Here is a 72089-nt window from a genome sequence, read left to right as displayed (position 1 = left end):
CTCTTCATCAGCATATAACTGAGAAGATATGATCACCGGATGACTACCATCCGGATCAAGCTGGATATATTTCACGCGGGGTGGGTGGGACGAATGAGTAAAAAGGATTCCGAAAGGCCCTCATCTTGAGTAGTGAAGACCTGTTTAGGTAAGAGGTCTTCAAACTCAGAAGATGGAGCTACAGAAGGATCTAAGATAGGAGTAGATTCAAAAAGGGCATTGACTTCCTTTAAGTAGGAGTCATCGTCGAAGTCGGAATTCCCGAAGGAAAGGAACTGGTGCATCTGATTTATAGGAAATGTATTGTTGAAATAATTTTGAGCTAAGCTCTCGATCATGCTAACATCCCAATCTATAGATGAATCGGGTAACTGTTTCATCACATTGAAAACATTTCCCTCAACAGAAAGATGACCAAAAGACATGGACATCGAACCATCGCGGCAATTTATGAGCGAGTTGGCAGTTGCCAAGAAAGGACCCCCTAAAATGATAGGAACACAATCGTTAGCGACTTCTGTGTCTAGGATAACGAAGTTTGCTGGGTAGTAAAAATCTTGAACTTTAACCAGCACGTTTTCAACCACACCCTTAGGATACTTAATAGAACGATCCGCTAATTGCAATGTCATTTTAGTTGGTTGCATCTCTTGTAGACCTATTTGTTTATATAAATAATAAAGGAGTAAGTTAACACTCTCCCCCAAGTCTAATAGTGTAATCGTAGTGTGGGTATCCCCCAAGGTGCATTGTACAGTAGGACGACTAGGATCCTTGTACTTAACAATTCCATTATGTTCAAATAGAGTTGGGAACTGTTCAGTTAAAAATGCGTCTTTTGGCATATTGGTCTTCCGCCTAGTAGTACACAACTCTTTTAGAAACTTAGCATGTTGTGGGAACTTTTTAATAGCGTCAAGAAAATGTAGGTTTATCGTTAGATTTTTAAAAATTTCCCTAATCTCATCAAAGTTTGTATCATTGTGTAACATGGCTAGCCTCTGGGGAAACAGTGGGTTCTCTCTATATTTAGCATATGGATCTTTAGGAGTTTTAACCTTGGCCACTTTCCTCTTAGGTTGAGGTTTAACTGGTACCTCTACAGGATCGTCAGTTACCATATCAGTATCTAGTAAATTATCAGGTACAATAATCACTGGTGGGGTAACAACAGCCCGTTATCTTGCCAAAGCGGAGAGTGGTGATGGCATTTAACTCACCTACATTGATATGTTCATTACTAGGATTACCGGTTACTTCAAAGGTTGTGCTTGGCATTTTAGGATTAGGTATGGCTTGACCTGGAAACAAACTTTTTGGTTGAGCTTTCTCTTGGGCTAACTGTTGGATGGAATGATTAATGGATTGTAACAGATGTTGGTTAGATTGATTAATGGATTGTAACATCTGTTGGTTAGCCTGCATGTAGGCTTCGAAACGATCCGGTTGTGAAGGTATAGTGGCCACAGGTGGTGTGACTAGAACTATCTCACGTTGATTATTAACAGATGGGTTGCGATAGTTATTAGTAACCGAAACGATACCTCTATTAGTATTATAATTATAATTATAATTATTATAATTACCTTGTCCTTGTCCTTGTCTCGGTGGAGCTTGGTTTTAAGTGTTTGCTGGCCTATCGTTTTGATTATTAAACCATGGAGGTGTAACTAGGTGATTATTTCTCCAACTGAAGTTGGGATGTTGTCTCCAAGGTGCGTTAGGTTCGCTATTAATGGAACAAACATTGTCCAGTTGAGCAGATGGTTATATTGTTCATAGACTATAGGACAATAGGAGTCGGGGTGCTTAGAACTCAAACATAAATTACAAGGAATAGCGTTGACATTCATGATAGGAGTAGGCTTTTGTTGGATATAAATAGCTTCTATCTTTTTAGTGAGAGATTCGATTAAAGTTTTAAGCTCAGGATTATATTTAACCTCAAACATACTGGCAGCCTTAACTATGAAAGAAGAATTAGCGAAACGGGGGATGTCATTACCCCCCATTATTATTATGCTTAGATTGATCCTCCAAAAACTTATAAGTCTCTGAGGCTCCTTTACTAAGAAAACCACCCCCATTCATTATATCAAGAACCTTCCTTATGGTGATGTAAAAACCCTTTAAAAAAGGCACGAACAAGCGTGTCTTTCGCAAGGTTATGATGTGGACACTCGATGAGAAGATCAATGAAACGATTCCAGGCCTTTGAAAAGGATTCATGAGGGTTCTGGTGGAAGAAATGAATCTTATATATCATTTCATCTGTCTTCAATGGTGGGTAAAACTGTTCCATGAATAATTGAACAAGTTTGGCCCATGAGTCCACATAATTAGACGCTTGGGCAGTTAACCAAGATGCCGCCTTATCGGCTAGGGTGAAAGGAAACACCCTCAATTTAATTTATTCCGAACCTACGATAGGATGATGAAATGTGGTAAGAACTTGTTCAATCCTACGCATATGTTGATAAGGCTTCTCGTGGTCTAAACCATGAAAAACGGGTAACAAATTAAATATATTCGGGGGGATTCAAAAATCCCCCACTGGGTTTGCAAGAATGATGCACGACTTAGGGCTATCGTTAAGGGCTTTGTAAAAATCAGAGAGAAGAGTCTCTGTTTCATCAGCCAGTGATGCAGGTGTAGTGTGTGGTATTCTAGATAGGCGTGTGCATTGATGTTTGCGATAAATAGAAAAAGATGGTTTACTAGTTCCGGACCTTAATCTCATGCAAGGCTAAGGCCAATAGTAAAGCAATACGAACAACAGTCAAAACAACCCTGATATGCTAGAATCAAAAACTCCTCTGACAGGAGAGGCAAGGAGTAGAAGAAAAAGTACCTGAATGCCTTCTTGTTACGCGTTTGAATAGCGTCTTGTATACACAATGTCAGTGTATTTAAGAAGTTGAAAATACTGAACAACTTTGAACAAATGAAAGTTTGAACTAACCTGTGAATATCGAGCAGTATCAGAAGGGGCGCGGGCGCTTGGAAATAGGCATAGAAGGGAGCGGGCACGCTCTTGCCTTACTCGATGTCTAGTGTTTTGAGGGTGTGCGCGCTCCCGGAATAGCCTACTTTGGGCTCAGGCGCGCTCAGTGTAGAATTCCAAAAAAAATTATTTCTGAACCAAACAAACACAGTTAGAACCAAACAAGGGTGGGTGGGTTTAATGTAGTTTTGGTAGGGACGAAAATACTAAAGGAAAACGAATTTAAATAGAACTAAGATGGTAGCAGCGCCATTTGATATAATGTAAAAAAATAGTTTTACCTACTCTTAATTATTTAAGCTATGAATAAGTAAAACTAAAGCTATTATGACGTTATATTATCAAAGTTATCTACTCCCGGTTATCGTGAAATATATAGAGTAGAGAATTCGTTCCACTCCTAGTTTGCTTTAGACGTAAGCTTCCTAATTCAATCGATTCTAACAAAACGAATGAGAGTAATGAATTTAATTATAATAATACGGTGATTGTAATTATGATAAATAGATTATACTAATGACAATTAAATACTAAGATGTGAATATGGAGAAGGGATTAGGGGGATTCAATTCCACTTGATGTATTCCTAATGTGCTAGTGTAAACTATTGCAATCCTAACCAATAAAGATTAAGTGTTTGATCCCTAATTATTCATGGCAATCTCTATCAGCTAATAATTAGCATGTGAGGAAGTTCAACCCATTCTCATAGCGAATCAACTAACCTACTAGAGTGAAACTCTTAAATGCAATAAATCTAACTAACACATCAAGTCTTCATCAAACCCTTCTAATTGAGGTTTAGCTAGAAGTCATTAGACTGTCATTAATAAAGAGATAAGAAGAAGACATAATGAAGAACAATAACTTTCTTTTATTAATCTAATTAAAGAATGAAGAACAAACAACTAACTTAAAACTAATGAAAGAGTTATATGAATTAAAACTAAATTATTCTAGGATTTAAAACTAAGTAAGTGAGATTTATGCCTTAGTCCTCTTTATATAAGAGAAGGCTAGGTTTACAATTTCATGCATGGGCTTTGGAGCCATGTTTTGGGCCATGAAAACAAGACCAAAACCTAATTACTTAGTCCAAAAAGGGTTTCTCTGCTGGAAATTACTTTAACAACCTTTTCGTCTACTTATGCTCCTATTATTAGGTCAAGGCCTAGACCATTAGAAAGCTCTTTCCGAGCCGGTCGTTTTGACATATAATAGGCCCAATTTTGAGGTTTGAGTCCAAAGATACGGCCTGCGGAAATTCTGTTGACTTTGACTTTTTAGCTTTGACCGGGCATTAAAAAAGTTTTTTCTCCTTGAATCTTGACCTTTAATCATAGAACTTCTTAGCAACCAACCTTTGCTCCTTTCTATTGCAAAAGTGACATGTTTCTTCATATATTTGACTCCAAGACCTGAAATATACAAAAACACGTAAACAGCACTAACTTTTATTTATTATACATATAATTGGTCTAAATGTAATATTATTAAGGGGTTAAAACTACATTTTTTGCTCTTATCACTCCCTCTTATCTTTCCTGTGACCTGGCTGTTGGTTTATTATTTCTAGCTTCACTGTTATGTTAGCAACATCTTAGGCCTATGTTGTTCCTTTCTAATGCTTAAGAAAATAATAAAATAATAACTTTCTTTTGTGCATCAGATTTAATTTTATGTTTGTATGAAATTAAGGTATGGTAATAATAAAGAATTTGAACATACTTATCGTAGGATAAAATATGATAGGTAATTGCATAAGTTCTCACTTCAACAAAGTTCTTCATCTGTTAATAAAAATCATCAAAATCCTTTGTCGCCATTAACTTCATTCGTAATGGCTGACGAAACTCCACCAGCTGAGAAACCCCTTTCGGACTTTTATACTGCCTTACAGGAAGGACCTTCTTCCTGCATCAAACTCGAGGATATTGCCGGTGATTTTTTAATCCCGCCCAACATTTTTGGATTGTCACCTGTTTATCATGGTTTAGACCATGAGAAACCGTACAATCACCTTCGTATGATTCAGCAAGTAGCCACCACATTTCACCATCCATCCGTCTTTAACGAACAAGTCTTGCTAAGGTTGTTTCCTTTCACTTTAGTTGATAAAACGTCAGTTTGGCTAGCTGGATAATAGCCACAATCCATAGAAACATGGAATAAATTTGTGCAAACTTTCATGGTACAATTTTACACTCAGAAGAAAACTACTGAAATGCTTCAAAAAATCCAATTATTTCGCCAAAATCCTCATGAATCCTTTACAGAAGCATGGAGTCAATTTACTAATCTTCTTTTAGAATGTCCTCATCATTAGCTCGGCACCGCTGTCCTTGTTCGTTCATTCTTTAATGGACTTTCCGATCATCAAAAAGAAACACTTGATATAATGAATGGCGGTTGCTTCATGAACAAAGGAGCTACTGAGGCATACAATTTCTTGAAAAACAAGCAACGAGAGGTACACATTAGGGTAACACTGATTCTTCTAGATTATCTAAGGACACTGTTACAGAAGCTACATCTATCTTTGAGGTAAAAACCGATCTCGAATTAAAAAATCGAATAGAATCCCTAACTAAAAAAAGTATATGCCCTCGCAGTTCAAGTGAACGATGAACTCCCAAAACAGGTCATGAACATGAACACCTCCCTATGTATTCTTTGTCTAAGTCCTGACCATCCTGATGCTTATTGTCCCTTGTTATATGCCTCCTCTTCCCAACCATCAGAAGAAGCTTGTGCATTCAACATTCCTAATGCACCATGGAGACATAATCCGAATTTCGCTTGGCACCCAAACACCCAACAAATGGCTCCTCCAGGTTTCGCCAATCCACCTGTTCGACCATCCACCAACTATATTCCATACCATTAAGGAAATAATCAGCAGTACCAACAAAGTCAAAATCAATTTCCAAATAATTCCAATTATAACTACCAAAACAACCGTAGCCTTGTTCCAGCCAATCCAAGTTATGGCTATAATCCTCAACTTCTCAGCAATAATTGTTAACTAGTCCCTGTTGCACCACCTGTGCAACTCGCTACTGATAAGACGAGTGAGACTTTCTTGGCTTACATGAACTAACAATCTCAAATACCAACGTCTATCCAACAATCGCTTCAACTATTAGCGCAGGAAAAGAGTTAGAAAGGCGTGTTTCCTGGACAAGCAATTTCAAACCCTAAGCAAGCAAACATTGCCTTTGAGCTCACTAATGCACCTGGTACAAATACTCCAAACCAGGATGAGGTGAATGCAAGCACTACTCTTCGATCTGGAAAAACCATAGACAATCAAATACGTATGCCAGATGATCAACCAAAGGTAACTGGAACTTCCAATGAATCTATTTCTAATAATGAACCTATGTTGGAAGCACCAATTCCAACCAAGTCACCAAATCAAAAATTGATAAATGAGCAAGCGGATCCCTATGCCAAATTCCGACCTAAGGCACCATTTCATGCCTGTTTGGCAAAGAATAAACCTGACAAAAATTTTGATAAAATTCGAGAAAATTTTAAGACGCGACAATCAACTTACCTTTTCTTGATGCCCTCAAATAATTGCCAAAACATGCAAAGTTTTTGAATGATATGTGCACCATAAAAAGAAGAACAAATGTTCCTTAACAAACGCTCCTCACCGAACAGTTCCCTTCCATCACTAAATCCAATGGTATTGTCAAATACAAGGACCCTGGTAGACCAACCGTTCCATGCACATTGGGTGACAAATATACTGCTACTACACTACTAGACCTAGGAGCTAGTGTAAACTTACTTCCATATTACCTATTCAAATAGCTAGGTCTTCATGAGCTTAAACCTACTAACATGACTTTGTAGTTAGCCGATCGTTCCATTAAGTATCCAAAAAGCATTGTGGAAAACGTCATCGTAAAAGTTTAAGACTTTTTTACTATCCTGTAGATTTTTTCATTCTGGATACGAAAGTTGTCTGTGACTCCATTCCTATCATCTTAGGGCGTCTTTTCTTAGCAACTGCTAATGCCCTCATAAACTGTAGGGATGGTTATATGACCATGTCCTTCGGAAATTTTTCAGTCGAGGTAAATGTGTTAAAGTTAATGAAACAAAGTCCAGAGGCTGACATTGATGGTAAGGTTAGCATGGTTGACATCCTTGTTCAAGAGTATTTAACAAACTATTTTCCTAACGATGAAGTACACTAATTTCTTTCTTTTGGTGTTTCCGAATTTTATGTTAACTCTTACACTCAGGAAATCAACATGTTATTAGAGTCAATACCACTATTTGACCCTACTACCGTGACAACGAGCAATTTTGAAGAACCTCAATCCATTTTTTTTGTTGAAGACGTCTTTCCTCAAGAATTTTTGATACCTACTCCTCCTACCCCTGACTTAAAGCATCTTCCTTCGAATTTAAAATACGTACATCTTCATCCAGATGGTAGTCACCCAATTATCATTTCATCCTAATTGGCTGCCAATCAAGAATCTCATTTAATTAATGTCATTCAACAACACCATTCTGCCCTTGGATGGTCTTTCAATGACATCAAGGGCATTGACTCTAGTGTGTGCACCCATCATATATATCTTAAAGAAAATGCAAAGACATCGCTTGAACCACAATGTCATCTAAACCTTGCCATGAAGGATGTGATAAGGGAGGAAGTTTTAAGGTTACTCGATGCGGGTATTATATATCCTATCTCTGATAGTGTTTGGGTAAATCCAGTCCACGTTGTTCCCAAGAAGTCTGGCATTACAGTTGTGCGAGATGATAAGGATGAATGCATCTCCACTCGCATCCCAGTGAAATAGAGAATATGCATTGACTGTCGCAAACTTAATGCGGTAACTCATAAGGATCACTTCGCACTTTCCTTTATCGACCAGATGCTTGAACGTTTAGCAGGTCATGCATATTATTGTTTTCTTGATGGATATTCAAGCTATTTTCAAATTATAATCGATTCTGCTGATAAAAAAAAATAATGTTCACTTGTCCCTTTGGCACCTTTACATATAAATGAATGTCTTTCGGCCTTTGTAATGCCCCTAGTACATTCCAACGTTGTATGCTCCACATTTTCAGTGATATGGTTGAATGTTTTATAAAAGTTTTCATGGACGATTTCTCTATATATGGTAACTCATTCGATAGATGCCTATCAAATCTTTCCCAAGTTTTTGCACATTGTGAAGAGAAAAATCTAGTCCTTAACTGGTAAAAGTGTCATTTTATGGTTACAAAAGGAATAGTTCTAGAACATATTGTTTCTAAGGATGGAATAGAAGTGGATAAAGCTAAGATTGATAAAAATTACATCTCTTCCTATACCAAGAACAGTTAGAGACATACGTGCCTTTTTAGGCCACGCAGGGTTCTATAGGAGTTTTATTCAAGATTTTTATAAGGTTGCTCGACCTTTAACAAATCTCCTGATTAAGGATGTCGTCTTTGATTTTGATTTCAATTTCAATTGCAAACAAGCTTTTGAGACCTTAAAAACTCCCCTGACTACAACTCCTATAATTCAACCACCTGATTGGTCTAAACCATTTGAACTAATGTGTGACGCTAGCGAGTATGCTATTGGAGCTGTCCTAGGTTAATGCCGAGACGAAAAACCCATTGTGATTTACTACACTAGTAAAACTCTTAATGAAGCTCAACATAACTATACCACCACTGATAAAGAGTTCCTCGTTGTTGTCTATGCCTTGGATAAATTTCATCCATACCTAGTTGGTTCTTCGATAATAGTATACACTGACCATGCGACACTTTGTTACCTAATAGCGAAAAAAGATGCAAAACAGAGGTTAATCGATGAATCCTCCTCTTGCAAGAGTTTACTCTATAAATTAGAGATAAAAAAGGTTACGAGAATGTTGTTGTCGACCATTTATCACGACTTGTCAATGATGTCGACAATGATCCAGAACCCATTTGTGATTCATTTTCTGATGAACATTTGTACTCAGTCTTTTCGTTTCCTTGGTACGCTGATATAGTAAACTACCTAGTTACTGACTTCATTTTGGTCTCATACTGACCGAAAAAAATTCTTCTTCACTGTGAAAATTTATTTCTAGGATGATCCCTACCTCTTCAAGTATTGTTCAGACCAACTGTTGCATTCCCGACTGGGAACATAATGACGTGTTATCCTTCTGCCATAAACAATCTTGTGGTGGTCATTTCAGCTATAAGAGAACTGTGACCAAGGTTATACAATGTGGTTTTTATTGGCCAACACTATTTAGAGATGTACATGAGCATTGCAAAGCATGCACCCGCTGCCAGCAGCTAGGACGCATTACTCAACGTAATATGATGCTCTTAAATCCAATTCTAATTGTCGAAATTTTTTATGTTTGGGGTATCGACTTCATGGGTCCCTTTCCAAATTCTCATGGCTTTCTCTACATCCTGGTAGATGTTGACTACATGTCAAAATGGATTGAGGCAATAACATGTCGTGCTAATGACCATAAGACCGTCGTCATTTTGTAAAAGAAAATTTTTCTCTTGTTTTGGTGTTCCCTGCAGAGAACTATCATTAGTGATGGGGGAAAATATTTTTGTAATAAAATTTTTGAGTTGTTATTAAAGAAATATGGAGTCACCTACAATGATGCCTTGTGGGCATATAGAACGGCCTTTAAGACACCTATAGGGATGTCTCCTTACCTCCTCATTTTGGAAAACCTTATCATCTGTCAGTTGAACTTGAGCATCGTGCTCTATGGACCATCAAAAGCCTCAATTATAATACCAATGCGATAGGCGAGAAGCAAAAATTGCAATTAAATGAGCTTGAAGAAATTCGGAGTGATGCATATGATCTCTCGAAGTCCTATAAAGCCAACATGAAAAGAGTGCATGACAAGCACATATTAAGAAAAGATTTCAAAATTGGTCAAAAAGTGTTATTGTACAACTCAAGATTACATATTTTTTCTGGAAAATTGAAAACATGATGGTCTGGTCCTTTCATTGTCTATGTTGTCACCCCTTATGGGGCAATCTCTTTGAAAAATTTAAACGATAACAGCGACTTTCAAGTAAATGGCTAACGCCTTAAACATTATCATGAGTTACGCTCTCCAGATATCGAAAAGACTCTTCTCCAAGATCCAGTCTACAGAGACTACTAGATTCGCTGGTGTACTTCCTTCTATGGGTATAAAAAAGGGGAAGTACACCATTTTGGTAGCCAGGCCCTATTTTCTTCTCTTCTCTCAAATCTCTTAGAGTGTGTGGCTGCAAGCACTGGAACCGTAGTCCACAACAACTCTATTTCATAACTGAGTATAAATGTCTTTTGATAATCGAGCAAACGTGCCTTCTGGTAAACAATGGGTATCAAAAATTTCCCTCCTTCCTTCTCTTCCTTTTTCTACTCTCTTTATCGCGAACTTCAGCTAATCATTTTCTCACTCATCTCGAATAGGTAATGGTCGTAGTACTTTTTCTCATAAACGACGTGTACGAAGGATAGGGTGTTGTATGCATTGTCAAACACCTTTCTATCCAGGTCTTCAATCACTATCCGATACTTGCCTGTATAAGGTATATTTTTGCTTGACACCAGCTGAGCAGGATAAACTTCGTCACCGTGTTGTTGCTCCCACGGGTTGGAAATCATCTTAAGGATCTGACATTAAAAGACTCACAATCGTCTTGAGGATCTAACGTTAAAAGACTCACAATCATCTTGAGGATCTGACGTTAAAAGACTCCAGGGTTTTTTTTTTTTCTATTTCCCCTTAACACTATCACTGTGCCCAACGAGATTCGTGTTCAACATCGGATGTTGCCTACTCAGGACACGTGTAATGGATTCCACCATACCAACCCCTAGTTGTTTCTTACTTGAGTTCATTACGGGGCAGTTTGAGGCTATACCATATGTAATAAGGGTAATATTATTAGACTGTTACACCCCTCGCACGGTCAAGGATGGTATCGTCCTACCCCTAGGCCCCAAAACATAGAGGTTAAGCCATAGTCTGGCTGGATTAGGTTCGCTCCAGCGCTGACATGACAATTGCCTGAGATTTTACGTGGAGAGTCTTCTGATTGTCCAGTGTTGCAAACATGCTACTCTTCCCTTGTACATTTGTATATAGTTCAAAAAAAGAGAGTTTGAGTTCTGTTTCCACTGAACTTAATCCCATACCATTGGTTGGCATTTTTAATGTTGATCTTTTTGGTAGCTCATTTGTCCCATTTGGAGTTAAAACCAATCCAGAATCTACGTTTGAAATTTTAAGAACAATTAAGGACATAATGGGTATTTCTGGATTTCATTTAGGCTTGGGCCAAAAATTTTGTATCTTGAGACGAATTAAATTAGAAATTATTTACCTATAAGATTATTGTCTTCCTTATATATAAATATAGATTAATCTGTTGCATTATACATTGGGCCTAAAAAGTAAGTCCAATGGACTGATCCATAACTTGCCCAACGGTCAACGACTATGACTACGGTCTGATCCACCACTAGGCCCAACGGCTATATTTCGCACCTTTCCCCCCAAACGGTTAGATTTTCGACTATAAAATTCGACCTTTCTCACCATACTTCACTCATCACATTCTCTCACTCTCCACAACTTAATCTTCGCAAACTCTCATCTTCTTCAACATAATGGATCCAATTGAGAAATTCGAAAAGCAGCAACATGATGATGCATTCAAGGTCTTCCTGATAATAGTATTTATCGTTGTAATACTGTTAATTATGCATAACATCCTCCAGAATATGTAACCTACATCTATCTTTTTATTTGTCACTTTGTATATTAGTGTAGTGTGTTAAATAATTCTCAAACATTTGTACAGTTTACATATTAAATGGAGAAGTTTCCTATTTAATATTTGTGTGTATTAATTGTATTTTTACCTTATCATAAACATAAAAAATAATAAAAACCAAAAAAAAAAATCAATCACTCACATAACTAAATCTAACCCGACTCATTGTATTCAAAGCAAGTCGTGCACGCTACTTAGGAACGCCTAAAAAAATGTCGCGCACGCAGCTCTATCAAATCTAACCATCTTCCATTATTGAGGTTTGCTACATCGATCAATTCAGAATTTATGTGTAGGTCTAACTATACTATGACGCCTTTCTCCGCATGTTCTATCTCTTTGCATACCTCAGTAACAATCTTAGGGACGTGACTTTAAATGCCCTATTTGACAACTCAATATAGAAAATATGTGTCGTTCTAACTGCCATGTGAAACCTTCCTCCGTATTTTATAATATTGTGAACACCTCATTAATTGTCTTGGGAATCTGACATTAAAAGACCTACTATGGCTACGCATACTTGTTACGTCCTGTTACATAATTATGTGCGACAACAACACATGTTTCACTTGTGTCTTGTCCACACATTAATTATGGATCTAACCATTCATTCCATCCTGATCCATGAATTATTAAAAGATTGAAATCTTTCACCATATACATTTCACTCAAACTTCTCCATTATTCCCTAAATTCAAATTACAATGAATCCATAAAGAGGTATAGTGGCCGAACAAAAATTTTTAATTTTTTCATGAAGGCATGTTTCAGCCATACTTTGACACTAAAATTGTAAGAAGAGAATGGATGCCTCTTTTACATCATTCAGAAGCGTTTTATTCCAGAGTTTTGGTTATGAAGTTCTACAGACATAGCAATTTCGAAAATGGTAAATTCTTCTTTCGAGCCAATAGACGGCAGTTTGAATTGATTTCAGAAATTATCTCCGAGATCCTTCAAATAACAATGACATACCCTGAGCTGCATCTTCAGATACCGATATTTGACACCGTCAAGCAGTTAATGCTTGTCATTGTCTCTTATGGCAAACTTAGCCCCCGAAACCATGTTGTTCTCCATCGATCATTGTAGAAAAATCAACGAGCTATACTCCACTGGTTAGCCCACCATGTGGTTGGAACTTTGAAAATATCTGAAATCTCTAAACCCCTCCTCCATCTACTTTGGGTACTACAAACTAAAAGGGGAGATTTTTGCATCATCCTATTTCTCTAGAACCTGATTGTCAGAACCAGGAGAACGTTAGCCCCTTTGCCCACCATAGTGACTCAAATCATGTTGCGTTGGGAGTTCCAATCTATATACCCAACCATTCCTCTCAAAATAGCATGCCTAATTACACTCAACCATGATTGTATCCCAGGGTTTTGGACTCCAGAGGCTCACACAAACCTGGCGGACGCCCAAGACATTGAAGAACACATACCCTCCTCTGACAACTTCTTTGATGAAGATGCTCTGCATAACATTTTTAATCTAATGGAAGGACTTAAATTTCTTCACCAAGGCATGCGGGAACTGCACGCACGCCAGGAAATCATCATCAAAGGTTATCTGGAATTCCAAGAACGTCAAGCAATGCACAACATTGAATAGGAGGAAATCTTAGAAAATCACTCTCAGTCCTTGGAAAATCATGTTATCCTAATGGAGAATCAAACCTTGCTCTCTACCACCCAGGGGGACATTCAGCTTCAGATCAGCCAACAAATTGATTAACAAAATAGTCTTGTGCACGATCTGTGTCCCCATAACCATCGTCATCGTCATCCTGGTCCATGATCATTTTCTCCAAAAAAAATAAATAAATTATTAATTAAGTGTTTTGTCATGTTCTCTAATAATCAAAATTGTTTGTTTGTCTTTGTGTCTTCTTTTGTTAAGATATGTTTAAGGAGTATGCCTACTAGGATTGTCATAATTCTAGTTGTTATTAATAAATAGTCATTTCAATCAAATTTTAAACTGTTATTTTAAATTTGAATACAGGAAGGGCCTATCTTTTTCCATACTCTTTCATCCATCCCGTCAGACTTTATTGGATACTTCTCTTTATATCACCTTATCCATCAGGTGTGGTAGACATACTTGATTCCCTTTCGGTGGGACCTTCTCGTTGCTTATCGCAACGTGACTATTTCATTTTAGACATTTCCCCACACTGATTGATAGTATATCAGGAATCCCTGCCTTACCCCTCTTTCTACTCCAACTGACCTATCTTCATCAAGCATGGCTACACCAAGAATCATTCCTGAGCAATCTTTTCAGGCTATGTTGGAAATTCCAATGCTTATGGTCTTCATTTCCGTGAATACATCACCAACATCGGGTGGTCTTCCCTAGTTCTTCGACCTAACCAAACTTATTCTCCAAGTTTGGCTGCATACTTTTATGCCAATATGGGAGACACACAAGATTTTAATCATGCCCAAGGCTTCTTCTTAAATGGGTTCACATTCCAAGTTTTGGTGGCACACAACATATCTTTTCTGAGCTAACACTTGCCCTAACTTTGGATCTTCCCTATCATGAGCCGACGACAACATGGCCATACATCAGCCATAACTCTACCCGTTCCTTTTCATGGCTTGCTTTTCGTATAACATATGGTGATGGTCTTGCAATTAAAGAAGAAGGCGCTGCACCTGACAGATGGCCAGACACCACCATTCCCTTAGCAAGCATGACTATGAACGTGGGGAATGCGATGTTGTTTATCCTTTTGAACATCATGGGAGATTGGCATTTTTCTACTGCCAATGATGTTGCCTGTGTAGTATTCAATGCGCTTGCTCAAGGTCATACCTTCTTTGTTATCACCAATCTGAAAAGAGCTCGCACTGTTCGGCATCAATACCTACTTTTACCTGCAATTGTTTGCCGAATTATGAGGACACATTTCCCACAGTTTTTGGCTACTTTTAACGACTGGATTAAAATATATTATCTGTGTCTTGCGAACAGAGTTCATTAAGGTTTCGGCAATGGTGTGATCATCCTTCACGGTACCTAAGGTACGTTCGTTGCTACCCTGACGACAATGATATGTATCCACATTTGAACGAATCGGGGGAACAACAATGGAGCACCATTTGGCAAACCATTATCTATTGGCGCGATGCTAAGGAAATGCATTTCACTCGAGATTACACGAGAACATCAGGACCTAGTGGTTGGTAAATTTGAGTAGGCCACTGTGTATATATATCTAATTGTATATAGTTGCGTTGGTGTGCTATCGTTTTTATTTTTGTATAATATATTATGTTAGAATAACTTTCTGTTGCAGCTATCCAACTCTAATTTTGGTCACGGTTCTCAAGTAATTTCTTTCTTTCTCTCTTGATACTTCAAGGACTAAGCATCATTCTATTTGGGGGTGCTGTAAACCTGTAGCAAAAATTAGGCAAATTGTAGGTTGTATATAGTTTATAGTTTCTTTTTAGTGAATGTACTTAGTAACAAAGTCTTGTTTCCTTTTCTATGATGAAAATTGTCTAGAAATCTTGCATTAACATTCGAATTAAGATTTGTTCTTAAGAAACTTAAGATAATACGTACGCAATAGTTTTTACATCTTTCCATAAGTATTCATGCACTGAGTATCATCGATTGTACATAGCAGTAAGTTTCTGGAACTCACGATTAGTCTACTTAAATTATCAATCCTATGAGAGTCTAACAAAAAAGCCTCGATATGTGCAATATGTGAGTAATGACACAGAGGAGTAGTTTTTCTGAATAGAGAAAATCACGCGTCTACTTACTTGATCATCATCCAAACTTTAGGCGATAATTTAGGCCGTCTTTGGATCGACATAGCCAAAAATTCATACCTGTTACAAATTATACCAATAGTCACCCTACTGAACCTTTCATCAAACCTTTCACTTTGACCAAAAGTTATTTACCCATCTATTAATCCCAAATAAAATAAACCTACATAAATGATGAGTATGAGAAATAAGATGAAATGTAGAAAAATAAAAAGAAAAACTTGTCCTAAATCAGTTACTTGCCTCAGGAAAGAAAAAGAAAAGAAATATATAATTATTTTTCTTAATCTTTTGAAAAATAAATAAAAAATAAATAAAAATTAGAACTCTAAAAGCTTAAAAGCAAAGTATGGAAACTTATGTAGAAGTAAAAAAAAAAACAAAGATTTCTCTAGTGTAAATATCTTGAAGACATTATTCTCTCATACTTGTCATTTTTTATTTTCCATTCACATTTTCTTCTACATCCCCACCTAAGCCTCATAATACCTAATAAAGACCTCTAGCTTAATTAGGAGTAGAATGGTGTGATAATAAGTAGTAGATGTGATTGATTGACCTCGGCTCCTCTGACTATCATTGAGATGTGAGAAAATGTGTGCCACTGCACACTGGAGTTAGCAAAACCTGAGTGGAAAAATTATGAGTGAATTTGTGTTTTGACACATACTTGTGAGAACCTATTTAGGGACGCTCTCCAAAGGATTCAGAAATTGCCCTGCTTGTACATTTCAATGTAAAGTTCACTGTATGCATGTTCATATTTAGATGTTTTAATTATTGCATGCATATTAACTTCGAGTTTAAAAGTAATTAATCCTTGTTCCCCGCTAAAGAGATGTATAGATATCTGAGATTAATTTAGAAAACAAATTTTTGTTACTGAGCCGTTGTAATATAGATGAAGTTTGCTTGACGACAAGCAAAGTGCTGTTTGGGGGTGGTGTGATAAGCACCCAAAACTGTAATATTAAACCTCGTAAAGACATAACAATATGGTTAATTATGTGTCTAATAATCATGAAATAATTATATTTTCGTACTTTTGCAGGTTTTCACAGTTAGTGTAAAAATAATGATAAACCCTATATAAAAGCACGGGAATAGTGTATATATCTACTCAGCCCCTGAAGCCCAACAAAGCCGGACTAAAGCTCGGAGACTCAAACAGGACAGAATCAAGTCAAAATAAGATTACGTGCACAGAAGCATCAAACTTCCGAAGCTCATATCTCTTGAGCCGGGACTCCAATTTTGACGAATGAGCTGCTCAGACGATCAGTGCGGCGAACTCTACGCAAAAGCAGGAAGTTGTAAAAATGCCAAAATCCCGATCTGCCACTGGACGCAACACAATAGACTGTGTTATTAGGGAGAAAAAGGCATGGAAGTTTTTGCCAAGCAAAAGGCCTTGCCAAACATCAAAGGTACGCATTTAAATAGATGCACTCATTGTTTGGTTGGAAAGCAACATAAGGTGTCTTTCTAAAGATTCCCTTCTCACCGAAAGGAGAATGTCCTTGAGCTAGTACACATAGATTTATATGGTCCTATGAAAGTGAAGTCCCACGGGGGAGTTTTGTACTTCTTGACTTTCATTGATGATGCATCAAGAAATATATGGGCATATAGTCTGAAGACCAATGATGAAGTTCTTGGCGTGTTCAAGACTTTCCATATCATGGTGGAAAGAGAGACAGGGAAGCCTTTGAAGTGTATTCACTAAGATAATGGGGGAGAGTACATTAGGCCGTTTGAAGAATATTGCAAGAGTCATGGGATTCGTCATGAGCATACAATTCCTAAGACACTGCAGTAAAATAGTATAGCCGAGAGGATGAACCGTACCATTGCAGAGAGGATGAGCTCGATGCATGTTATCTTACTCTAAGTTACCAAGAAGTTACTAGGTAGAAGCAATACGCACAGCCGTACATGTGATCAACTTATCGCCTTCGAAGCCTCTGAATAGTAATTATCCATAGAGAGTATGGTCAGGCAGAGATGTTGATTATGGATACTTGAGGGTATTTGGGTGCATAACATTTTTTCATATTCCCAAGGATGAGAGATCCAAGTTTGATGACAAAGCCAAACAGTGCATTTTTCTGGGTTATAGGGATGAAAAGTTTGGTTCCAAACTTTATGATCCGATCAACAAGAAGGTAATTCGAAATCGAGATGTTGTATTCTTAGAAGACCAAACAATAGCAGACTTTGAGAATAGTGAGAAGCTAGAAGCTTTCATTGATGATCTTGTTGACTTAGAACCAGAAGTTCATATTATGGAACTTGTAGAAGGTATTGAGAATGTAGAGAACCATGGGTTTGAAGCTCATGATGATGATCATATTGCTCATTATGGGATAGAACCTATTGAGATAGAAGATGCAAATGAAGTGCATGAACCACCACCTGAGCAAGAAGAAGTGCATCCTCCTGAACCACAAGAAGATGAAATAAGGAGGTACGAGAGAGAAAGACAAGCTTCAACCAGGTATCCACCATATACGTATATTTTACTATCTGATGGTGGAGAATTTATGTACTATCAAAAGGCTCTTGAAGGTACAGACAAAGAGAAGTGGTTGAAGGTCATGCAAGATGAGATAGGTTCTTTGCATAAGAATCACATTATGACTTAGTTGAGAAACCGAAAGGAAGAAAAGTTCTCAAGAATAAGTGGATCTTTAAAGTCAAGCATGAGGAGAATAATCCACATCCAAATCACAAAGCTCGCCTTATTGTGAAGGAATTTGGTCAAAAAAAAGGTATTGACTTTGATGAAATATTCTCTCCTGTAGTCAAGATGACTTCTATCAGGGTGGTATTAGGTTTGGCCGCAAGTATGAACCTACACAAAAATGATGGTTATTTACGCTGCTTATGAAGATTCCAGCTTTGGAGCAAAGTTGTCAGAAAGTCAAGTCAACTGTCAAAGTCAAAGACTCAAGATTGAAAGTTACAGAACCAGGGACCTAAAGCAAAAATCAAGACTTCTCTTATGTGGGCTTAGGTCAAGGGCCCATAAGTTTGTTTCTAGAATGAAGAGTATAATTGTAAAAGGTGTCCTATATAAACCAAAGTTATAGAGAGAAACAATTACCCTAGATCTAATCTTTGGTCATTAGGAGTAGGTTAAATGTTTTTAAATTAAATTGTTATTTCCTTATTTTCCATTTTCATGTTCTTTAAGTTTTAGTGTAAACCAAGTTCTTAATCAATTCAATACAAGTTTTATAATCATTTCAATACAAGTTTCTAAATCATTTCAATAAAGTTTATTAAGATTAAGAGTAATTCCAAATAGCCAAGTAGGAGAGAAGAGTTACAAAAGTTAATGTTTTATCCATCAAAAACCATTCTCCAAACAAATAATCTAAGATGAACAACAAAACCCTTTTCACCACTATCAAATCTTCTTCTTCACTTACCAAATTAATTCGGTGGGTAAGCCTCAATTTTCAAATATGTTATTATTAAATGTACTTTTATCCCTTTTCAATACACTATGGGTTAGTTTATATGAGTTGATGTGCATATACCAAGCTATGAGTTGCCGAGTTGGTCATCGGCAACAACAAAGGATACGGTGCATGCAATATTCCAATCTTACTGATCGACCCTCTCAAACAAAGCGGCCACCTAAAATTATTTGACATCTTTAAAGCTTTTATTAGCCGCATTATGTTTTTTTTGCAACATATATTATACGACTCTAATTGAAGAATCAACATGATGCCCACATTGTCCTCAAGCAACCGCGAACCCACGACTAGTTAAATTTTGATATTTAACTAAAGCTAGGTAGACTTGGTATTATGAAATTATTTTCCCAACAAAATTATTATGAAATTTATTTATTAACATGATTATTTTCCACGAATCCATGAGTTTAAAAATAGGAGTGTAAAAAAAAGCCATAAAACCCTCGACCCAACCCACTCGATCATGGGCTGAAAACAAGGACGAATATAGAATTATGAGTTTGGGGTGGCGAGAGTATGTGACCAATAAATCAAACAATCAACAAAGTGTGTATTGTCATAATGATTTCTAGTAAAATAAGATTGCATCGAATTGAAAACATATGAAAATATAACTCGATATTCTCAGTAGTTAAAATATAACTCGTAGTTAAATACATTATTTTGTTTGCCATTAATTTAAAAACATGGTAAATAATTCTCAATCCTAATTAGGCAATATAAAATGCACTCGATGATTTCTTCATAGCAAAAGCATCTGTTTCGGCAGTAACCTGTTTCAACACAATGAGAGCAAATGGTAAAGAATGCACTAATAAACAGAGGAAATTGATGTTGGGGGAGATGAAACTGAACCAAGATAATAGCTGTCTACGTACCCAAGATCTATTCTCTAGGGATCAAGTTTCAACGTCGTTCCTTGTTGTGAGAGAGAATGTTTTTTATGAATTGGTAGAGATTGAGTCTTAAGAGGACTGTGTTTGTTTGTCAAAAGAATTGTTATCTCTTTGAACTTTTATCCTTATCTTTCTACAATAATGAACATGGACATATTCTTAAATAGACCAGTTATTGGGTGTAGCTAGGATTAAGCCCTTGGGATTAATTGATTTGGGCTGGATCCGTGGGCTTAATGAGCCACAAAGTGGGGGTATATACAGCATCAATGGAGTCAGTATTGAATTTTCAAGCGATATCTTTCTCAATGTACATTATCAGTAAATATACAAGAAAATCATCTTCCGTCCTATTGCACAACTTAGTCTTGATAGTTTTCATTTATGAGAATGCACTTTAAGATGTAGCAGTGGAAAGAGGAAAATGGCAAAGTCATCACAATACGAATCAGTCTATCAACAAGTGGATAAATTGTTGACCTGTTTTTAACAACATTTGACACAACTTTGATATTGTTGACAATTTTTGAAACTTTCTATGTACGAGAACGTCAAACTCATAGTTTTGCAATTGGTACCTCATACGTAATTTTTCTTGCTCACTGAAGTCCATGGGATAAAATTTCTCCATGGGCCTTCTTTTTCCAACTTTGATTATATATTTTAAAGAAATTTGGGTGTGGGGCAGTAATAAAATATCTTAAAAGAAAATTGGGGTGACAAGTCCTTCACTAGTTCGGCAATTACACATTCCTACATAAGGGCTACTACATATATATATCCAAGTGGTTTTTCAAATTTTTGGTGTTGTGATTGCCACCCCACCCCTAGATTCGTCCTTGGCTGAAAAATCACTCAAATTTGAATTTAAGCCCTGCCTGACCCTTGTGTTTTGAGGGGAGGGTAAGAGCTTGGGTTTTGAAGCATGAGGGCAACCCTCATCAGCCCGACCCTCTAAGGCCCGCATTAAGGACCTCTCAAATTTTAAATATGTATAAGCTAGAAAATACTTACAAATCAAAGTGATATTACATGTTCCTTCGCATATGGTAATGAAGTTTTTTTTTTATCAACTTCTATTAATCAAACACAACCTATTCTACAGCCTACAATAACACTACACATTATAGTTGGTCTCATATATATTTCTTATTAATTCATGGAATAAGTGGGCATATAGAACCCTACATGAAAACATTTGAAATCTATTATCTTACAAATTCAGTGAAATTATTAATTAAGTACATTGGCAAAACAGTGACTGGACAAAAACCATAATTAATTTATCAGCAATTTATCGAGGTTATACACTTATATTGTAGATAAGAGTTTAAAAGAGTAATCCACATTTACGACCATACGTCCAGGACCAGAAACCCAGCCCTCTGGCCCGAGCCTCAATTCCCTGACCGAAGTGTTCAAAAGAGGACTTGAAACTAGGGGTGACAATTTTGTACACGACCCGCTAACCCGACACGAATCCGACACGAAATTAGCAGGTTTGGGTTAGAAAAAAAGGTTTTCGGGTCATTTAAGGGTTGACTCGCCGAACTCATCAAATAAATGGGTTGGGTTATGGTCACATATATTAATCCGAGTAACCCGTTAGTAGACCCGATTAGTTCTCGAGTCTAATGGGTAAGGTCATAAACTTGTGACCTGTATAACCTGTTTCAAGATAAGTTTCATTAAATTATCCCAACAATCCAAAATAAACGACTAAAAGGAGAATGATTGGCCGTCATATTGATTAATTTGATAAATATATGTTTTGTTATTCAATTTTCATTGATATGTAATTGAATTATGGATGGTTTTTGAGAATTAATACATATATATTTTTTTAAATATGTTTTTTTGATAAATAAAATCATAAAATACTAAATATTTTGCATACATGTGTATGTGAATCCGATCTAAAAATGATCTAAAATCTCATCTATTATCCTAACTACATAAAATAAACGACTAAAAGGAGAAATATTAGCTGTCATATTGATTTATTCGATAAATGTATGTTTCATTATTCAATTTTCATTAATATGTAATTAATTATGGATGGTTTTTTAGAATTAATGCATATATATATATATATATATATATATATTTTTGATAAATAAAATCGTGAAATACTAAATATTTTGCATACAAATTGTCTGTGAATCCGATCCGAAACTGATCTGAAATTGACCCGCTGACTTAGCGGGTCACCTGTTATATAGGTGGGTTGGGTTTGGATTTGACAAACTCAACACAATTATTAGTAATTGGGTTGGGTTTGGGTTTGTTCTCCTAACACGTGACCCGAATATGATACGACCCGACCCAACACGACCACTTGCCACCCCTAGTTGAAACCACTGTTCTAAAAATCGGTCTAGGTGGCCGCCTAGGCGCTATGCGGTGCCCAACCGACTTGCCTAGGCCCTAGTCGTTTAAAAAATCGGTGAACCGACTAGGCGGCCTCTAGGCGGTCCAGTCAAGTTTTTTTTTTTTTAAAATGATTAAATATCGAAAAATAAAGGCCCGTGTAGGCTTAAGGTTTAAATGAGTTTAAAATACTTAAGTCTAATGTAAATTATGTCACTATAACAAATAGTATGTTTTTATATGAAGTCAATATTCTTCAACTATTACACATTTTTGTAATAAGTATTTTTGTTTGTGTTTATTTTTTGAATTATGGTAAATGATTTTCTTTATTTCTTGTAGTATATGTGTATATTACTATATATATTAGGAAAAAAAACCGCCTAGCGCCTAACCCGTATAGGCACTGCCTAGAAGGCCTAGGCACTAGGCGCTCTCCCACCACCCGACTACCGCCTAGCGTTTTTTAGAACACTGGTTGAAACTGTTACAAAAAGCCAGCCACTATTGGTTTAGCCTACGAATACAACATAGACCGACACATAACTTGAGGCCAGAGATCCAAATGGTTAAACCCTTGAAATATATATATTTCAATTTTCTTCATTTTCGCGGTAATACCCTCCTCTATTCCCCTTTTTTTCATATATCTTTCTTTTCAAACTCTCATTCTTAACTTTTTTTTTCTCTCTCCTCAAAATTCTCATCTCCCTCTTTTTTTTTTTTTTTTTTTTTTTTCCATTCTTATCAATTCGAGCTCAAGAAAATAAAAAACCACTCATCAGAATCTCATCACAATCATTCTTCGATCTGCTGCAAATTAAAGGTTCCTTCTTTCTTCCCTTATTCTCCAATTGGTTTCAACACTTTAATTGAACAGATCTTTGTTTTATTGCATTCACTGTATAGACTCATTTGAATTTCTGTTTAAAATTTCAATTCTGACGATAATTTGTGGTTTTGATTATAGTTTTGGTGAAAGATTTGATTTTTGTTGTGAAAGATTGGTGGATGTGATTGTGTGTTGATTGAATTGGAAGTTTAGAATTTGAATTATGATGAGCTGATTAGTGTTATTGAAGGTTTTAATTCAGATGAACTGTGTTGGGTTTGATTAGTGTTAATTAGTGGAAAATTTTGAATTTTCTTTAGTGTAAACAACTCATTTTAATGTTACATGACATGCACTTTTGCATTTCTTGATAATCTAATGCTATTAAACTGAATTGAGTAGTGATTTTTGAGGTTATTGGACTATTTATTCAAATCTTGAACCTGTAATTTTCAAATGTTAAGACTGGATGTCCTAAATATTAACATATTATGTCAGCTCATAGAGTGATATCTGTTTGTGCTTTCAAATAATATATCGATTTACAGACAGAAATGATTGAGGTGTAATTTTGAAAGAGTAAGGTTTACAGGAGTGAGTGATAAGTTTGCTGTCATGTGTAGGATTCGCATGGATGTTCACAACCGACTTGATTCTTTAAGTATGAATGTGATTACTCACCACTCAAGAATGCGGATGCATACCTTCGTAATACAAATACAACTAGAGAGAAGTTGAGACCAGAAAAAAAAAAAAACAAGTATATTTCTTTCCCTTTATGCATGCATTACATTTGTATAAGGAAAGAAGTGTGTGCCACACCATTGGGTGGTGAGTGAAACTGAACTCATGTGGATGGTGCTTTTGCCTATAGTATATACCACAAGTAGTTTCACCTTCATTTGCGATGCATCTCAGTATTGAGACTGCAGCTTTTTTAACTACTTGTTGACTACTCAATTATTTACATAATTTGCTTTTATGGGACATAAAGGATTAAGGGAATGTGCAGGAAACATTGTCTGGCTCTCCAATTTTTTGGATACTTAATTGAGTTTGGTTTCTAACCTAGTTATTTTTCATGTCCCAGGATTCTTTGAAGTATACTCTCATGGCATCTACAAGAAAATCTAGAAGTCTGAATAAACGGTTTTCTAAAGTCCACGACGAGTCACCTGATAAGGACGGTGGCAATGGGAGCAAAAGCAAACAGCGGGTCAGATTTATTTGCGCTTGGCATCTAGTTTATATGATGAGATTATCCTTTCACACTGAATGAATTTTCAATTGCATCAGAGAAGCATCATTGAAGCTTCTAGAGAATGTTTTGTTTGTTTTTTAAGCTTTTTTTTACTGTGAAGAATCTTAAATGGTCACACATATATAGATGCTCATATTTGCATGTGTGTGTGTGTGTGTGTGTATGAGTAGGGACGTTGTGAAGAATGGAACCTGTGTGTCCACATTGAATTTACTCTGTTTCATTACGTTAATGTATAATAGTTTAAGTATAAAATTTTCAATTCTGGGACGTTATGAAGAATGGAACCTCTACTTGACTTGACTGGCAACAGCATTTTGACTGAAAAAAAACACACTCATTCCTGCAGAAGAGGAAGCTGTCTGACATGCTAGGATCTCAATGGAGCAAGGAAGAACTAGAGCGATTTTATGAAGCCTATCGAAAATATGGAAAAGATTGGAAGAAGGTTTCATCTGTTTTTCTCATCTCCCTACTGTCCTTATTAATTATAAGGCTGATAGGTCCCCTTTAATTTAGCTTTCGTACATAGGCTATTTTTTTTTGTATAGCATCACCTTTATTCTTTAAACTTGTTGTAAAGGTTAACTGAAAATCCACCTGTTTTAATGAATATTTCTCTCATCTATTTGCTGAATTTACTGATTTGTGGTTCATATGGCCGTCTAGGTGGCTGTTGCTGTACGTAACAGGTCCGTAGAAATGGTGGAGGCCCTTTACAACATGAACAGGGTACTTATGGTCATTGCTTTTGAAAACTATCACACGCACACACACACACACACACACACGAGAAATTATTGGTTTGTCAGTTGCAATGGCAGAATGTTGATATATTATTCTTGACTTGCAGGCATACTTATCCCTTCCAGAGGGCACAGCATCTGTTGTTGGACTAATTGCAATGATGACTGATCACTATAGTATCATGGTGAGCTTGGAATTTAGTTTTCATCCATGGTTTCAGATGCTATTATGTTGGACTCTGCTTTTAATACCTTTGTTTTGCTGGTTTATAGTTGCTGTCTTAGTTGTTGGGAATGCATATTTTTTAGTCACTATTTTTTCTACCGGAAATTCCGTGTGCCAAGAATGAACCTACATGATGCATATCATTGGTTAATTTTCCTTTTCAGACGAACAATATGAATGGCGAAGTCAACTAGACAGTTGAAACGCATTTTTGAAATACATAGTTCTTGAAAACAATAAACTTAGTTAGACAAGAGGATCCATATACCCCCTTAAGTTTAGAGTTAAGAGCTGAACACAAATATATGCAAAAAGAATGGAAATTATAGGTAGAGAGGGAGTTTCTGTATGACACGAGACAAACACTAGATGCAAAGCTATATCCTCTCATGCTCATCAGAAGCCCAATTAGTTTCAATATTTTTTGAATAACTGATCAGACAAGAAATATCTAACAAAAACTACTTAGCTTGTGTTCGCGTGTACTCTTTCTAGTTTGTGGTTTCTATTACGTCTTAATTTTTTGAAAACGCACCCAAGAGTAATATTTTCTGCTACATATTGTTTATTTGGAAAAAATTGACATTCTATTTGAGGAAACATTACCCACTATTTAGCAATTTTTCTGGGTATTCGGTGCTGCCTAATTCCTGCTATCTTTAATCTGCAGGAAAGTGAGAGTGAACGAGAGAGTAACGATGAACCTGAAACATCTCGAAAGCCTCAAAAGCGTGCTCGTGGAAAATTAAGGTCTAACGTATCAAAAGGATCAGATGAGAACAGTCCAGATTTGTTGCGGTCTCAATCCGTTGCATCGAACTATGGTTGCCTATCATTATTGAAGAAGAAGCGCTCTGGTGGTAAGCTCTCATGCTTCCTTATGCACCAGTTGGTTAAGGCTTATCTGCTCTCCCAAACATTTTATCATCTCGTGAGGTTAACCAACTTGACATTTGAAAGAACTTCAAGCCAAGTGAAGATATTTGTTTTTCCCTTTATTGATGGCATTATTGACTGTATAAAAACTTAAGGTTTGTTGCCGTGAATGATAATTCATATATTTTGCAGGTAGCCGACCTCGTGCTGTTGGAAAAAGGACTCCTCGTTTCCCTGTTTCATACTCATATGATAAGTATGAATCCCAAAAGTTTGTTTCACCCAATAAACAAGTTAGAAAGTCAGAGGTAGACACCAATGATGATGAAGTTGCAGTCTTAGTATTGGCTGAGGCTTTACAAAGAGGAGGTTCTCCACACGTTTCTCAAACACCTAAAAGGACGAAGCAGCTGATGAGATCTTCACCAGTTGTCAATCGTGGACGGATGGTAATATTATTTTTGCTCTCTCCCTCTCCTGCCTTATGATTACTGAAAGAGGAATTAAGATGTCAAACTTCTATGGATGAATTTCAGCATGCAGATTCAGAGGGAGCTAGTGCTAAGGTTTATGGTGTCACCACGGACGAGGATGGTTTTGAAGGTAGTTTAGGAAGTAGGGAAGCAGAGAATGGAGATTTTGCCAGGGATACAAGTTATATGATGGATACAGAAGGTGTTGGTACAGTAGAAATTAAACAGAAGGGAAAGAGGAGTCATGGAAAGAAGTCAAAGATCCAGACTGCTGAAAATGATGCTTCTGATGATATTAGGGAAGCATGCAGCGGTACTGAAGAAGGATTGACAGTGAGTTCAATTAAAGAAAAAGTTGAAGATGAGGTCACAAATCGAAGAAGTGAGCGGCATTCCCCCCAGGGTCCAAGAAAGAGAAGCAGACAACTTTTTTTTGGAGGTAAAGTAAACCAGTTTTTCTTGAAATCTATCTACTGTTGCAACTGTGATTGGTCTTTTTTTAAAGTGTTTTTTGTTCCTAAGGATCAAGGAGTTGTCACGGCTTATCGTCTTGGAATGCTCGTGGCTATCTTTTTCTATATATAGAAAAAAGGGCTTTTTTATATTTTGTTTGAAAAGTGATGCACTCTTACTTACTATCCTTTTTCTAGATGAAGCAAGTTTGGTCATATCTTTGCCTTGTCTTTACAAAATTTAGTCTAGATTACATACATAATTGGATGAGAGTGAAAGGATTTGAGTGACATTTTTAATGGGCTTCATGCTTAAAGACAATGATTTTAGGGGATCCATAGTTTGAAGTTCTTACTTATAAATTATGATGGCTGCTATTATGCTGTCTTATGGTTGGTAACTGTATGAGCCTTTTTGTTCCATTGGTTTGTTTTTAGGCGATCTCTTTTGCCTCTCTATATACCTATTTTGATCAAATATGTGAAGCTGCAAAACACACACCTAGAATCGGCCTCTAAATTGTCATTTTAAACTGAAGGTCCCTTCAGAAGTCTCTATGAATTTAAGGATTTTTAGTTGTCCTGGCGGAAATGAATGCTCCATTGGAACATGAGTTGGGATTCATATTTCTGTTTGTGGGCCACTGGTCATGGGTGAGCTGTTTGACCGGTTTGAGTCCTATGGCCTGCATGCTTTGATGTTTTAAGGTTTGAGCGTGAGACCTCTTACTTGATACTAGTGTATTTGCAAGTTCTACATGCGAGATTTTCAATCAGAATGTTTATTATTTTAATTTGCATGAAAATCATATGATTAAATTAAAACTTGTGAGTTTAAACTATAAGCATCTTAGTATTGAAAAATAGGCCCATGCGTATGGGATTTGTAAAAGTTTTAGAACATAAAATGAGTGACCTGTCCAAGTGATTAAGGGGCTGGCCCTCATGAATTATGATGAGGATTCATGTGTCCAGACTTACTTGTGGTACATTGTTGTTTTGAGTAGGTGGGCACCACCAAAGTATTGTGTTTTTGGTTGATTTGTTTGACTTTTTTCTATAACTTTTTTTAATGGACTATGGAGTAGGCTCCGCTAGTACAAAGTTGCAAAAGCCGACGGCAGAATATAAAGGCCTGGTCTCACTCTTTTACATAGTTTCAGCTATGATAGTGAGCTGACAACTCAGTCAACCTAATTTAAACTGAATAAGCTGTTTTAGAATAAAAAGGAGTATGATGACAAATTGTTCCCTTATAAGTTGGAGTAGTAGGTGCCAGCAAGTAGCATATAAGGACAAATTGTGGCAATATATCAAACTATGAGGTGTTGGAGTGCGTACTGTTGGTTAATCAAGCCTTATGATAGGAGTAAGATGCAGTTTACTAACCAATTATCCATATCCGAGGAACTTATATTTCTGCGCTATTGTTAATTATAGAGTCATTAACCTTTTTAACTCTTTATTTCTCAAGTTTATTCTTCGGGCCTCTAAAATACTTACAGGCCCCCTCAAGTTTGAAATTCTGCAGAGGATATACCTTAGGGGTGAATGTGAGCGCTTGGTACCATGTTGTGGACTTGTGGTTTCAATACTTCAACTTACGTTACCACCACAGATGAGGTGCCCTATCAGTACATAATAGTGTTTGAGTGTTTTGTTTTATTTGAAATAATTTGTAGCCGCGAAAGACCATATTTTGGTTGTTAGACTTTAGGCATTCTCCGCTCCTATATGCATTATGTCGTGGTTACTAGCATCCTTTGACACAATGTCCATAGTGCGATCCATATAAATTCTTGATGACAGGTATAGACCATGATGATTTCAATGTGCTTCCCGATCCTAGCTAAAGAGGGACAGAGGCCTGGTTTTTCCTTGGTGCCTTGAGGGTGTATATGTATCTCTTCCGATATCCCTTCTTCTGCCATATATTTATCATTTCATGTCTATAATTTTGTTTATTTGTATAGAATTCTTGCCTGTTATTGTGGAAGATACAGCCGTAGTGCCTTATTAGTTACTTGAAAAAATTGTTTGCTAGTATGCAATGTTATGATATAACCCACTTTGTCCTTTTTTTTGAAGATTCTGTGTATTTTTTGTAATTTTGGTTCTTTCTTGTTTTCCATTTTCTCTTTGTAGATGAAAGCTCTGCACTGGATGCTCTGTGCACTTTGGCAGATTTGTCCATGAAGCTTGCCCCAACATCCACTATTGAATCAGGTATGCGTTAGTGATCTTCTTCTTCTTCATCTTCTTTAATTATTGTCTACAGATCTACATCATATCATTGTAAGTGAAAGGAACTAATATGATCTTTGTAGTTCATTTTTGTACAGTACTCTATTCTTGGAGTATCCTAGTTGACACTTTTTCTGGTAGCAATTTGACTGTGTGCACCACATTTGTGGGTGTGAGTAATTATATGTTTAAAACTTTTAGACTTTTAGTATAGAACCTCATGTTCTGGTTTAACATGATCTCACTTGTGTAAAGTTTGAGTTTTTTTTTTGGGTTAAGGCTATAACTGTTATTGCTCTTTGTCTGTGTAGAATCATCTGTGCAGTTTAAGGAGGAAAAAACAACATCCAATGTGGTTGAGAAGTCTAGCAGACCTGAAGCTATGTCTGGAAACCATCAAAGAGGAAAAGCGAAAATGTCAGGGGATAAAGGGCACAAGTCACCAGCTGGAGTCGACATTAGTGCTCATAAAAACATTCAAAGAAAAGAAGATTCTGGATTTGATCTTAGTGCTGTTTCTGAGGCAAATGGGCGCCCATTTCTGTCTACTATGAAAATTAAAAAAAGAAAGCGCAAGTCCTTGGTTGCAAAAGTAAGAAGTTGGTGCTAACTCTTTTTACCCTTCATGGACTTTGTCGTGCTTCCTTGCCACTTATTGATACCCTTAGGTTTTCCGATATTTATGTGTAGAATGAGTTGATGATGACACATTATATGTTTTGCAGACTCAAAAAATTGATGCTTATAGTGAAACTAGATTGGGTGAAGCTCATAAAACTGAGGTATGCAGGTTTTACGCCTTATAAATAACTATGTCCGCTCTTATTTCATTTAAACCATTCAGTTGTAAGTCTAAGAAGGAAAATGTAAGCTTCATGTTTATTTGACATGAAAACCATGCTTTAGAGAGCCAAATTCCTATTAGACTATTAGTCTATCACACCCTCAAATGTATGTATGTATTTTATAATGCCCTGTTCAATGATTGTGATGTAATGTCGAAGGAAGTAGAAGGTTGCTGTCCACTTGTTTATTTTGGTTTGGAAGTATATAAATTATAAAGGAAGAAGGTGGTTGTTTACTTATATTGTGGTTGTATGTGCCTATTGAGATGCCCAATCAGTGTTCCCGTGTTTTCATCAAAACTACTATGAGTGCCACACCTTTCTTTGCACTGTCCCATAATCACTTATTTTGCCTGCAATAATCCTGTACACTCATCACACCATTATACTTCCACATACTCCCTGAGCTTTGTTGACTGCAGATGAAGTAATATTTAGTCATAGAGCAGTGGACTCAGCAGCTGAACTACCCCTATTTTATTATAATTTATACACGGTTTTGCTATTATATATTACTCCTATCTGGTCAAATCCCTCTAGTTTGTTACTATCATCTGCAGTTACTAAATATGCATGCAACTCTACTTGTTATATATTTTTTATGGCACCTTATCCATGCAATTGAAATACTCTACTTGTTTAATTTTTATTTGCTATCTAATGTTGACCTCTTCTGTAGGACCCTTCTGAAGAAGAGAAGAAATCAATTAGTAAAATTAAACGCATCGGTCAAATAGCTACGGTACAGAAACAGGCAAAATCACTCAAACCTTCAGAAAGATCTTCTTCAAATACTAATTCACTCAGACTAGGAACTAGTTCAGCTGTATCAAATGTACAAGTTTCCAGCGCAAACCAAGTTAGTCTCCCAACCAGACTCAGGAGTAGGCGTAAGAAAGCATTGATGCGGTTTGAATTGAAATCTCCCGAGAATATTGGAAATGATCGACCTAATAACTTTTCTCAATCACTTCATAACAGAGCACTTGATCTCAAGGTTAGATATGTGTTTCTTCACACATACAGAAATTATTTATTGTGGAGTATCTTAAATTATATCCACACAATTTAAATGCAGGAAAAACTTTCAAGATGTCTTTCATCTCAAATTTTACGCAGATGGTGTGCTTTCGAGTGGTTCTACAGTGCTATAGATTATCCGTGGTTCGCTAAGAGGGAGTTTGTTGAGTACTTAAATCATGTTGGCTTGGGCCATATTCCGAGGTTGACACGTGTTGAATGGGGTGTCATAAGGAGGTAGTGTGTCTTTTGAATCATTATTTAATATCATTCATCATTGACTAAGCTTAAGCTTATTTTGGTTATGGTCGTAGTTGATTCTGTTATTATTTTTAATATATAGCACGTGTATGTTGTTGCAGCTCTCTTGGTAAACCTCGGAGGTTATCCCAACAGTTTCTACATGAAGAAAAGGAGAAACTAGAGCAGTATCGTGAATCTGTCAGAACACATTACACTGACCTACGCTCTTCGAAAAAGGATGGACTTCCAGCAGATCTTGCTCAACCTCCCATTGTCGGTAATCGTGTTATTGCTTGGCATCCAAAGACAAGAGAATTACATGACGGGAAAGTACTAACAGTTTATCGTAACAAGTGCCGGGTTCAATTTGACAGACCTGAACTAGGGTCAGAACTTGTCATGGTAATATGTTTGTTATTTATTATCATTGGTTGCATAGCTTTTTGGACTTGGTCAGTATGCTCTTTATCAACCTAATGAGAAAGTAATTTTAACAAGTTTTGCGGCTCCATTTACGCTGTACTGATATCAGCGTCTAGTATCTGTCCAGTTCTAGTTCAGTTTACCCTAAGAAGAGAGTTGGTAGATATGGCAAATATTCTTAATGATCATCCCTGAGTACTATTAAAGCTATATGTGATATTTGGTTAATCAGCACTTTGCGATTTGGGATTATGCTTTAGTTTGTTAATTCTATTATATGAATAAAATGGATTATTTGATATCCTACTTGTGATTTGATGCTGTTTAAAATACCTGTAGATATGAGATAATGTATATGTTATTGTGTATTTGCTGTCCCTCACCGCTTTTGCATATTATTCATATCTTTTCTTGTTTTGCTGATAAATAGAAGGGTAGTAATTTATCAGGGAGTATTACTAAAGCAAGGACCAAAATATCGCCGATATATCTGATATATATCGGTATTTTGGTACACCGACATCGATATTTCCAACATATATCCACCGAATATAGAACCTTTTTTTCCGATATATATTGGAATTTCCGATATAAAACTTTATATCACCGATATAATCAATATATCCCAATATTTACGATATATATCGGTTGACTTTTTGACCATTTTTTAATATAAATCCGATATTTCCAATATATTTCCGATATTTTAAATAGTTCGGACTGGTCACCAAAAAAAATGGAGATATCCGATATATATCGGTTTTTGGGTACACTGATGTATTCATCGATATCGATATTTTGGGCCTTGTACTAAAGTAAGTTCTATCCGTGATAAACTATGGGTTGGCATCACAAGAACGAAAGAGAATTTTATAAAAGTATTGCAGTATTACCTTAGAAGTTACGTCAAAGAAGACCTTCCCATAGTTTATTATTTCCAAGAGTTATGAAGTTCATCAGCTTGTAACTTGGTTTAGAAGTGTTTTAGAGTGGTCAGGAGTTCTGTCCTTTGATCATTTGCTTGCCTTGTTTCAGTACTGTATATGTATCTCATCCTATATCAATTTGATTTGGGTATATATACAAATTATTGAGAAATATGAGTATGATTATATAATCAACTTGGAAAGATGTGCCGGGAACCTAGATCGCAGCACATTGACGTGTCATATATGCCATGTAATTCTGATCCTAAATTCCTGACAATAGCAGAAAGCAGAAGCCAAGATACCAGACAACAAATTTACATGGTAGTTAGGCCTTTCCCACATTCTGGATGAAAGATCCGAAAATCAAGATTTTTCAGGGGGACATTTCTAGGTACATGAAACTTGACACATGTATGGAGAGAATTGGAGATACTCATTGAGGGTAATGGGGATTTAATTATTGATAGGGACAGCTTTTGTAGCATGGCTGTTTTAATTTAGTGAAATTTGGTTTTGTAGTTGTTGTTGGTCCCCTTTGAGGTGGTAGGATGGAAAATGAAAGTGGTGCTACATGATGGAGATGAGTCAATGACATTAAAGAGAGAATCTAAGTTTTTCTGCTCCAACTTGGAAATGTAGTGCCAATGTTGAAAATCTTAAATATCTTACGTACTAGAAGCTAAAAGTAGGTCTATGTAATAATGAAGTGTTATTATTTTCTGTTTGCAAGATGTCACCTCCTGATATTAGTCACGGCTCAGTAATTCCTGTCATCACTATCTCTGCTGTCCTTGCTTTGTAGTCTTAATTTCTAATTTCGGATTCTCTTGTTTTCCTTGGTGCTTTGCTAAGGAAGCAAAAGGTTGGAAGGATAACCCTCTTCTGTCTTTTGGATATTGATGTAACTCACCTTTTCATCAGTGAACCCATTTTAGCTATTAGAAAAAGAGGAGAAAATTATCTTTAATATGCAAATATAATTTTCAGGTAGAACAGAGTGATTTATGTTAATTAATTTTTTCCCAATGTAGGATATTGACTGCATGCCTTCGAATCCTCTTGATTATATGCCTGAAGCGCTTAGAAGACAGAGTTTGGCTAGTGACAAGTTGCATGAGAACTTCAGTGAGCACAAACTGAATGGTCGCTCTAACGATTGGAAAAGTGGAGGACACGTGAAACTTCCACCAAGTGAGAATCAGGAAAATGCAGATGGAACATCCCACATTTCTCCACCAGCTTATCCCATGAACACTTTGTTAAAGCATGCAAAGGTTAGTGCTTCCCATTGTTTCGAATCCACCTTTGCTCTTTCTATGAAAATGTAATATGAAGAATCTTGAAAAGTTGGGAGTTAGTGTCGATCCACCTCGGCTACCATACCTGGCAATAAATCGGCTTTTATATTTAGCATTTTATGCCAACAGTACAAAATATTTTGAAGACTACGATAGTTACTTAAACCTTTTTCAGGTTGGCCATGGTCAGCAATTTTTTCTTTTGCCAAATCATATAATTGTTTATGGCTGGAAACTTGCTTTGAGATAGTCTTGTTTGTAGTGCTCCACTTCTATTGTAAATCTATGGAAATTCCTCTTTTTACTTCTTCACGGATCTAATCTCACACATTATTAAGTTGTGAGAAACACTCAATGCCTTTTGGAGGTTATTTGGATCTCCTCGTGAACGCACTAAAAATCATGTTACCACACTTCCTAGTGTTGCTGTTACAGAAAAAAGCAGTTAGAGGTTGGAATGGTCATAACTGTGTTAGTATTTAAGTTTGATCCTCTTTGGGCAGGGTGACACAATCAATTCTATATCACAAGCTAAAGCTGCAGCTAGTGAAATTGTTAATGCTCAAAAATCAACATACACTCAGCCATGCACTCTGGCACAGATACAAGCTAGAGAAGCTGATATACGGGCTCTTTCTGATCTGACTCGCGCTCTGGATAAAAAGGTATTCCCTGTAATATACTATACATGCCTAATACCCTATATGCATCTAGTTACTTGGTTCTGCACTTCTACTACTTATTTTGTTATTCAAAATTTGTGCATTTGTGGCAATTCACCTTACTAGTGTCCAAAAGTTGATATTTTTGCATTTATAAATATACAAAGGTAATTACGGTCTTGTTAAGAGAGTTAGCAACTGGGTATGAGAAAATCCATTATTATATCCTTTTGAACTATTTGTTTTGATATTACGCCTTCTTGAAGATCTCCCATACCCTCTTGAAGTGGCAAAACATTTAAGAACATTTTTTTTTTGTTGACTACCTTAGAGTGTGGAAGGGAGCATGTTAAGAGTAGAGAGGAAGTGTATGCATGGAAGCAAGGTAGGGGTGAGCTGGATGAGTCATGAGTGGTTGTATAAGAATGCCTTTGAGTTGATGGAAAACATCTTTGCGGAGATACAAAACCGAATACTGCAATATCCTGGCACATTTGTTTTTGTCTAAAATTTGGAAAAATGAGGAATGGAGGTCAGATTATTACCCACTTTGGTGGAAACGTTGGTTCCATTATGGATGCTCCGTTCAATTCCGGGGCTTTTGGTTTGTAATTATTGCTCTAGGGTCTAGCAATACTGTATTTGTAAGAGTGCATTTGGATGGGCAAACTAGACCAACTTTACAATGCTTGCGAATCCATTGGTTCATGGCTGATGCTTCTTAATCTCTGTTCTTTATCCAGGTATATTTGTCGACTTAATATGAGGAAAATAATTTTGGTGTTGCATTGCTTTAGTTTTTAAACTCCAAAAGTTAGTACCAGAAGCACCATGTAGAAGAACAAAACTGGAAAAGTAGTGACAATTGTTCGACCACCTGACATAGAGATGAATAATTTGGTCGCATCCGTTGTCTCTATGATAACTATTGACTAAAAGCATTCCGATCATTATACTGTCCTGACAAAGCAAGATTATCTATCTGATCCAACACTTTTCAAAAAACTTAACCATGATATATATTAATTTTTATTTTATATTTTTGGGTGAAGCCAAAGGATTATTATTGTTGGTGGAAAATTGTGTTCACCTTATCAATTGTTGCCTGGTAGAGGGACACCATTGTGGAATGATTTAAAGTAAATTTGTGGGAAGGTGAAGAAACAAGCCTAACACTCTGATGATTGAAGTTAAATTTTAATTGCAATCAGCATTATATGGAAAGGCCAACTAGTCCTCTTTCTTTCTTTCTTTTGTCAGTCCAACATTGGTTTTATTGTGATGGTCATTTGGTAAGAGCAAGAAATATTTCATCTTTACATCGCTTAATAAGCTTCAAAGCTGGTGTCTGCTTCTGTACTTTACAGGAAGCATTGGTTTTGGAATTGAGACATATGAATGATGAAGTCCTGGCAAACCAAAAAGATGGAGACAGCGCTCTCAAGGATTCTGAGCCTTTTAAGAAGCAGTATGCTACGGTACTCATACAGCTGAAGGAAGCCAATGACCAGGCATGAGGCTTCCCAAACTTGTTGTGAACTTTGTTTCAAGTTTCACACATTGTACTGTTTCAGAACTTCCTCCGATATCTTGTAGTTAATGTTTTTGCGGTTGCAGGTTTCTTCTGCTCTACTTTATCTGAGACAACGTAACACATACCAAGGAAATTCTCCAACTCCTTGGCTGAAACCTCAGGCTAATTCCGGAGTTCCTGTTGGATCCTTGAGTTCTTATGAACAAGCAGCATTTCTTCCTCAAGAGTCAGGATCTCGTGTGGTTGAAATTCTTGAAACCTCAAGACTTAAAGCCCAGACCATGGTCGATGCAGCTGTGCAGGTATTGAAATCCTGGATCGCCTTTTTTTTTTTTTTTTTTTTTTTTTTAAATCTTTGGTTTTATTGATTCTTCATTGTGGCTCTTATTCGTCCTATGTGCTTATCTTTCTCTTTAATATAACCTGGGATTTTAGTTAAATAGATGCTGAATGATCACTCGTTTTATTTCCTTCTGTCTGAGTAATTATACTGCTTTGATGGAAATTATAGGTGGTGTCCTCTTTGAAAGTTGGGGAAGATGCGTTTACAAGGGTGGGAGAGGCTTTAGATTCTGCAGATAATCGGCATTTTGGAACCGATTCTGGCATATCTGCTGGGCGATCTTTTACCTCTTCCGATCCAGGTCTTGGCAATTTGGCTAATCATGAATCCTCAAATTCCTGCACATTGGAGTCAGTGATGCCAACTAGTGCTAATGGTCCAAATCCAACAAATACTTCTGAGCAGAGTGTTGCAGTGCAAATCCCCTCAGAACTTATCTCTTCTTGTGTTGCTACGTTGCTCGTGATTCAGGTATTCTGACACTGCCTGCCTTCTGGACTCGTGATTTGCTTATGATGTGCTTTGTGATTTACGTTATTGCTCTTGTCATAGAATATATATTCGAAAGTTAATTGAATTTACGTCAAGTGAACTGATGAGTCGGTTTTGTTTGACGCTGAAGTGGCTGGCAGAACCTACTTGTTATGCTATTTCCTTGCTTCTTAGTACTCATTTACAGTATGACGAGGATAATCTCAGAAGTGTTCCCTTTGATCTTTATCTGAGATTCAGCGAAATTTAAGAATGCAGCATATATATTCAGGGTGTGAAACAAAATTTAGGCAAGTAAAATCATTTGTGTGCCTGGCTACAGTTGGCAAAGACACATGTTGATATAATTTGTGTATTGTGTATTCGTGTACCCTCCCATAATATGAGAATAGGAATTCATCTCCACACTGCCAACAACAGCCATAATGTATATATGGATGGATTAGCAATGTCAGTCTTCTTCCAGAGCACTGTTTTCCATATCAATAAGCCACTGAATTTCCCTTGTCCTAATCGGAGTCATATTTTTGTTTATTTGACCATATACTGCTTTAGCATTCTTTTTTCTTCTTATTTGCAGTCATGTATTTTAATTACTAAAATTTCTATATTTCAGTTGGTGATGGACGACAAGAGTATACTCATAAATTATGTATAACTAACTCTTTATTCTACTGTGGTTATTATGCAGACTTGCACGGAAAGGCAGTATCCACCAGCCGAAGTGGCCCAGATACTAGACTCTGCTGTTACTAGTCTGCAGCCTTATTGTTCTCAGAACGCCTCCGTTTATAGAGAGATACAAATGTGCATGGGACTTGTAAAGAATCAGATATTGGCGCTTATACCAACTTAAAAGTTGCAACCATTGATTGTCCCTGTTGTTGTAAATAGGAAACAATAACAAGTGAAATAGCTCCCATTCTCAGCTTTTCACAGCTTCTTGTGCATCTTTATTTAATTTTTTCTTTCCCCCTTTTCACTGGGGTTCTATAGTCTTCTGTTTTATTCCTCAGCCATCATATCATAATAAAAGTTGTTCTCTGAGTAGTTCTGGTTATGCAAATCACTTTTGACTAAATGCAGAAAATCCCGATTTGTTTTGAAAAATTAGTTTATGGTGTTCTGCTACTAAATCTATCGAATGCAACAAGTCAACAACAAACGAGACTTCAATACAATATCGGTATTTCGGCATATTTCAAGGCATTTTGTACTAATAAGACGAATCTAACCGTATCTCGAGAACCATCTAACAAATCGAAACGGTCCATTTGACACATACAAACCCTAGTGAACCCTAAAACTCCATATAAAAGCAAAAAACCCAATTTGTTGATTTCCCATCCTCATTTCTCCAAAGTGAAAGATGGTGAAGTTTCTGAAAGCGAACAAGGCAGTAATCGTTCTGCAAGGGCGTTACGCAGGTCGAAAGGCAGTAATCCTCCGTTCGTTCGATGAGGGAACACGTGACCGTCCATACGGACACTGTTTAGTAGCTGGTATCTCAAAATACCCAAAGAAAGTAATCAGAAAAGACTCGGCTAAAAAGACAGCTAAGAAGTCACGTGTCAAGACATTCATCAAAGTGGTTAACTATAATCACATCATGCCTACTCGTTACACACTTGATGTTGATTTGAAAGATGTTGTTGGTGGTACTACTAGTGAGATTTTTCAGTCAAAGGATAAGAAACTCACTGCTGCTAAGGAAGTCAAGGCTCGTTTTGAGGAGAGGTTTAAGACTGGCAAGAATAGGTGGTTCTTTTCCAAGCTCAGGTTCTGACCACTCGGGCCAAATGGGTATCTGTTTTAACTCATTTTATGGATTTACGTTCGCTGAGATTATCTTTAATTTTGGATTATATTAAGTGGGCTTGCTTTATATTTATGTTATTTTTAATTGCATTTGTTAGTTTTGATGTTGGTATGGTTGGCTCTAGAGCCTTCTTTTATCGATCTTAACAAACTTGGGCAACGAGGTTTTTCATAGTGGTTGGAAATAAGTCGTATGCTGGGATGTAGTGTCTTGCAAGATATTCAAGGTTTTAACCTTTTTTTTTTTTGGTACAACGTGATAGTGAGTGGGGTTATATTATTGAATGCATGTTCTGTTGATTACATTTCATAGGTTATAAATTTTTAATGGAGATGACTTGAGTATGGAATGGAATTGCTATGATTTTGTATGTAGGAAGTTTATAACCCTGGGTTTATCTAATGTTAATGTTGATATGGAGACCCACCCAAGTAGAGTACTTAGATACGAGTGATCTTAGGGCTAAGGGTGTTGGACAAAATACTAGCACAGCAAGGAATTAGTTTTGATTAGATGATGAGAATAGACTTCAAGACTTATATATGATGGGGGGTTTGATTACATGGTTCATTTTGTAACGATTTCTGTACCTAATGTTAAACTTGGTATGGAGACCTAAATAGAATCCTGAGTTTTGAATGGCCTTGGAGTTGAGGGTCTTGCGACAAATATTAGTAAAACATGGATTTAGTTTTGATGGGATGATTACAATAGACTTTTAGACAAAATATTTGATGTCGCTTTGGATTTAGAGCCTTTTTTTCCTTCGTTATTGTTTTTTCGACATTATGGTTTTATTAATCTCAACATCCTTCTTCATGTGAAAGGGAAAACAAGGTTTTTGCTAGATGTGTAAATAAGTTGTGTGCTGGGATGTAAATGTCTTGCAAGATCTGCAAGGTTCCATCCCTTTTTTCTGTGTCATCTTGAACTGGCAGTTGTTTCTGTTTTGATATTTTTCCTTAATTTTATATTCAATCAATTGAATAAATGCGTTGGAGATGGTTTTATTGGCCGAAAATATCTTAACTAGGTTATCAGTAGCGAATCATTTACTCAATGATTGTTTATTCCGCAGTACACGACCTAGAAAAACTCGTGAAGATATTGCTGGTCCTTCCGTGGGGAAGAGTTCCACCTTTGTTAGGGAGGTCCCGTATTACATTGCCTTGTGGAGCAACGTTTCTGCTTTTGTTTCATCAAACTGGCTTTTTTATTCTGTTTTTGTTCTACTGGTTTTAAGGATGCTTTATTGCTACTTGACCTTGTGATGACTGCTGTATGGTATAAATAATGTCAGTTGAGAACAGTAAAATTGGTGTGGCACCTGTAGTCTGTTTGAATGCCTTGAGTTTGCCTGGATTAACTATCAAATTGATTTGAGGTTAAGTTCTTTTTGTCAGGGTGTTAAGTGGTTCATAGACCCATGCTTTTCAAGGTGCTTCTTGACTATTGTAATATGGTATTTAGGATGACCATTCATACAATCATACCTACATTGTATGATTTGTGGTGGCCAGTGACTAATGAGTCTTTGAATTGTTACTGTGGTTGTTGCATATTATAGCCATGGGCTCTGCAGTTGCTAGGGTTTACCACTAAAATGGATTTGGGTTTTAAGATTTTTTTAGTTTTTATAGACCTGTAGTTTATCTCTGCCACACTTACCCCTTTGGATGAGCAATCTTGTTTACAAACCATGGGAGGAGAAAGTGTTGACTTCCCCAACGAGTTTGGCAACCATCAAGCAAATCCATTGTGTCTGTCACTGGCCCAGTCTTTACCTTGTGAGGATTTGTGCTGTTGACCTCATTTGAAATCGGCTTAAGATAAGTTTTGAAATGGAAGGAGGTGCAAGTTCAATAGGTGTCAGTTGAGTTTTTCTAATATGTTGAAAGAGTCGGGACACTTCTTTGTTTGATTTTTCTTGGTCATGCTGTTTTGGAGCTTAGTGTTTCTCAAGTACAAGGACATCTAATCTATAAGTATACTGTGAAAAGCATATTTCCCATATTTGAACCCCTCTTTTTTATGCTTCACTACTTCATTGCAATGTTTTTTTCTTTGGAATTAATAGAAATGCTGTGCTCGTACTTTACAATTGATTGAGTGAGTTGAAGTTGGAATGGGTTCAAACGGACCAGAATCAGACTTTGCCATATGTGCTTTTGGGTGTCTCTTCATGCTTACATAATTACATACTTACATGATTTACATCAAACAAAATTCTTTGACATATGACACCGTCTCTATCCGCTCCAATCCAAACAAGATGTAGTTATAGTTCAGAGTTGCCAAATTCACAAATCAAAGTTCCACAAGGTATGAGCTCCAGGTGGACCAATTGGAATTTTGCCAAAAACTAAAATCTATTTGTAGGTGGAGGCAAATGTGGAGGTATTAACTGTTTGTCGCGTAGGTTGTTTATTTTTTTGACTTTTGGAATGGTACGTGCGACAGTGGTAATGTCGTGTGGGGTAAACATGCAGTTGATGCCTCCACTAGAGATGCTCTCTAAGTTAGTAATAGCAGCAGAAAGTACCTGTTTCTATGAAGAACAGCTGTCAAAGAACAAATACTTCGCTGGGATTTCTTTAGTGTGGTTGTTCTCTCACAAGTCACACTTTTCAATAACATCGTCGGGGAAGGGTTTACATTATAAAGCATACTCATCTCAGATATCATTGGATGAGTTGGGACTTCTTTTTTCGTTTGATAAATATTAAGAAGCAAATCATTAGTGATTTGTTTAGCTTCCTCATCAAACTTCAAATATATATCAGTAGAAACCAATATATAGTTAAATACTTTCCTGGAAAGCTCGGAGGAAAGATTTGATGACAAGACGTCGGAGTTGAAAAGCTCAACTTGTCTAGTGCATAATCAAACAGAATAGACTACAGTTCTCACTGACTACAATCAGCAAATAACAGCTGTTCCATTAAAAATCTGAAAGAATTCAAAATCCGACTCCCAAATCTTCATAGTATTTTTTTTTTGAAAAGATGTTGGGATTAGGCAGATCTCCACCTGTATTACTTTCTAAAATAAGTTAAGGTTACATCCTATGTTACAATTTGATTCAGAACATTACATAGAGGTGGAATGAAAGAAATATGATTACCACCTGTACACATGGCAGATAGAGAATTCATTGAGCCTGAGGATGTATCTCTTGATGATGGCTACTAGATTAAGGCAATTCCATGGTAGAACTTCCTTCTCTTTGATTATAAGGACATCGCTCATAGAGTCAAATGCAACAATAACTTTGTCATAACCTCTTACCATACATTCTTCCAAACCCTTCTCAATGCCTTTTAATTCTTGGTATACCACCGACCTGATAATGCCTCCTCTAGTGTAGGCAAAGAGAACCTGGCCATACTTATTTCTATCCATACCTCCATAACCTACTCTTTCATCACTCATTGATCCATCACAGTTTAATTTTAAAGTACTCGAAAGGGGAGGTAACCATTTACATTGAGTACTCAAATGTTGTTTATACTTGAAGTGTAATCCGATTCTGTCAGCAAAAACTTTGAGGTCAATAGAATCTTCCAGCTCATCTATTAGGATTTCAACATAATGTTTCATATCTTTAATGATCAATTTACTAATGACATTAACTGACTTAGACATTTTTTAATCTTCTTCCATTACGCTCTTTCCAAATGTGGCCAATAGTAGCACAAATGAAGACTTTGAAGATCTCTAATTTATTGGACTTTCCCCGAACCAGATTCATGATGAAACACCATTTTCTATTAGAGTCATGACCAACACTTGAAAGACTTAAAGCTTGCTTAACTTCAGATCACACAGTCTTAGAATAAGAACAGTCAAAGAACATATGTTTAGAGTTTTCCTTGCTGTTGTTACAAAGGCAACATGAAGAAGAGTTTAGAACTTTTTTATAAACAAGCCGATCTTGTGTAGGCAGACTACCTGAAAATAGCTGCTAAGCATTGAATGAGAATTTAGGCATCACAAGTTTACCCCAAACAAGACTTGCCCATCTCACTTTAGCTCGTGTCTTCCTCAGGCATTGATAAGCACACTTAGAACTAAAATTACTTGTAGGAGACTCTGTCCAAATAATCGTATCTTCATCCAATTCATTGTATATCTCGGTTTTTGAAATGTTGTTCTTGAGAATCCCATCTGGTAGATTTAGAACTTCATTATTCCACCTTCCTTGAGTTAGTAAGACACTCACTGTAGCTTCTTCAGGGAATGAGAAATGGGCTTGAGCTTCAACATTGCAATGCAAGGGAGCACCTATACACCAAATATCATGCCATAGATAAGTCTGAGTTCCTTGTGCAATAATATATTTGATGTGCTTTTGTGCATACTTTCTACTCTTCAGTATAGCCCTCCATGACCATGCACAATCCGTTGGAATCTTCATTGTCCAAAAGAATTTCCTTTTAATCTGCTCACTCCACATCCACTTGTTCCACAAATTGTTTTCCTTCCTTACAATTTTAAAAACCAAGCCACACAAATCACTTCTATTCCAAATGATTGGATCCACAATGCCTAAACCTCCTTCAGATTTATAGAAGAGAAGATTCTCTTTACATGTTTGGTGCATCTTTGCTTCTATAAGAGGTCCACTCCACAAAAACTTGATGCAGATCCTTGATATGTTCAGAAGTGCTCCTTTAGGCAGAATAAAAGTTCTTGCCCAATAAAAATGAAAATAAGATAGAACAGAAACTATAAGTTGGAATCGACCTGCATGACTCAAATGTAGGTTCTTCCAATTTGTTAGTCTCCCTATCACTTTCTCAATAAGAGGTAAACAATCTTGTACACTTAGCCTAGATGAAACCAAAGGTAGACCTAAGTATTTAAGAGGGGGTTCTGAAATGTGGACACCAAGAACATCAGCAAGTAGAACTCCTTCATCATGTGACATGCTTCCAATGAGCATAGAAGATTTGTTTAAGTTAACATGAAGGCCAGTGGCTGCAGAGAAGATGGACAAAGCACTCTTAAAAGAGTTGATAGATTCAGAATTACCTTTAGAGACCTTTAGAGAATAATAGTATATCATCTGCAAAGCAAAGATGTGTGATCTTCTTTCTTGAACATTTAGGGTGGAGGTGGATAGACCTTAACATAACTCTTTGAGAAATGATAGAATTCAACACTTCCATGACAATGACAAAGATATAAGGTGACAAAGGATCACCCTGTCTTAGTCCCCTCCTACCTGGGAAATATCCTTTTGGAGCTCCATTTACAATGACTGAGAAGTAATGAGAAAAATAACAACTCTTGAGCCAACATTTGAATTTTGGAGGGAAACATAGAGCATCTAATATGTGTGAGATAGTGGACCAAGAGACAGTATCATATGCTTTTTGGAGATTTATCTTGATGGTACACCTTGGAGAGCCATGTTTTCTTGTATAGCTTCGAAGAAGTTCATGAGAGAGGAGGTTATTCTCTTGACTGGATCTTCCAGGAATGAAGGCAGACTATGTTGGAGCAATGAGTTTATCCATGAGAGGCTGCATTCTTAGAGTTAGGATCTTAGAAACACATTTGTGTAAAACATTAGTGCATGTTATAGGCCTGAAATCACCCAGTTTCACTGGAATCTGAATCTTGGGAATTAAAACAATAAAAGTGGAGTTAATACCCTTTGGAATATAGTTATGTTGAAGCATGTAATGTACAAAGTTCACAAAATCAGTACCAACTACATCCCAACACTTCTTGAAAAAGAAAGCATTGTACCCATCAAGGCCCGGAGCCTTATTATCCTCTATACTAAAAAGAACACTTTTGATTTCATCTTGTGTGATTTCTTTTTCTAGTTCAACAGCATCTAGAGGAGAGATAGTACCTGATACTTGCATGTTCGTAAAGAAATCAGAATCATATGCAATAGCTGAGTCCACCCCCAACATGCTTTGATAAAAACTCAAGAATGCATCAGAGATTAGGTCTGGATCATTAATCAAGACACCATCATTATTTTCCACAACCCATATAAGATTTCTATCCTTTTTTTCCTTAATAGCATTAAAGAAATAAGCATTACACTTGTCATTGAACTGGAGCCAATCACATTCTGCCTTCTGTCTTAAGTCTTCTTGTTCCATTTTTGCAAGTTGTATATAAGATAGTCTTGCTGTCTTTTCCATTAGAGAAAGGGAATAGTCTGATGGAGAATACTGTAAAAGATTTTGAATCTTATGTAACTCCTCCTTTGTAGCTAAGACCTTAGCTACAAAATTTGAAAATTTGCCTCTTGGCCATCCTCTAATGGCCTTCTTAAGCATTTTGAGCTTAGCATTAAGAACATATACATGATTACCAACAATGTTCACACTCCAAGTGTGTTGCAAGAGAGATTGAAATTCGGATGCATGAACCATATATTGCAGAATCTAAAAGGCATATGAGATTTCTTGGATGTATGCCAAACAATAGAAATAGGAGAGTGATCGGATACACCTGGAGGTGAGAAGATAGCTTCAGACATGAAGGAAAATGTCCATGTAGCATTCACAAGACATCTATCAATCTTGGACATCTTTCTATGGATTCCATTGGCATTATTTGACCAAGTGAAAAAACTTACTGAAAATTACAAGTCTGAGAGTCCATTGAAACTTAAGCAATCTGAGAAGCCCATAGTTTCCCTTGGATGAACTAAAGAGCAGCCACTTCTTTCATGAGAGAACAAAACATTATTGAAATCACCTATTGAAATCACCTATGACAATCCATGGCTCAGAGAAACAAGAATTGAAGTTCTTCATAGAATTCCAGAGCAGAATTCTTTCATTGCTATCATTACTAGCATACACCACAGTAAGAAAAAACTTTTTGTTATCTGCAAAATTAGTGACACAAGTATGGATATATTGGTTGGATTCAAAGAGCTTGTCTACATGAACATAACTCGAGTCCCAGCAGACCCAAATCCTGCCACTAGGATCACTAGAATAATTGTGAGTAATAAACTAGCTGTAACAAACAAAATTTCTAATGTAATCAAAACAAAACTCCCTTACTTTAGTTTCAAGTAAGCCCATGATGCAATATTTATTCTCAACCCTTATTTTACTAACCTCCTTGGCTTTAAAAGGGTCATTTATACCTCTGACATTCCAAGCTCCTATAGGCTGCATAGTCATATCTGATTGATGTTTTTTACCTTTCCTGGACCCTTAGGGCCTGTACTGTAATTATCTAGTACAAAAAACAGAAATAAGAATGCAAATAGAAACTTATCACTAAGGATTGCACTCGACACAATTTCCTTAAGACGAAAAACGCCGCCGGTATGGATGCTGCCAGCCTCAAGCATACGCTTCCCAGGATACAACAATGGAAGAGAAAATCACCAACAAACGACCTGCCCTGCAGGAACTCTCAGTACTCCAGACTTTTTTTTTTTTGGAAGAGGAAAGGTTTTTGAAATCAGCGTATCTCATAAAACAGAAAGACCTTTCTTTTTATAGAACTTGCACTCGCAACTGAAAGCGATAATCACTCTTGCAACAAGGCACGACTCTACTGGCTAGTTTTAATGTGTGAGAGAAAAGCGTGATCTCGTTTGACTCGACCAGTAAGGAAAGAAGTGGAAACAGAGTTTTGGAAAGAAGACCAAAAGATATTGTCCGCAAAAACAAGCCCAGTACTCGCACCCACGCGAAGCCCAAATGGGTGGATTTGCACCCCCCCCCCCCCCTTCGCGTGACGTGTGTGGACACACACACACACAAAGGTTTTCTAGAGCTCCCACCTCCCGAGAGCCCCCAAACCAAGGCGGCCTTGTGTGTGCGCGAGCACCTCCTTATATCTCTCTACACTATCCCTCCATAAGGACACAAAACAATATAAACTTAAGATATTTAAGTTTAGTAACCAATGTAGGACTATCCCCCACATGAATGAAATTATAAAGAAACAAAAGAAAAAACAAGAATGTCTGGAGTATGAAGAAGTTATGAATGGGCTGAAGGTGTCATTCGACTTGAACCTTTGCTTGGTGTTTGTCTGTCGGGATTACTAATTGACCAGTGACCTTAGTCTTGAACTGTTCAACATTTATGTAAGCCAAGTCAACAGGTAACACACATAACTTCAAAAATCATCATAGAGTTCCCTCAGTTGTGCTCGTATAGCCATGAGCTTCCCAGGTTTCATGAGTGCTCTAGAGAACAAGCCTATAAGTTCTCATAGGAAGCGGTTTTACTTCCTCACTCATATAGGTGTCTCTATTAGGAATGTACTGTATCATTAAACCCCACTGGAAAAACCAACTATAGAAAGCATTAAGAGTATTCACTCATCCTTGAAAAGATACAGAAGGTACTACTACATCTTAGGGATGGGTACAGAGTTTTCACTCTAGGTGTAGTACCCCCTTACAAATCATGCAGATAACTTGTTTCCCCATTGAACCTTGATCCTGGGATCTCCATTCACAAAGGTTGGGTGTCAGTTATCGTTGATTTAAATAAATAGGTTTAATCTTTAATAGACTTTAGCCTAGTGTTACCAGACCCGACCTGGCCCAGCGGTTTGACCCGGTCACCAAACCGGGTTGGGTCACATAGTAGATCATTTAAGCAGTTGACCCAGGCCAAACCCAGTTAACTCGTCCAGTTTTCTTGTAAACCGCTTTAAACCAGACGGTTTAGTCCGAGCCGCCGATCCATAACTAACTTTAGAAATTATAAAATTTTAATTTATTAGTACTAAGACTCAAACCTTGGGTGACTATTAAACAAGCTATGATCTCTACCATTACACCACAACAACTTTTCTTGCTAGTTATTAACTATATAATAAATATAAATAACATATAATAGTAAACTAGTAAAGAAACATTTTAATTTTGAAAAACATAACCTGTATAAACTCGAACCTTGGTTTATTGGAAAATGAAATGGCTCTAAGACCACCTGGGCCACTAATGAAGTTGTGAAAATGTATGTACTAAGTGAATTATGTAATATTTTCAACTTAAATATTGACCCACTGGTTGAACCAGTGACCCACTGGTCGAACCGGTGACCCAGTTCCTTTGCCGAGTTAGTGTCCGGGCTGGGTTTGATAACTATGCTTTAGCCCCATCCCCCTCGATGTACTAAAAACTAGCTCTCTAGCCAGGCCTTTAGTTAAAGGATCAGCTAAATTTTATTTTGACCTCACAAAGTCAATAGCTATGATCCCATCTCTTAACAACTGTCGCACAATGTTATGTCTTCGACGAATATGTCGAGATTTCCCATTATAGGAAGTATTTTTGGCCCTCAAGATAGCAGCTTGGCTATCACAATGAATAGAGACAGGTGGATTAGGTTTAGGCCAAAGCGGGATATCCATCAAAAAATTCTTGATCCACTATGCTTCCTCACTAGCTTTATCTAAAGCTATAAACTCAGATTTCATAGTGGAACGAGCAATGCAAGTTTTCTTAGAAGATTTCCAAGACACTGCACCCCCTGCCATAGTGAACACATAGCCACTAGTGGATTTAGATTCCTGAGAACCAGCAATCCAATTGGCATCACTGTACCCCTCAAGCACAGCTGGATATCTGCCATAATGAACACCATAATTTGATGTATATTTCAAATATCTCAATACTCTGATAAGAGCATCCCAATGCTCATTGCTAGGATTAATGGTGTATCTACTTAGTTTACTTACGGCATAAGCAATGTCTGGTCTAGTATAGTTCATAAGATACATGAGACTGCCTATAACCCTAGAAAACTCTAAAAGAGATACACCTAATCCAATACTTTTTGTCAAATGTATACTAGGACCATATGGTGTTCTGGCAGGTACACAGTCAAATTGATTAAATCTTTTAAGCATTTTCTCCACATAATGAGATTGAGTCAAAGTAATTCCATCAGAATTATACACAATCTTAATGCCAAGAATGACATCAGCAATACCCAAATCTTTCATGTCAAAATGCTTACTCAAAAAAGATTTAGTCTCATTGACGGTCTCTAAGCTAGTTCCGATGATCAACATGTCATCCACATATAAACAGATAATTACACCATATAGTTTTTCAAATTTACAATAAATGCATTTATTTGCCTCATTAATACTAAAATCGTTAGAGATTAGCACATTGTCAAATTTCTCATGCCACTGTTTCGGAGCTTGTTTGAGACCGTAAAGAGATTTCTTTACTCTACAAACTTTTCTCTCAAGGCCTTCTAATACAAAACCTTTTGGTTGATCCATATGTATCTCCTCTTGTAATTCACCATTTAGAAATGTCGTTTTAACATCCATTTGGTGAATTCGAGATTATGAGTAGAAACAAAAGCTATTAACATTCTGATAGATGTAATACTTGTCACAGGAGAGTAAGTATCAAAGAAATCAAACCCTTCTCTATGTTTATAGCCTTTTGCTACTAATCTCGCTTTATATTTATCAATGGATCAATTTGCCTTAAGTTTCTTTCTAAATAACCATTTATTTCCAATAGTTTTACAACCAGGGGGCAACTCAACCAACTCCCAAGTGCTATTGGTTATAATGGACTCATATTCATTTAGAATGGCTTCCTTCCAAAATACAGCATCAGAAGATGACATGGCCTCTAAATAGGCCTGAAGATCATCCTCTACCAAGAAAGTAAGAAAATTAGGTCCAAAAGAGGTGTTAGCTCTAGGTTTCTTGCTCCTCCTGAGTTCAATTTCATCTTCAGCGGAAGAATCTTCTCGAACTCTAGGAGCATGTCTTGAAGAACTTGGAGTCCCTCTAGATCTCTCAATAAATGGGAATTTATCCTAAAAAAAGACAGTATCCCTAGACTCAATAATGGTATTATCATCAATAGATTGATTTTTAGATTTGAAAACTAAAAACCTATAGGCGCTGTTATTCTGTGCATACCCAATAAAGACACAATCTACAGTTTTAGGGCCAAGTTTAGTCCTCTTGAGTGTTGGTATAGACACCTTAGCCAAACACCCCCACACTTTAAAGTATTTATAAGACGATGTCCTATTTTTCCACATCTCATATGGAGTTTTATCTGTGTCTTTAAAAGGTATCTTATTCAGAAAATAATAGGCCGTTAGCAAAGCCTCCCCCCATAGGTTCATAGAAGCCCCAGAGCTATTGATCATGGAATTGATCATATCTTTGAGAGTTCTGTTTTTCCTCTCAGTTATCCCATTGGATTGGGGAGCATAAGGGGCAGTGGTCTCATGTACTATACCATTATCTTCACAAAATTTATTAAAAGGACCATAATATTCACCTCCTCTATCAGACCCAACTATTTTTTTTTTCTTGTCTAACTGGTACTCAACTTCAGTTTTAAAGGAAATAAATCTAGCTAAGCTATCATCCTTACTCTTAAGAAGATAAACATGGCAGAAACGTGAAGCATCATCAATAAATGTAACAAAATATTTATTACCCCCTATAGTCATGTAGCCTTTAAGATCACATAAGTCAGTGTGAATCAATGTCAACAAATCAATGTTTCTTTCTACCTTTTTCAAAGGTTTCCTAGCATATTTAGATTCGACAAATACTTCACATCTCTTGTTTTCAGAAATAGTAGTCATAGATATGTTACCTAGATGCACCAGTTTTTTAATCGAAACATTATTTGATTTACGCAGAAAAGGTATGTACGTGCAAGTTAGGGTCTTATCTTTATGTAGTTGGTTTTGGTAATGCCTTTGATGGTGTGTATGGAATCTTAAGGCATCATAGGAAATATACGCCCCATTATGTTATGAATGGCGTAGCCAGGAAATGATGAATCATTTCTACAACATATTGAACTCCTAGAAGTGTTATTGTATATGTTACTAATTACTGGCTAGAAAATTACTGCAGGACAAGGATGACGGATCTCCGTCAGAATGATTTTATGCATCACGCCTATGTCACTTATATCTTGTTGGCAACTTGCCTAGAGTCTGGAGCTACGAATGACAGGAGATATGAGGGTGTTTGAGACACGGAGGAAGAGTGGGAAACACAATGTGTGACTTTTACATGTGGCAACGCCTCACCCCTCACAACATGTCAACTTATGTTACCAAAATGCCTATGTAGGGAAATGCATGGGTGTGGGGTGTTAACTCAAAAGGCCTCAACATCAGTAAGTGGGGAGCAATCTAATATATCAAGATTCCAAGACGGCTTCCTATCAGATATGAGACTAAACTCCCGATGGGTATTAATTAAAAAAAAAAAAAAAAAACTGAAAATAATTGATGAAGTCGAGAATATATTATGAAATCACCATTTTATTATGGAAAAATTAGTATAATATAATTATACTAAACTTATTGTCCCCTTAGGGACAATACATTACTCTCTAGACAATACATTATACACTCCTCTCGTGGACAAGTCCTGAACATACAGTCTTGTATAGTCTTACATATGGGTCCTTCGGGACCTTCGAAATGAAACGTTGGACGTTGAGATTGTGTAGGTCTTATTTCAGCCCTTACTGGGTTAACCCCAAACACTGAACCTGCAAATTGAAAAATTGTTAATGCCTCAAAGTTACAATTTTAATTTTATTCCCACAGTAAATTAAAATAATGCAATTATTTAAATATGACACATCTTTTTTTGTAAAATTAACTCGTTTTGCAGATTTTGTGTAGGCCGGGTGAATCATCAACATTCTTGTCATCCTGGAAGAGATAAAACAGTTTGGAGGATTCACACTACCCTGCAATCTAATGTGTTTATAAGAAATAGTATAGAAATTAAAACATAAAATTGATGTGGTGAGAAGATAATTAAGTGGAAAGTGTGCACATTACTGGTAACTTTATATGGGGAGGTAAGCCACAACATTACCCATACCACAATAAATTATATATATGAGATTCATATGCATGTAGGTTTTGTTGTAAGGGGGTAGAGTGCAGTTGTGATGTGGGCATAAAAATCAAGTGAGAGTGTTGATAAACTGGACGGTACCTAACAACGCTCAACTTTTAACTCTGTCATTCCTTAATAACTAACTTGACGATGATATTAAATATGAATTTGAACACGAATATTCGTCATTTAAAAAAGAAGAGAAAAAAGACATGCAACAGCTAGGTACTCTCCACAACATTTCTCGACCGCTTAGTTAATGTTTTAGTTACACAAACCTAATACTTGAATGGTAAAACGTTGAATTTATTAATCCATTATATTACTGCTTATGTTGTCCAATGCATATAGAGTTTGAATTTTGTATAATATTACACTAAAACACGTTAGATATTAATTTCCAAGAAGAAACAATGGTGTATTACGTATTGCAAAATTTTATCCAACATTTTTTTTTCGTTTGATGAAATTGAACAACCAACACTGGGATCGATAAAATATTGTGTTGTATGTGTTAAAATCATTCGGTATATAATCGAAAGAACATCATGTTCTTGTCCAAATAAAAGTTATATAAGAGTGAAAAAAAAAAAAAAAAAAAAAAAAAAAAAAAAAAAAAGAAAGACTACAATAACGAGGAGACTGGACTTGAGAAAAGACATTTTCGTTTTATTCTGGTTTGTTGTTTGCTACAACTATAATTGTTTGTGTTGTGGAGAAGGATGTGAGGTTATTTATAACTAGAAAGAAGCTTGGATTGGTAGACTATTTAAAGCTTAAAGATCTTTCTACAATCTTGTCTTAATTATATTGCATGTTCTATGTTATTTAAAAATGTCTTTTTATTTAATTTGTGTGTCGTGTTGGCATTACCTATTATTCTAATTTTTTCCCTATAATAGTAAAAAAAAAAAAAACATTTGTTATCTCTTTCATAATTTTGTTTCCCTGTGCAATTTTTTTTATAAGTGCCAAAATTTAGAGAGAATATATCCTCTCCCAATGCATATTGTGAACCAAAACTATAATGTCTTTTGTTACAAAAATTTTGTTTTATGTAACACCGGCCCGACCTATATATCAGTAATTGTGACAGCTGAAATGGTCTATGTACTTGAGTTCCGTCCTATACAAATTTGGCAAAGGAAACTACTTTCCTTTTGCCTTCACATCAATCCTTGTGATCGTAATGCATGTGTGGAATTATGTGTATCGAAAGACTTACGATATGAAAAGGAGAACAAAATGTCTTCCCTACAAATCAAGACTGCCCCGAGCTTTTGGTGGCCCAAAATCTTACATTGTGGCCCTACATATACTAAATATTCTTTTTATTTTTGAGTTAATCTTTGGAGTGTACTATAATTTTGTGAGACCTTGACATTTGTTTTATGTACTACACAGAGAAAAAAATATTCTATAATTTAGTCTATTAGATTTGTAATTTTGTGATTGATTATAGAACAACAATTATTCCCCACTTATGTTACCAAAATGCCTATGTAGGGCAATGCCTCAACATCAGTAAGTGGGGAGCAATCTAATATATCAAGATTCCAAGATGGCTTCCTATCACATATGAGACTGAACTCACGATGGGTATTAATTAGCAAAAAAAAACCCTAAAATAATTGATGAAGTCGAGAATATATTATGAAATCACCATTTTATTATGGAAAAATTAGTATAATATAATTATACTAAAATTATTGTCCCCTTAGGGGCAATCACACTTACATTTACTTTGTAGACAATACATTATACACTCCTCTCGTGGACAAGTCCTAAACATACAGTCTTGTATAGTCCTACATATGGGACCTTCGGGACCTTCGAAATGAAACATTGGACGTTGAGATTGTGTAGGTCTTATTTCAGCCTTTACTGAGTTATTAACCCCAAACACTGAACCTGTAAATTGAAAAATTGTCAATGCCTCAAAGTTACAATTTTAATTTTATTCCCACAGTAAATTAAAATAATGCAATTATTTAAATACGACACATCTTTTTTTGTAAAATTAACTCGTTTTGCTGATTTTGTGTAGGCCGGGTGAATCATCAACATTCTTGCAATCCTGCAAGAGATAAACAAGTTTGGAGGATTCACACTACCCTGCAATCTAATGTGTTTATAAGAAATAGTATAGAAATTAAAACTTAAAATTGATGTGGTGAGAAGATAATTAAGTGGAAAGTGTGCACATTACTAATAACTTTATATGGGGAGGTAAGCCACAATATTACCCATACCACAATTAATTATACTAGCAATATGCACGTGCATGCACGTCTTAAGAGCACAAATATGAAATCAGGAAATTTGCATTGATGCTTTAAACTTAAATTAAACATAGGTCATGTCTGAGTTACATACCCAGCTACCCATTTAGCTATACTATGAGCGTTATAATTAGATTTACTTTGAACCAAAAAAACTCAAAACCATAAAATCACTTGAAAAATACTCTTCAAAAGCTTTTTGAATGATATTACAGTGGTCTTCTAATCTCCATGTCAGACTGCTATCCCTTACTGCAAAAGCCTTCATGAGCTTTTGGTTATCACCTATTACCACTGTGTTGGCTGTATGCAATATTTTTGCTAACATTACTGCTAATTCTCCTCCCTTAAACTCTGCTTGCATAGCATTATGACACTTGAACTTACTGTACATTGCACCTAGAAGTCGTCCATCATGTCCTTTACATAAAGTTGTCGTTGCTCCGCTGTTTGTACCTTAGCAAAAGAACCCATCAAAATATAAATTGCAGACCAATTACTATATAGTGCTTGCTCATCAATTTCAAATGTGTTTGATATCTCTGACAAATAATCATTAATCAAGCAAAAAAAAAATGCTCATTAAAAATAGACATGTTATCCGAGTTTATTAAGAGAGATGGCTTAGGTCTACAATATACTAAAGCACTTTGTATCCAAAGTTAGTTAAGTGTGTGCTTACAATACAAATCCTCTAAAATCTTATTGTAGTACTTCTTCCTCTTAATTGAATTGAAAATTAAATTAATTGAAATCGAGAACGGGGAGAAGAGAGCTTACCCGGTTGACCCCCCTCTTAAGTGAGAGATGAAACCCTGACTCTTAAGTGATGCAATTTGAGTGTAGAACTGGTAGGTCGGTTGCAAATCACTTAAAGCGTACTCCTGAACTGGGCCATTTAAATAGTAAATTTGGCCTTGCTTGGCTTCTGCCCAGCTCGGCTTCTGTCCAACTGTACATGCAAAGATTTCTGGAACTGCTGGAAGTAATGGATTACAAACTGCACTTGATATAGCTTCAAACACGTCCTCATTAGATCTGTCATCTCCAAATGGAACCTGCGTGGGTCTTTCTAAGCGGCTAGGATGAGGGGCCTACATCAATCATGAATGATCGTACTAATAGAATGTTTAATCAAAATCTGCAAAGTAGTACCTAAACCCACCAACACTTGCATATTAACTATTCCAACAATCTCCAAATGGCCAATAAGCTTCATCACATACGCTCCGATCGAATCCATCTGGTTTTTGCAGATAAAGGAAATTCAACTTTGGTAAATAATAAACACACTGATCACATCGCATAATTTACAATTGGAGTTCTAAAAATTTAACTACAGTTACGTTATACAGTTGGTCATTTTAATCAGTTTTTGTTTATGGCCCAAGTATGCGCAAAGTAGTCTAAAGCCTTACGGACAAAATATGAGCAAAGCAGTTCTAAAGTCGTGCTCACTTACTTGGGAGGGTCATAATAGTTTGTACTATCAATATTTATTGGGGTATTAAAGAAAAAAAAAACAGTGAAAAACAGAATATTCTTACAACTCTAAAAATTCTTAAGACACTTGAGCTTTCTATAATCCTGCTAATGTTAAGACAAAAGCATTTGCGCTTTTCATTATCCTCTACTTGGGACTGCATCATTATGACTACTTATTCCCATTTCTTCAAAGCAAGGAGCTCTAGTTCAGATTCAAAAGTAGGCATGTCTTCTTCATGTAAAGTTACCCATGCTTAAATCCCATCACCAATCTTTGTATCCATAACCACAATAAAATTCTCATGAAGCAGACTAAGGACTGACCCATATGGGATTTTACCACTCAAAAAAATCCACTTCATAGTAAGGGCACCTACACCAACCACTAAATGATGAGACCAATGGCTCTGCAGCACAATATGCACCAAGCTGTTCTCTAAAACAATTAGGGAAAAAAACTCTAAGATCAGGCTGTGCTTTCTTTATATATTCAGCTTCAATCTTCTTGATAGACTCATTCAGACATTGTAACTCTCCAGTCACAATGAGATAACCAAAAGAATGTTGAGACAATGGTGGACTCATCCTATTACGCAACTTCACAAGTAAACTTGTCATAACTAATTTTATCGTCGGTCCAGGTTGTGACTTAGCCAGGTTAGTGATACATCGCAATAAGAGTGCCATCACTGCCTCCATACACGTGTTGGGCTTATCATGTATAACTCACTGGCGGATTCAATTTTAAGAGCAGCTAAGCCAACACGTCAAATACAAAACTCTTACTGACAACTTCTTAATTGCGCTTCCAGTGTGAGGTACCCATAAAGAGGGCATTTATCTAGGAGGGAAGAGCGACTCTTATCGAATTCAACATCGGAGACACAATGGTTTTATCATACACATGACAATTAGCTGTTCACGTATTGGTTACAATATTAAGAATTGCTACATTAGCAACCTTATGTGATATAGATGATTACACGCAGCAATCACCATTCCACCATATAATCAAATGTGGTAACTTGAACAGCAAATAACTCCATGCTAATTCAAATTCCACCATATAATCAAATGTGGTAACTTGAACAGCAAATAACTCCATGCTAATTCAATACAGTGGTTCAATTCATTGACTTTTGGACTGCTAAGATTTAAGCATGCCCGCACTCATTAACATGTATACTGAGTATCTTATTGTTCCACACACTCATTAACATGTATACTAAGTATCTCATTGTTCCACACTCGACAAAACATTTAGTCTTGCTATAATTAAAGAGCAATATAAAGAACGGTGCTAAAGAAAAACCTTCAAATAAAGAATTACAACCAATAATATTTAAAAGTAATAAAATCTCAGTAGATTGGAAATGAAACAATGAAAGAAACAGGGTAGCATGAACAAATAAAATTTGGGAAAAAAATTAAAACATATAAGAAATATTACCTGTTGATCTGAAGGAGTGAATCTGAAAATTGAAGAAGCATAAACCTTAGGTGTGGCGACATGAATTTGAAGCTTAATCGAGTGGAACCCATAAAAGTGCTACAGTAACTACGCGACACAATTCCGAAGCTTTTGCAAAACCAACTGAATGTTATTACAGAAATCTATACCAAAATTAGTTCGTAGTTTTTGCACTAAGGGTTCAGATAAGAATGTTCCCTTTTGTATAATCTTTGAAACTAAAAAAGACATGCTAAATAAAGCTTGGATGTCAAAAGCAATTATATACCAACAAAATAAAAAGTTCAAAGCGACTAAAATCTATCAAAGGCAACTATGCAAATAAAAAGGCTATAGACAGGAAAAAAAGAAGTGAGACATACCAATTTCAAAAGTAATTTTTCCGCTCCATTTTCTTCTCTCTGTCCTATTGATTTTCTATTCATTTCCATCTACCATGGCAATTTCACACTCTCTTGATCATAGCACCTACATTAGGAAGGTAAGGGGAGCAAGCATTGGTATACTCCAAGTGACAACTTATTTATAATTATGCATTGATACACTTTATCATTCTTTAAATTTAACAATTACAAAAGCTAAAGTAGGTGCTCACAATGAACTTGAATAAACAAACATGGAACCTTAAATCAATGCATATGCATCCTTTATGTACGTACCCACAATAGGTTGCATATGTAAATTACGATCAACCACAATAGTTTTTTTCGTCTGAACAAAAATAAGAAAGTGAACTTTAAAATTTATGGAATTGTTTCCGTTATGTTGATGGGATTGTATTGTTTGTTTTACCTTACCCAAGACATGTTCAAAGTATTTTATGAAAATTGGAAAAATAATGAAAAGTGGAAATAGGAGTTCGAAGCAACGTTTTATGGAACATAATAATGAGTGCATTCATCTGGAATGGTTTACTTTGAGTTGAGTTCTGTAAGGTTAAGCTTAATTAGGTACTATTTGAATCTGTCAATGTTCCTGGCTGCTTGTTGATTCTCACGAGAATTTCACATGAATTAGGGAATTAGACAAACGTTTTAATTTGAATGTACATAGCAAAGATTAGTTAATTAAAGTTAGAAACTATGGTCTGACATACACATGCAATGAAACTCTACGAAACTATATATAATAAAGAATTCAATAGCATTTGAAATAGAATTAAAGTAACTAACAAAAACGAAGGTACCTTAGTTTGTATTCATAGGTTATCCTCAAGTCCTCAAGTACACCCCAGTGTCTCCAATCATATAAATCCAATAGATTGGTAGGAAAGTCTGTGTTTAATGAGATGGGGAATTAAACACAGTGAGGGCCCTATTAAGAACAACGATTTTGCAGCAAGCGCAGACAATGGAACATGGTCTATTACACTTGACGACTGCCCGTAGCTAACCATGTATCCACAAGTCTTCAAACATGTCAGTGATCCCTGAAAAAACGTACATCCAACATAAGAATCCAAAATCGGTACAATAAACAGTTGGTACGTGGTATACACGGAAGCATAGAAAACAATCTCGTTCAATTGTCCTCATGTAGTCATTTGTCAAGTAACACTCAATACGAATGTTTTACAAACATTTTCTTTTTTGGAACACGATAAAGTTCCAATAGATAAGAATAAATACTCACGGGCTAACAGCTCTTCCCAATCTCCCAATATACAAGTCAATACAGAATGTAAAAGGGCTACAACACACAAAAAGAGAGACGACCACCTACATTCAGCAGAAAATACAAAATTTAGATCAAACCATCAATCGAAATATGCCTTTCCATCATTGATATTTAATCAGAGTACCTCTTTGACATCTGCTGATTCGTGATTGAGTGCTATAAGAAAGGCGATGTTAAGTCAAACTTAAAAAAAAAACCAAAACCACCTGTAATGTGAACAGTTGGAGGAGCTGCATGAAGACCTCTCTCAACCTCTGTAATTTGATCCGGCCTGGAGAGTTTGGTCTAACAATCGGTCATATTCGAGAAGTAGGTCCTCCGATTGCTTTTGAAGGGCCACAACACGATCTTGGTAAATGATAACCTGTTTCTCCTTCTCTTGAGATTCCAATTGTAGTTTCTTCAAATTCTCGTGAGATTGGATATTTCTTCCTTAAGTGACCTTATCTCCTCTGAACTTTTATCTTTGAGCGAAGGTTCTCTTTCGAAGCTTTTCAACTTCCTGTTCATAAGCTCCAACTTTACTCCTCAAACCAATTAGTTTTGAAGATATTCGTGTAACCGATCAATAATTATACAAGAAAGAGAATGTAGCCCGCAAGATAAAATTTGGTATTAGAATAGAGATGATTAAACATAAGGATCTGATGATGATTGTGTGTGCTGAAAATTAATTTCTAAGCTTCCTCTTTTAATTCACAATTACCTAATCAAGTTCAACTTTTTAAATTTCTTTTCGCATAATGATCCTCATTTAGTTCCACATACCGACAATTTCCAATAAGTTCTTGTTAGACATGACTTTGATGCATGAATTTTTATATACAGGTTATAAGAAAGAAAAATGGATCTTGGCGTGAAAACCACATTTGGGGAAACAATTTGGTTAATTTGCATGAGATTTCTTTGAAATAACCCATTTTACTATCTAGGGGCACCAATTTAGTTATCGGTTCCTAACTATATAATGGTTCCAATTCCTCTTGAGCTTCTTCTTACTCCAGCTGAATTACCCAACTCAATAGAGAGAAGTTACATTAGTCTATACAAAATCATCATTCAAGATGAGCCTCCAGATAGATACAGTGTTCTTTATACTGATGGCCTTGTGGAAGTCTTTTGTATCTGAGCACCAATTGTCAAAAACTGCAGTGCATCTCTCGCTTGTTGACTTTCACTCTTTTGTCTTCATTAAATAATTCCCCACCTCAACACCTATCGAAATCCGTTTAACCAGAACAATCTGCTTTCCCTCTTAACAAATATTAGGTTCTTTCATCTCTCTCCTCAAATTCAACAATATAAATAAAAAGCGAGTCATTCCGGTCTATTCAAAATCCCTTTTATAGTAACACTAATCAGTTTATTGTCTAAAACACACAGATTGTTTCTGTGGCATGTATGTTTTCTACAAAGTCTACATCATAATGTATCTTTTATTACAGAGCCTACCTGGAATGTATCTTTTCCTAGAGAGTTGTAGACAACATCAACTCCTTTGCGATGTTATCATCGACGACGCAACAACAAAATCCTCTTGAGTGTAGATTATGATGTGGTGACATCCATCTTCTTTGGCTTGAGCTGCCTTCTCTTCTATTGATACAGTTCAATTACGATTGGCGCCAAGGGCATTTGCCTCTTGGCAAAAAGAGACTTGACTCCTCCAAGTGCTTTGCATGAATAAGGACCGTGTGTCCGACTTCTACCTTCATAAACATAAACCACACATCTTAGAACAAAAGACCACTAACTAAACAATCTAGGGAAAACATTTATGAGGAGAGCACTACTGCATTGTCACGATCACGGATCCATGAAGTTATCACTCCCCTTTTGTGCAATTGGCAACTTTGTTGGTTGTAAGGGGTTCTGGCGGTAAATCCACGACAAATGGTTTATGTAAACGGCAATGGGGAACATTTCCTTTGAACCTTGAACAATCCCCTGCTCTGTGGCTTGGGCTCCCGTCATGCTCCATATCACTTCCTTCTTTGACCATTCCCATCCCGGTGTCCATCCCGGCTTTTGAATGTGACGATATTTACGCAAGTTAAATATAAGAAGAACGACAATCCACTTACGGTTGAATGTTATCATTTGTCTGGACAACGACTACTTCAAAATTCTAAATAATGATATATGGATAACTCTCAAAACTCCCAACTCCACAAGAAAGACTTCAAATAGAATTTGAAACAAAGGGAGAGGACATAAAACCAACAATTGGGATCTATTTACTCAGCTATATGCCTTTATCAAATTTCAATTTCTGCAAAAGTTAGATGTAACTGGAAACTAAAGCAAAACGAAGATAAGAATTAATAGGATGATAATAAGAAAGAAGAAAAGCAGACGGAAAGACTTGATAAATGTACTATCTTTGATTGCCAGAAGAAACCCAATCAGAGGAACAGAGTCTCAAGGATATCCCTCTTTATATGTTTGCAAAAGAGGGGAGTCGTAAAGTTGAAGAGAGACGGTTGGTATCTCGATTTTAATTTCATAAAAGGTATTTATTTGGACAATCAATGATGGATAACTCGCGCACAATTGAATAGGGGCGTATAGTTGATTTCCAATCTGAATTTACACTTACGTCCTTAAGTTATTATATAATTTGAAGGGTATAAATGGTAGTCAATTTTAGAATGACTAAGTAGTCCTTTTTAAAGACATTGAATAATTGATTTCAATTTTTTATTAAGGGCATTTCATGGTAGGAAAAAGGTTGGTCTAATTTAAAGGTCCATGTTAATTATGGTATACTATACTAATAGAGATATATGAGATTCATATGCAAGTAGGTTTTGTTGTAAAGGGGTAGAGTGGGATTGTGATGTGGTCATAAAAATCAAGTGAGATAGTAGTGATAAACTGGACGAAACCTAACAACGCTCAACTTTTAACTCTGTGATTCCTTAATAACTAACTTGACGATGATATTAAATATGAATTTGAACACGAATTTTCTTCGTTAAAAAAAAAAAAAAAAAAAAAAACATGCAACAACTAGGTATTGTCCACAACATTGCTCGTTCGCTTATTTAATGTTTTAGATACACAAACCTAATACTTAAATGGTAAAACGTTGAATTTATTAATCCATTATATTATTGCTTATGTTGTCCAATGCATATATAGTTCGAATTTTGTATAATATTACACTAAAACACGTTATATATTAATTTCCAAGAAGAAACAATGGTGTATTACATATTGCAAAATTTTATCCAACATCTATTTTTTTTCCTTTGTTGAAATTGAACAACCAACACTGGGATCGATAAAATATTTTGTTGTATGTGTTAAAATCATTTGGTATATAATCGATTGAAAATCATGTTCTTGTCCAAATAAAAGTTATATAAGAGTGAGATAAAAAAAAAAATACTACAATAACGAGGAGACTGGATTTGAGAAAAGACATTTTCGTTTTATTCTGGTTTGTTGTTTGCTATAATTATAATTGTTTGTGTTGTGGAGAAGGATGTGAGGTTATTTATAACTAGAAAGAAGCTCGGATTGGTAGACCATTTAAAGCTTAAAGATATTTCTACAATCTTGTCTTAATTATATTGCATGTTCTATGTTATTTCAAAATGTCTTTTTCTTTAATTTGTTTCAGTCTTGGGTGTACCTATTATTCTAATTTTTTTCCCTATAATAGTAAAAAAAAAAAAATGTTATCTCTGTCATAATTTTGTTTTCTTGTGCATTTTTTTTTATAAGTGCCAAGATTTAGAGAGAATATATCCTCTCCCAAAGCATACTGTGAGCCAAAACTATAATGTCTTTTGTTACAAAATTTTGTTTTATTTAACACTGGCCCGACCTATATATCAATAATTGTGACAGCTGAAATGGTCTACATACTTGAGTTCCGTCCTATACAAATTTGGCATAGGAAACTACCTTCCTTTAGCCTTCATATCAATCCTTGTGATCATAATGCATGTGTGAAATTATGTGTAATCTAAAGACGTCGATATGAAAAGGAGAACAAAATGTCTTCCTTACAAAATCAAGATCGCCCCGAAGTTTTGGTGGCCCAAAGCAAAATCTTACATCTGTGGCCCTACATATACTAAATATTCTTTTTATTTTTGTGTTAATAATACTGGAGTGTACTACAGTTTTGTGAGACCTTGACATTTGTTATATGTACTACACAAAGAAAAAAATAGTTGATAATTTAGTCTATTCAATTTGTAATTTTGTGATTGATTAAAGAACAAAAATTATTCCACATTATTAATCAATTTATTAGTATTGGGTTGTTGGATCAATCTAGGCCTTAAAATTACAGCTATTAAGGGAACTATGAAATTAATGGGAATATAGTTACAGGGAGGTTGTCTGCTGAACATATTTATTTTGCCTACTAGATCAAATTATTATGTGTGTTTATTGTTAGGAACTTTTTATCTGCCCATCTTTTGAATTCTAAAAATCCCATCGTTATCATTTGGCATAAGCCTCAAACCTATACATCTTCCTCTTATTAAGCTCGCCACTAATTTTCCTATTTCAATGATAAATTATCATATTGTGGACATATTGTGGCCCCAAAGTCTGACAAAAAAAAAGTTGGGCCAAAGCAGTTGCTTGTGTGGCTTAGACTCATGGTCGTCGCGCCATTAAAACAAATTAAAGAGATCACAGCTAATTGAAAGTTATACCCTATGCCAGCCTTATTCTACCCATAGATTATGCTTGGTATCCCGCCCATCTTCCAACACTATGTGTCAAATATGCATGCATTGCATTCTATCATTATATTTGTATCCATGAAATCGCTCCCAATAAACAAGGGTTCAATTGTGGAACGATATAGATTACTTTTCATAAGAGTTTGGCCACATAAACTTAATGTTTTTTTATGTGTTGTGAGATATGGATACACATATGTTTGTGATAAGAGCACAAAACTGTAGCTTTAACCCCTTAATATTATTACATTTAGGTCAATTATGTTTATAATAAATAAGAGTTAGTAATGTTTACATGTTTTTGTGTATTTCAGGTCTTAGAATCAATTATGTAAAGAAATATGTCACTTTTGCAAAAGAAATGAGTCAAATTGGTTGCTAGAGAATTTATAAGATTAAAGCCCATGTTTCATGGAGAAAAAGCATTTTTAAAGCCTAGTCAAAACTGAAAAGTCAAAGTCAACGCGGGCAAAAAAATAACAAAAAAGTTAATAGAACTTCCGCTGGCCGTATCTTTGGACTCAGACCTCGGAATTGGGCCTATTATATGTCAAACTGACCGACTCGGAAAGAACTTTCTAATGGTATAGACCTTAATCCAATCAGAGTAGTAAAAGTGGATGAAAAAAGTATTACAGTAAATTCCAGCAGAGAAACCCTTTTTTGGACTTAAGTAATTAGGTTTTGGGTTTGATTTAGTAGCCTAAAACACAGCTCCAAAACTCATGCACAAAATTGTAAACCTAACCCTCTCTTATATAAAGAGGAGGAAGGCAAAACTCTACTCTCTCTCTCTCTCCCACTTAGTTTAGTTTAATTAGGGTTTAATATTATCTTATCTCCCACCTTTTCCCTTTAGTTTAGGATAATTTAGGGTTTATGTTTTTAGCCTTTAGCCACCATTAAACACTTAAAGTTATTATTCAATTCCATATTCAAGTTATTATTTCTATTATGTCTTCTTCTTATTCTTTTGTTCATGATAGTCCCATGAATCAAAGCTAAACCTCTATTAAAGGGGGTTTGAATGAAACTTTGATGAGGACTTGATTTGTTAGTATAAAATTGTTCGTTAGAACTTCAAGTTTAGGTTTTTCTTGACTTAGAAATAAGAAGAGTTTAATCTAAACTAGATAATAGTGTGTTTTGCCATGAGAATGGAAAACAAACTTTCTCTCATGCTAATTAGTTATGACTAGAGATACCATAAGTGATTAGGGATTATTAAAGACCTAACATTTATGTTTGAACCTTGTGTTTAAACGTAAAAATTACGGTTTTGCAATAACTCTATGCTAGCATGTTAAGTTCAATATAGTTTTTAGGGTTTATAATTGTAGTCTCCATAAAACGTCCATTAAAATACCTTCAAGTTATTATTTTTATTCAATTCAATTACTTCTCTTTCTATTATGTCTTCTTTTCATTCTTTTGTTCATGATAGTCCCATGAATCAAAGCTAAACTCCCATTAGAGGGAGTATGAATGAAACTTTGAGAGGACTTGATTTGTTAGTATAGATTTGTTATTTAGGATTTCAAGTTTAGTTTTTCTTGACTTAGAGATAAAAAGAGTTTAACCTAAACTAGAGAATAGTGAGTTTGCCATGAAAATGAGAACAAACTTTCTCCCATGCTAATTAGTTATGACTAGAGATACCATAAGTAATTAGGAATCATTAAAGACCTAACCTTTATGTTTGAACCTTGTGTTTAAACGTAAAGATTAGGGTTTTGCAACAACTCTATGCTAGCATGTTAAGTATTAATTAAAGTGGATTTCAATCTCTTTCTATTCTTCTTCATATTTTATTCAAGTCATATTCAATTATTTTAGTTAAATTAGTATAAGTTAAATTCATATATATAGTTTCGTAGTATAAATTCACATCTATAAATTTTGCTCTCACCATTGTTTCTTTGTGTTTGATTAGTTGAATTAATTTAAGTCTAGAGATTTAAGAGTGAAATGATTTCATATAAATTCACAAATGGCACCGCTGCCATCTTAAACTCACTCAAGACAAGAATTCAATTGGTTGAATCCAAGGGGCAATCCCCCATTCTCAACCCACCCACCCTTTTAATTTTTCATTCTTGTTTCTCACATTTTTGTTACTTTTTAACTTGATATTCACTGTTTTAAACTCAGAGTGTGCCCGCCCTCCCTTTTGCCTTTCACAGAGCGTGCTCGCGCCCCCTTGAGCCTGCGGAATCACAGTGAAGAATACTGCAGTATAGGTATTTTTAAATTTCGAACAATTCTGAAAATTTTCAACTATAATCCTTAAAGTGTTATTGATTTACTAGAATTGTTTCAGATTTTTATTAGTTATTTTACCTAGTGAACTAATACTATCTTTACAGTTCTGCAATTCAGCTTTCACACCGTAAGTTTCTGGAAAAATAGACTAGTAAGGTTACTTAGGCAGTTCCAAAAATTCTAAGATTTGTACAGGGATATCTACTATAAGTCAAGAGTTTTTAGTAAAAATTTGAAGAGTTTTGGATTTGTTTTGACCACCTAAATAGTGGATTGTTTCCAGTGTGTTTCTGCAGTTGTGGAACACTTAATATTTGGAACAACAGCCGATAAGGAGGGTTTCAAGAATTCCAATTGCTCTAAATTGTTTACAGGAATACACATGATCTGTTAGGAGTCTCCAATAAAAGTGTGGAAATTTTTGGCTCGGTTTTGATTGGTTAACCATTCGGTTGTTTGTATTGTGTCCAAAAACTATTTCACAAACTTTGCAGGGCAGTAAAAGGACTTTCCTAACTCCGATTATTCTGAAATTTTACATGCTACTTTCTGGAGGTCTTAGAAAACTTCTGTAAAAATTTCAAATTTTATAGAGCGCGCACGCGTCCTATTATACCTATATTGGAGTGCGTCCGCGCCTTAACCTCTAGTAGCCTAAGTTTGCGTGTTCTTGGGTTTTTCTTTTACAGACGCCGCAGCCCTAGTAACCTTATATTTGAGCGCACATGCCCTCTAAAGTAAGCCTGATCGCTCTATTAACATGTCCAAGTCTACTATGCCATAGATCAAATGACTCAAGCATATAAGAAGAAGAAGATGTTTTATTAAATTCAAAATCGGGTTACATTGAGCTTAAACAAGCCTTCATCTAAATAACCTTTACCCACAAAGGTTCCCCCCTTAGTCAAAACAAATTTGTCTGACTCAAAGACAAGTTTGAAACTCTTCTTACTTAAAAGGGAACCAGAAACCAGATTTTTCCTAATATCAGGAATATAAAGAACATCCTTTAAATTAAGAACATTTCCAGAAGTGAACTTCAAATTAACAGTCCCTTTTCCTTCAACTCTAGAAGCAGATGAGTTACCCATTAACAGATTTTCTCCTTCTCCCAGAGGAGTGAAGGACGCAAATGCACTTTTAGTGCCACAGATGTGTTTGGATGCCCCAGTGTCTACCCACCAGTCAGTCATGTTACTCACCAAGTTAACCTCAGTAACCACAGCATAAAAGTTACCATCCTGAACTACATTTGCTTGTGCCTTATCTTTCTTCCCATCATTTGGACCTTTTTTGAATTTACAGTCTGGGGCTATATGACCTTGTGATCCACACACATAGCAATGAACTTTAGGATTGTAAGGTTTCTTTTTAAAGTGAGGTTGGGACTGTTTATTTTTGTTCACATATGGTTTCTTTTTGGCTTGGTTTTTAGATGATTTAAACTTAGAAGAACTAGCAGTGTTACCTTCAACCAGGTTAGCCTTAGCCTTCATTTCTGAAGTCTCCACATTGATTTCAGCCTTCCTGTTATCCTCCTCGATCCGAAGGTTGACGATCAGATCTTCTAAGGTCATCTCTTTCTTCATATGTTTAAGACTGTTTTTATACTCCTTCCACGAAGAAAGGAGTTTCTCAATGATGGAAGCAACCTGGAAACCTTTACAGATTTTATAACCTTCCTGCAAAATCTCATGAATAATTATTTGCAGCTCCTCCACTTGAGAAACAACAGATTTCCCATCATCCATCTTGAATTCCAAAAACTTTCCTACAATAAACTTTTTCGAACCTGCATCTTCAGTAGCATACTTTTTATCAAGTAAATTCCACAACTCTGTAGCAGTCGTACACACAGCATAAACATCATATATTTCAAGAGAAAGACAGTCAAGTATGTAATTTCTACATAAATAATCCTTCTTTTCCCATCTTTCCACACCACCAGAACGACCAAGTTCTTCTTCATTTTCATTTGAAATGGGTTTCTCAGCCGAAATCCATTCAACTAGCTTCAGAGTAGTTAGATAAAATCGCATTTTCATCTGCCATCTCTTGAAATTTCTACCATAAAAAATCTCAGGTTTGACAAATGACTTACCACTGGGTTTCTCCATTCTCAGCAGTATAAACAACAAAATAGCACAAATTCAATACTAGATAATGGTTTTTCGTCTTAAGATTGTAATTATCTAGTACATAAAATAGAAATAAGAATGCAAACAGAAACTTGTCACTGAGGATTGTGCTCGCACAATTTCCTTAAGACAAAAACGCCGCCCGGTATGGATCTTTGCCGAATTTCAAGCGTCGCCTCCCATGATACAACAGTGGAAGAGCAAGTCACCAGCAAACGACCTACCCTGCAAGAACTCTCAGTACTCCAGACATTTATTTTGGAAGAGGAAAGGTTTTTGAAATCAGCGTCTCATAAAATAGAAAGAGCTTTCTTTTTATAGAACTTGCACTTTCATGGCCCGAACTGGCGAGAATCACTCTTGCAACAAGGCACGACTCTACTGGCTAGTTTTAATGTGCGAGAGAAAAGCGTGATCTCGTTTGACTCGACCAGTAAGGAACGAAGTGGAAACAGTTAAGATATTTTCCGCAAAAACAAGCCCAGTACTCGCACCCACACGAAGCCCCCCTACGCGCGACGTGTGTGGGCACTCGCACACTAAGGTTTTATGGAGCTCCCACCTCCCGAGAGCCCCCAAACCAAGGCAGCCTTGTGTGCGCGTGAGCACCTTTTTATATCTCTCTACACTATCCCTCCATAAGGACACAAAGCAATATAAACTTCAGAAACTTAAGCTTAGTAACCAATGTGGGACTAAAGCCCCCCACATTAGAGAGTAGTAGAGACATAAGGTTATGGATTCAAACCCATGAGGACACAATTTCATTCAAGTTTCCAACAATACTACTCTGCTTAGATGAAGCATCTTGTTGTTTTCTGCCATGACTGACCTGTTTTTGTTTCCTCTGACATCGTATAGTAACCGGGCTTGTGACAAGAGGTAAACTTGCTTCTTTAGAGGATTTGATTGGTCTGTCTTGATAAGTATGCATGGTCAGAGAAATAATCCTTCTCACTAGCAGTAGAGTCACCACCAAAGAGGTCATCATGTACAAGTTTAGCTGTAACAAATGCTTGGGGATCAAGAGGATCATCTTCTAATGTTCCTTGAGCTAGAATACCCTCCATGACCCAATGAGGGTTCTCATACAAAACCAGTTCAAAACTGATGCACCTATATGAATCTCAGATAGTATGTCTTCATTGATACTTGTACTAACTTCATGAGGTTGTATAACATTTGTATCATCAGTGACTACATGAGATACTACAATAGAAGTTTGAACCGTAGTTCTGGCATTGTGGGTCTCAGAGGTTGTACCTTCTACCATAGCAATATTTTCATGCTCTTCACCTGCATGGGGGTCTTCAAGAGCATTCTGGTACTCATTAAGACTATCATAGTCTTCATTATCAGCTAGGACACTAAAAGGATTGGCATCTTGAGCAATGCCACCAATTGACTTGTCTGCAACGATGACAATCTCATTTGATGAGTTTATAGCTTGTTATGCATTATGTTCAATAGGTTGAGACTCTTCTTCAATGATAACAGGTGAATCCTTGAGTCCTTCAATGGCAGCTCCTGTTTCATCTCTAACACAACTTTTCACCGTGGAAAACATTCTTCTTAGGTGTCCATCTCATACGTTGGAGCTTCTGATACCTTTGGACTTTTGTCATAACATTATCCTGAATTATAGCCTTTGAAGTTTGCAGAGTTCTTCTTGTTCTTTTGGGGAAAGCTTCATCTGTATGGCCAAAGATGCCACAGTTCAAACATTGCTCAGGGATCCAATCATATTCTAGCCCTATATCAACATTGTTTCCTTCCTCAAGCTCCACAGTTTCCTTCCAGCCTTAAATCTTCATAGTTATTCCCATATAACCAACAGTTCCCTTCAATGATCACCACTTGCAAAAGAAATCTAATCTAATCAAGTTCCCAACTATAGTTGTTTCCTAGTTAAGAGACTCTCCAGCCAGGAGGGACTTGCTATCAAAACCCTTCCCCCCATTTGTGACAAAATGCTTGACAGGTTAGATGTTTGTAAAAGCCCTCAATGACCAGCAACAAGTTCAAACAGAAATCATGTCCTTAAAGGGAAGAGTATGCTCGTATGTTGAGTTCAACGAATAGTCACTAATAAGCTCATACATCGCGACAGACAATGTTTTTTTACTCCCCTAGTTCAAGAGAAATCGCTTGGCTCGGACTAAAATGAATTAGAAAGTAAATAATTTCTTTTTTCAGCACCATCAACATTTTAGTTTTCCTAGCGTTATTTTTTATTTTTAAAGGATTTTGTATGATGGGTGCCAACAAATACACAAAGTAACGAGAGGAACAATTAAACGTAACAAAAAATGCCCTAGAGCTGCAATGGCCAGGAGCAATGAGAGCATCTTGTTTGGTAGCTGCTGTCAGAGCCAAAAATGCAGAGGAATCAGAACATTTTGCTGCTGAAGTGGCTGTGAACCTTGTAGTGCACATAGGAGGACATTTTTAGTTTGAAGGTGGCAGCATCAACATAATCAAGGCCAAGGAAGATAAAGCTGGAAATCAACCTGGAAATGAAGCTTTAAGAAAGAGGAAATTGTTGTCAGTTCTGCAGAGTACAAATTTTACAGGGTAAACTAGGCCAGGCCAAGCACAGTGAAGATCGGACTCACCTAACAAAGTTAAAATGATGTACTCCGGATTGTTGTTTGCGAATAAAGAAAACAATAAAGAGACAATGACAGAAGTAACAGGTAACAACCAAGGCTCGGATTAGGATGTCCTTAAGAAAAGATTTCGCCCCTTCCAGTGGTGCAGAAAGGCAACAGTGGCATCTTTCTCACAGGATTCAATGGTTAACAGCAGTCTAACTTTGCACTAGAACAGACTACCCTCTAGAACAGCAATATAACTCTCTCTGGCGGCTACAGAAAGAAGAGAAGAAGAATAGGACAGGTTATAGTTTCTGAGATGGGTTTCTAATCAAGTCAATCCTCTATGGACGCACAGCCCTATATATAGAGGCTTGGTCGGTCATAGTAGTCCAACTCGCACAAGGACATGGTCGGTTGAGAGACCAATTCGCACTAGGACACTGAAACCGAAACTTGCAGCAAAAGCAAAAACAAGTTTAGGCTTTTGGTTAATCCACTACCCACCACAGTAAGCCCAAGCCCAAGCTCGAACCCAAGCCGACCGCGACTCTCAAGCGGCGGGCGGTCTTGGTAATGGTACACGCATGTGTGGCTTTGGGTGAGTCCTCCCTCCTAACACAAAAGCATTTGTACCCTAATGGCACGCCCTTATGGTATATGAATGTCTCTTATACTTCACTTGGTAGTGGTGGATAACCAATGTGGGACTATCTTCTCTGCACTAAAGTGGAGAGAACACACTTTGTTCATCTCCTCCACTTTGCACACACACACTAGTATTTAGAAATACTTATGAGATTCCAACAATCCCCCACTATTTCAAAATACTAATAGTCTCCTACTATTTTGGAATAGGATATTACAAAAGAAATGGGTTATCAAAATGCCAGAGAGAATCGAAAAAACAATGCATAAGATATTGGTGCTTTACGGGCTTGAACTAGTCATAAGATAACATGTCTTATAATACGTGAAAATGGTGGATTAAAAAATCTTTGAACCAACATTTCCCTTGTAGTAAAATAGATCACATGCACCCACATTGCTCTTTCATTATATGTCTGTTCTGCGGTGTTGCACTTTTTAGCCCTTGTGCTGCCTGTGTTCCATGAATGCTCTAGAGTATTTGCCCGAATACTCATAAGAACCGACCCAGTTCTACATTCACATAGGTGGATAACCATCAAGTGCACATTGCAATTACTATACACTATCTCATAAAAAATAATGGACTATAGATTCCAATAAGAGTAAAATAACTCATCCTTTCTCATTGCAATTCAAGTTATACAAAGTATACAAAAATACTATCTCGTCATAGGGTGGGATGTCTCAAAAAAGGACGATAGCATACCAGAGCGACTCGGTGACTTGTTTTTCCCTTTGAACCTACTTCATGGGATCTCTAATCACATAGGTGGGGTTGTCGTCAGTGTCGCCCTCTATCTTAGGCAAAAGTCCCATCCCCCTCG

The 72089-nt window shown here is 36.3% G+C and overlaps 2 protein-coding genes, 1 non-coding gene and 1 pseudogene across 4 annotated transcripts; 3 read left to right on the top strand and 1 right to left on the bottom strand.

The window, feature by feature from the left end:
* The first annotated feature begins 2162 nt into the window (after positions 1 to 2162).
* Positions 2163 to 2269, top strand: LOC147499024 (small nucleolar RNA R71). Its single transcript, XR_015197227.1, has one exon. It is a non-coding gene; the product is annotated as a small nucleolar RNA R71 (small nucleolar RNA).
* Positions 2270 to 23095: 20826 nt separating this feature from the next.
* On the top strand, positions 23096 to 38358 carry ALY3 (DNA binding protein). 2 transcript variants are annotated; one of them, XM_086560837.1, is made up of 20 exons: positions 23096 to 23225; positions 24322 to 24447; positions 24842 to 24940; positions 25162 to 25224; positions 25346 to 25423; positions 26135 to 26324; positions 26533 to 26789; positions 26877 to 27252; positions 29411 to 29491; positions 29821 to 30101; positions 30235 to 30291; positions 31034 to 31351; positions 31433 to 31611; positions 31737 to 32019; positions 34001 to 34243; positions 34771 to 34932; positions 36297 to 36407; positions 36547 to 36765; positions 36975 to 37277; positions 37990 to 38358. In XM_086560837.1, the coding sequence occupies exons 2-20, from the start codon at positions 24343 to 24345 to the stop codon at positions 38152 to 38154; spliced, it is 3570 nt and encodes a 1189-aa protein (XP_086416963.1). In that variant the 5' UTR covers positions 23096 to 23225; positions 24322 to 24342; the 3' UTR covers positions 38155 to 38358. The 2 variants fall into 2 exon arrangements, with proteins under 2 accessions (XP_086416963.1, XP_086416962.1); XM_086560836.1 differs by having other exon boundaries at positions 36297 to 36440.
* Positions 38359 to 38633: 275 nt separating this feature from the next.
* LOC147499022 (large ribosomal subunit protein eL27x-like) lies at positions 38634 to 40432 on the top strand. The gene is made up of 2 exons (XM_086560838.1): positions 38634 to 39101; positions 40196 to 40432. The coding sequence occupies exon 1, from the start codon at positions 38668 to 38670 to the stop codon at positions 39082 to 39084; it is 417 nt and encodes a 138-aa protein (XP_086416964.1). The 5' UTR covers positions 38634 to 38667; the 3' UTR covers positions 39085 to 39101; positions 40196 to 40432.
* Positions 40433 to 48501: 8069 nt separating this feature from the next.
* On the bottom strand, positions 48502 to 49077 carry LOC147499021 (secreted RxLR effector protein 161 pseudogene; annotated as a pseudogene).
* Between the last annotated feature and the right edge of the window lie 23012 nt (positions 49078 to 72089).

The sequence above is a fragment of the Coptis chinensis genome, chromosome 5 (assembly GCF_015680905.1).
Source record: "Coptis chinensis isolate HL-2020 chromosome 5, ASM1568090v1, whole genome shotgun sequence".
Taxonomy (NCBI): domain Eukaryota; kingdom Viridiplantae; phylum Streptophyta; class Magnoliopsida; order Ranunculales; family Ranunculaceae; genus Coptis; species Coptis chinensis.
The sequence above is the reverse complement of the archived record's forward strand: the minus strand, read 5'-3'. Positions and strand labels throughout refer to the sequence as shown.

Excerpts from the sequence above, each read along its gene's own strand:
- ALY3 (XM_086560836.1), top strand. The coding sequence starts at position 24,343 with ATGGCATCTACAAGAAAATCTAGAAGTCTGAATAAACGGTTTTCTAAA. Across the intron at positions 25,225-25,345 it reads CCCTTTACAACATGAACAGG|GCATACTTATCCCTTCCAGA; the intron begins GTACTTATGGTC and ends CTTGACTTGCAG. Across the intron at positions 37,278-37,989 it reads CTACGTTGCTCGTGATTCAG|ACTTGCACGGAAAGGCAGTA; the intron begins GTATTCTGACAC and ends GTTATTATGCAG.
- LOC147499022 (XM_086560838.1), top strand. The coding sequence starts at position 38,668 with ATGGTGAAGTTTCTGAAAGCGAACAAGGCAGTAATCGTTCTGCAAGGG.